Source organism: Oreochromis niloticus, linkage group LG15 (assembly GCF_001858045.2).
Source record: "Oreochromis niloticus isolate F11D_XX linkage group LG15, O_niloticus_UMD_NMBU, whole genome shotgun sequence".
NCBI classification, from domain to species: Eukaryota; Metazoa; Chordata; class Actinopteri; order Cichliformes; family Cichlidae; genus Oreochromis; species Oreochromis niloticus.
In genome coordinates this window covers 7,919,907-7,981,211 of record NC_031980.2, presented here as the reverse complement: position 1 = coordinate 7,981,211, position 61,305 = coordinate 7,919,907, and the positions used below count along the sequence as shown (strand labels likewise).

At 40.6% G+C, this 61,305-nt stretch overlaps 1 protein-coding gene and 1 long non-coding RNA gene across 7 annotated transcripts; one reads left to right on the top strand and one right to left on the bottom strand.

The window, feature by feature from the left end:
* Nucleotides 1-32,104: 32,104 nt before the first annotated feature.
* On the bottom strand, nt 32,105-58,083 carry LOC100701168 (cAMP-specific 3',5'-cyclic phosphodiesterase 7B). 6 transcript variants are annotated; one of them, XM_005449574.3, is made up of 15 exons: nt 57,766-58,083; nt 54,470-54,530; nt 52,121-52,183; nt 48,224-48,607; nt 44,590-44,679; nt 42,039-42,202; nt 41,880-41,943; nt 41,571-41,666; nt 39,986-40,086; nt 38,128-38,259; nt 37,938-38,029; nt 37,363-37,507; nt 37,132-37,228; nt 36,581-36,661; nt 32,105-35,549 (listed from the first exon to the last, which is right to left on the bottom strand). In XM_005449574.3, exons 4-15 carry the CDS (start codon nt 48,537-48,539, stop codon nt 35,338-35,340), a joined length of 1,590 nt encoding a protein of 529 aa, XP_005449631.1. In that variant the 5' UTR covers nt 48,540-48,607; nt 52,121-52,183; nt 54,470-54,530; nt 57,766-58,083; the 3' UTR covers nt 32,105-35,337. The 6 variants fall into 6 exon arrangements, with proteins under 6 accessions (XP_005449631.1, XP_005449635.1, XP_013124310.1 ...); XM_005449578.3 differs by lacking the exon at nt 48,224-48,607; XM_013268856.2 differs by lacking the exon at nt 52,121-52,183.
* Nucleotides 58,084-58,730: 647 nt separating this feature from the next.
* On the top strand, nt 58,731-60,714 carry LOC109194878 (uncharacterized). Its single transcript, XR_002056628.2, has 2 exons — nt 58,731-59,301; nt 59,910-60,714. It is a non-coding gene; the product is annotated as an uncharacterized LOC109194878 (long non-coding RNA).
* The last annotated feature ends 591 nt before the right edge of the window (nt 60,715-61,305 follow it).

Genomic DNA, 61,305 nt, shown 5'->3' with positions numbered 1-61,305 from the left:
AGTCTGAGGCAGGTTCTTAATTTCTGCTCCGACATCCGGATTGAATCTGGCATAAACAACATGAAAGCACAGATCCGTCCTGCCCTGGCTGGTGGTGGCATAGTAGTGTGGGGGATATTTATTGCCACACTATGGGTCCTTTAATATTATTAGTATTATTTAAGCCCTACAGCCTACCTGAGTATTGTCGCTGACCATGTCCACATCTTTGACCACAGTGTTCCCCATCTTCTAACGGCTGCTTCCAGCAGGATAATAAACCACAAATTGAATCATCAAATCATCTCAAACTGGTTTCTTGAAAATTATAATAACTTAATTGCGCTCAAATAGCCTCCATTGCCACCAGATCTAAATCCAATAGAGCACCTTTGGGATGTGGTGGATTAGGAGAATTAATGCAGTTGTAAAGGCAAAATGGATTCCACGCAACACTAGCAAAGTGTGCCTAATAAAAGGGCTGGTGAGGTGTAAGTAGATGTGGTGTAAGGGCCCCTTTATACACACTGTGCCCTACCTGGCAAATGGCACCATACGGCAAAGTTGTTGTGATGTCACACGACAACAGTGGTGTTTCTGCCATTCGTGCATTTCTGGATTTTCGTAATTTGGCGCGTTGTGTCATGCCCCTGTAGCTGGATTGAACACATGAGTGTAGGCGGTCGTGTTCGCTTTTACCACTGTTTTAATGATCTGCCAGTACAGATGCTCAGAGATTCACAGATTGTGCACAGGGAGATGTTGTAACAGCTTGAAAGCCTGTGACTACCACATGACTACCTTGGATACTAATGACCTTCCTCATTTCAAAATCAAAATCCCATCCACTTATGATCACTAACTGTCAGAAGCACTTTTTAGAAGAGCACCAGTTTTGTTTCAAAGTCCAATCTGTGGAGCAAGTAAGTCCTGACTTAAAGAATCAAAATCCTTTAATTTTAACCTTTATTAAAACATATTAAAACACATTATTAAAACACCTAACATATTCTTTTTGACTTCCGAAATACTGAGGGAGCATTTTTTGTAACTTGCAATTTTTGACTTCCGAAAAAGTGAGGGAGCATTTTTGGAACTTGTAATTCTTGTAATCACGAAGCTCATTTTTCCTCTAAGAAAGAAGCTCAATTTTCTTCCCTCTTTGCCTCTACACTCAATTACTCATTAATAACTTTTTAAATTAGCTGCCTCGCAAGGTCATTTTATTTACCGCGTGTTCCTTTATTAGCAGGACTTCTTCGGCACCTCACCTTCTTTGTACTGTCTGATGGTGGTAGGGGCATGGGGGCAAGGCTCAACTGAAGGAGGAATAAAAATGTCACATTAAACACATTATACGACAAGCTGGAGGAAACCTTACAATGTGTTACTTTTGTTTTTGGTAGTACAAACCACAGAGTGGAAAATTGTCAAGATGATAGCTGATGTAATTTTTTGTCATCACATGTCTTCCATGGAAGTCGACAGGAAGAGAAGTAATGCTGACAAAGAATGTGCAAAACTGATTAAGTGTGCATCCGCAAGTGCTCATCCTTACTGTTATTAAATCCTAATCACACTGACCTTTCCCCTTAAGTTTAGGGTTTGTGCTGAAAAGAGCTGTAAACAGCCTTGTGGACAGGCGGCTCTTAATCTCTTACAAAACCGTCATCTGTATCTGTCATCATAGTAAAAGTTCCTATAAGAGGGGGATTCGTCTAAAGATGAAAATTACAACATCTCAAGCATTGCTCCCTCTTGGTGTCATCCATACATCTCGTCTCCAGTGGCTGCTGAGTGATGATGTTATCACAGGTGGGGAACTCTGAACAAACACTCTGGAGTGTGTGGGCGTCTGTGATAAATGTACTCAGCAATGCAGACGGCAGGTTTTTAACACCTGTCCCCTTAAAGATAAGAGCAGCAGATACCAGGCTGGTGGAAAGGTGTGTTTCAGGGGGCTTATCTGAGCTGATGGATCTTGAAAGTTAATCAGCATGGATACATGCTGGTGTGACTGATTTGTGTGTACACATTGCTAAGAAGATTATGCAATTTAGCACATTCAATTGATTAGTCTATTTCTTTATGGGTTTAAAACTTTTTAAATTGAAATTTGGGCAATTTTCCCCACTAGGATCATTTTCTCATGTATGTCCACCTTGCTTTCAGCATTGCTGCTAGATTGTTCCCTGGACCTCTGTGAGCACTCTGCTCTTCTCTATTCACATAACTAAACTTTTGTGTAAAGTATTATTGCATGTGATGACACTATTTTCAAATGTATGCATTTTCGAGCGCGTTTTCAAAACGCTGCGTCTTCAAAACGCTGCGTCTTCAAAACGCTGCGTCTTCAAAACGCTGCGTCTTCAAAACGCTGCGTCTTCAAACTAAAACGCATTAGTGTGGACGTAGCCTGTACTGATGCAGGCGGTGCTGTATATAAATCAGAAGCGACAAGAACTTTTCCAGAGACTTTCCTGAACTTGAAATAAAGCAGGTAAAACTGTAGTCTTGAGAGCTTGAAAAGAAGGCACTTGACTTCTCAGGCTTCACCCAAGAGGCTTCAAACAACCACAACACATGGTGTAACATAAGAAAGCCACCTCAACAGGACAAGACTCAGCTGTATCCCTGGGAGAAAGGATACCCTTTTGAGAATGCCAAAGTGTTTACATTTTGAACCAAGAAGACAAATAGCTTGAGAGATGAGTAAAGGAGGTAATTTCTTCACTGAGAACGACCATCGTTGAACAGAAGTGGTGGTTTACGACACCGGCTATCAGCCATCTACAATGTAGTGCTGAGATCCCTTCCAGGCATTTTAACCCCCATTCACACCTTGCTTCAGGTGATCTCAACAGGTCACGTGACGGTGGGGTGGGCCAGCTCCTCCCAGAGGTGGTAATGCCCACACCAGAGATGGTAATGCCCACACCTTTTTCACAGCTTGGCTCATTTGATGACTCACATGCTTATTAGTGGATCATTTCCAAAGGGGAAAAACACCTACTAAGGTTTTATTATCTGGGACTCTCCACCAGTTCTGTAATGTCCACTTGATGTTAAAATTCCCACCTTTACAATATTGATTGGTGCAAAAGCAGTTTTAAACTCTTTTTGTCTTCCTTTACAGTGGGACACTGTACATAGAGATCAGTTATTGTGCTGTAATTTAATAACTTATCCATTTAGATACTGCAAGTTGGACTTCCTGAAAGAAATGCTGACACAGACTTGCTGTATTTTAGATTTAGCATCTATGAAAGTTTGTGTCCACTGGAGGTAGGTGGATTGATCCAAATATTGATAGTACTGGTATTGGGTCAATACTAGCACTATAATATTGATATTTTCAGTCTATCTTCTATCCTCTAAGTTCAGCCCACTGGATTGCGTTAAATAAATTGTGTTTTTGGAAATGAAACAATATAACTCACACATGCGCTATGAAAGTTGTCTGAAACTTTTTGTGCTGACCGTCACGTGCTTCCAAGTCCAAACTGGATCCTGTCATGTGATTCCATTTCTCCTTAACCATTGGGAACTCTCGCGTTAACTTTTATCGAGTGGAAAAACGTTAACGTTCATCTTCCAGCTTAACTGTGTTTATATTATTCTAACCATAGCTGCGTAGCTAGCCGTCATTATATACCAGCTAGTCCAACTTAGTTTCCTGTCTTCATTTATGTCAGAAGTGAGAGCAGAGCTGTACGTTTAAATTTTTAGCAGAGCTGTACATTTACATTTACATTTTTTCAGAAATCCCTCATTTAAAACATGGTATATTATGTTTACGTGGAAACTAGTGAGCTAATTATTTACTTGGTATGGGTTACTAAAATTCGCAGTATTGCACAGTACTAGTTTCCAGCACTGGGGGAAAAAAACACACTAAATAGAGTTAAGTTGAAAATTTGAAAAGTTATTATTCAAGCATTTTATACCCAAACAAGTTACGTAGCTCAAAATTGCAAATTACTTCAGAGAAACTCAAAATTTTGACTGGCTGACTTTTTTTTCTTTACATTTTTCAGTGGCACAAATGAACTTCCATACTGATCCATTCGAGGATCTGAATTTAATCTCTTTATTGATTGTGCTGTTGGAGCTGACTATCCAGGAAGTTTGTGCTTCAGATTTGGTGAGTGAAATTTGATTAATTTATCACTATGTCATTTAAAGCTAATTGGCAGATACTTGTGCGTTGCATGCATGTACGCATGCATTATGTATCCAGCTTGCTAAGCATGTTTTCAAGTGTTAGCTCATAAATTAGCACTCCAGCCAGAGTAGAGCCACAAAGCTTACGCTGATGTTTCAAAGTGCTGAGTTCGGGTGACATCACTGTGGCTGTGACATTCTCCGGATTCTGCTGTTTTTGCTCCGCTCAGAGAGAGTTTAAGTTTAAACAGAGAGTAAAATGTACAGTGCCTTAAAAGATCCAAAGTTTTACAGAATGAGGTATTATGACTTATTTTTGCTTTTTATAAAAGCAAACAGTGAGTGTGTGGGTTACAGTGAGTAATGTGTGGAGTTTTATATTTAATACTGCAGTTAACCTTGAAGAGCACACAACATCAGTGCTCTCATATATTAACTTCTGTGTCAACAGTGTCAGGCTATGTCCACACGTACCCGGGTATTTTTGAAAACGCAGATTTTTCTATGCGTTTGCACCTTTCGTCCACACGTAAACGGCGTTTTCGGTCACTGAAAACGGAGATTTCTAAAAACGCCTGCCAGGGTGGATATTTTCGAAAACTCCGTTTTTGCATTTATTTGTGGACGAGGAAAACGGAGAAAACGCAGCGTCATAGGTGTGCGCCTTTTTTGACGTCACACTGTGCCTCACGTTATTGTTTAGGTGAAATGAATTTCTACAATACTGTTACTGTTAATTGTACTCTCTGCAGTGTTTAAATGCTTACATATACACACACAGTTACTGTCCCTCCACACATACAACTCGGTTCTGCTTCTATGCCCCATCTTTGTTTACTATTTCCCACCGAGGCTTCTAGACTTCTGATTGGCCAACATTTCTACACGGTTAGGACTATATCGCCACCTGTTGCTTTGGCATGTTCCTAGCAGCGTTTTCCTTCATTTCTGCGTTTACGTGTGGACTGGATTATTTTTTAAAACGAAAACGGAAAATCTCCGTTTTCAAAAATACCCGGGTACGTGTGGACGTAGCCTGACTGTGGACAAACGTCTCCGGGTGTATTCCAACCAGAAACCCTGGATGACTTCCAGGTCCTGCTGAAGCAACGTGACGCCGCTTTTAGATCCGGTGATGGTATGCATTACAGTGCAGCCAGATCTGAGTTGAAAAGAGGCATCAGAGAAGCCAAGGCAGCGTACAAGAGAAGGATCGAAGACCACTTCAGCAACAACAACTCACGACAGGTATGGCAGGGAGTTCAGCACTTAACCAACTACAAACCTTGCAATACCACGTTGACTGAGGGTAACGCGGCGCTTGCGGAGGAGCTGAACCACTTCTTCGCACGCTTTGAGGTGAAGGGATCAGAGGCAGCAGCAGCAAAAACATTGGACAGCAGCAGCAGCCCAAGCCTCATAGTGCAGGAATATGAGGTGAGGCGCACACTGAGGGCAGTGAACCCCAGGAAGGCCGCCGGACCAGATGGGGTAACCGCAAGGGTCCTTAAAGAGTGTGCAGACCAGCTGGCTGGGGTCTTCACTAAGATCTTCAACACTTCACTGTCCCAGTCCTGCATCCCGCCGTGCCTAAAGTCAGCCACAATTGTCCCACTGCCAAAGCGTACTAACGTTAGCAGCCTCAACGACTACCGACTAGTTGCTCTAACACCTGTTATAATGAAGTGCTTCGAGAAACTGGTCCGACGTCACATCATGTCCTCCTTGCCACCCAACCTCGACCCGCTCCAGTTCGCATACAGAGCCAACAGATCAACTGAAGATGTCATTGCTGCAATGCTCCACACCACCATCTCTCACCTGGAAGTGCAGGGAAGTTACGCCAGGCTGCTCTTTGTTGACTTTAGCTCTGCTTTCAATACGATACTCCTGGACAGACTAATAGTTAAACTGCTGGAAATCGGACTTCCTTCTACCACCTGCCGCTGGATCAGAGACTTCCTCTCAGACCATGTACAGAGAGTTAGAGTGGGGTTTCATCTTTCCTCAGCCCTCAGCCTTAACACCGGCTCTCCACATGGCTGTGTACTGAGTCCCCTACTGTACACTCTGTACACACATGACTGTGTTAGTACCGACCCAGACAACGCAGTCATCAAGTTTGCAGATGATACCACCGTGGTGGGGCTCATCTCTGGGGGAGATGAGACGGCGTACAGAGCTGAAGTTCAGAGGCTGTCAGATTGGTGTGTAGATAACAACCTGGACCTCAATACCAACAAGACAAAAGAACTGGTAGTTGATTTCAGAAGGAGGAAGTCTGAGCTGCAGCCTGTCAGTATCAACAGGGAGTGTGTGGAAAGGGTCTCCAGTTTCAAGTTTCTGGGTGTGCACATAGACACAGACCTCCAATGGAGCTCTAACACCTCTGCGGTTTTAAAGAAGGCCCAACAGCGTCTCCACTTTCTGAGAATCCTCAGAAAAAGCACACAGAAAGGCACTCCAGAGGGTCATCAATATGGCCCAAAAAATCATTGGACATCCTCTTCCCTCCCTGAAGGACCTGTACAGCACTCGCTGTTTCAAGAGGGCACGCAGCATCCTACGGGACGGTACACACCCAGGACACGGGGTGTTTAAGCTGCTGCCGTCTGGCAGGAGGTTCAGGCTGCTGAGGTCCCGAACAAATAGACTAAAGGACAGCTTTTACAACAGGGCAATAGCCCTGATCAACGCAGATAGCTGACCTGACTGGCTACCTACCTGGACTTACCGTTAACAACGGTAAAAACAGTAATAATAATAATATTTATATTTATAACAAGGTGCAATAATAATTAATGTGCAATAATAACAGTGTGCAATACAAATACACTTCTTCTTCTTTTTTATTACTAAGTTATTATACTGTGTTGTGTTGTTTGTGTTGCGTTGTGATGTGTCGTATCGTGTCGTGTTGTGTTACATGTAGTGCCAACCTAGGACAGTTTTCCAATTTCATTGCACTATTGTACTATGTATGACTGTGCAATGACAATAAAGAGTTATCTTATCTTATCTTATCTTAACAGTATCCACCAGAGGAAAAAATCACATTATGTCTTACAGAAAAAAAGATGAAAAACTACAGTAATCACATTACATTTTTAGTAGCACTTTAATGTAACATGTTACTGTATTAAATTCAGTAGTTACAGTACGGTTACTGTTATGTACCGATGTTACTTGTGTTACAAAGGTTTTTCCGTTATCTCGATGCCGTCTGGATAGAAAAAATAAATAAATAAATTTTTTTTTTCTTCCTGCGCTCTACTATTAACTGATTTCAGTTTGTGTGCTAGCGAGAGAAAATGGTGGTATAGCCTTTGTTGAGTGGAGATATGGGCATTACTTTTAATTTTGTTTCACAAAAAGGACAAGAGTGTGATGTCAAACTGCGTCCGGGACAGAAAAAACTGCGGCTACCTCCAAGCATCTTGCGCAGACAGCATGCTAGCGCAAAGCTAGCGAGGAAGAAGCTGAGTGAATGTCGACCCCAGAAAAGCACCCAGAGCCTGAACTTCAGCAGGTAACAAAAGCAGTTATGAGCAGTCAGGCTTGCAGCAGTGTAGCCTCTATTACTACCTGTTCGTGTTTCCACAGTTGAATTTTCATCTTCAGTTTGTATTGTGGGTTTTGTCCCCCTATGTAAAAACTCAAACAAATATTTTATGTGTGTCCTCATTAGGATCGTGTTGGTGTGTGGAACTTAGCTTAATTTTAAAGAGTAACATGAAAGTAATGTAATGAGTAGTGTAACGAATTACTTTTAAGAAAACTAGCACGCAAAGTCCAAAACATTACTTTGTTTGAGTAACCACCCCAACACTGGCTTATAATGCATCAAGAACATTAAGTAGAATTCGTGGTTTGACACCGAGCGGCTCATTATCCTGCTCTCTCCCCCCACATTTCCTGTTACCATCCAATAAAGGTGACACCCCCCCCCAGTATAAAGTAGTGCTGTAAGTAGTGCTTCGGTATCAATCCAAAACCCATTAAATAGAAACAAATAGAGGGGGCGGTATTGCCGATATTAGTAACGATACTTTTAACTTACAAAGGCAGCATATGAAGGGGAGAGCAGTGTGTTTTTAACTGTCTCTGACTTCTCTAACTGACTTTGGGTCAGCTTCTGTTCTTTATATGCACTATAGGCTATAAGTAATATAAGTGTGACAGTCAACACAAAAAAAGTTGGAGGATAGAAATAGAATGTGGATCCTTTTGGGCTAGTATCTCAATTTCACTGTTCTTCAGGTTACCTTTATTTGGCAATAGTTTTATTGCGATGTCTGATGTGTTTGGTTTCTTTTTTGTACCTGTTCATTTGAAGGACCAAAGTTTTTTGGTCCTTCAAATGAAGGACCAAAATGAAGGACCAAAATGCTGGTATTTCCAAAACCAATACCAGCATTGGTATCGATACTATTGTCATTTGGATCGTTTTTAATATAATCACTGATGAACCAGCTAAGTCTATATAATGTGTTCTCGAGACGTACCACGATAAAGGTCGATGGGACTTTAAGTAAGTCACTATAGAGTTTAAGGTTATTACAGGTTAACTCATTTGCTTTTTCATTTTACTGAGCTCCAAAGCTAGCTGTACACGCATGCACACTCCGCTTTACTAACATGTGCTGTGTGCAACTGGTGAAGGCAGAAGGTTTAAAATGTAGCCGCAGTGCGTGTTTTAGTTTTTTTTTTGTTTTTTTTTACATCACAAACTGCTCAGTAACAATGTGAGCCTGACACCCAGGGCACGCCTTTAAATATAACAATATAAAATATTTACCTTACCCAGCAGGTATTTAAGTTGTAGAAGTCACACAAAAAAAGAAAAAGAAAGAAAACACAACAGTGCATTACATCCAAACCTTTTTATTTGATGAGTTACACCATCTGACAACAGCTCGAGTAAAACCGAGGGACATTATACACACCTTGAAAATTTGCTTCACTCACACACACACTCACAGTCAAAACCACAGGCTTCACAGTGTAGTTATCTGGATGCAACACTGGGGTAGTGTGACCAAACAACCAAGCAGAGGCGCCTTAGCTCATCAGCAGAAAAAGAGGGGGGGGGGGGGTGAGGGGTGTTGAGGTGTATCTGTGTGTGTGTGTGTGAGGATGTGGAGAGTGTGTGTCTGGTGGTGGTGGAGGGGGGGCAGGATTCAGGGTGTTGGGAGCACAGCCGTGCAAAGAGATAAGAAGTTGTGGGATTGTCGAATCGAGAGACAGAAGCAGAGAGAACAGATGGATATGTAGACTGCGTGTGTGTGTGTGTATGTGTGTGTGTGTGAGAGAGAGAGGGTGAGAGGTTATGCTTTGTTTCAGTGTTGTCAGCATTAGGAGTTTTGAATTAGGGGCCCTACCACTAAAAAACAAGAACAACAACAAAGAAACAGCACAAAGATATTTATTGTTGGGATGCAGTTCAACACAATTCACACAAACCTTCAATTTTAATAGAGATGTCTCTTTTATACACCAAAAACAAGGCACAAAGCAAAACTACATAACAAAAACTAAGCTGTCACATTTCGGACTTTCATCTGATTTGCATACGTGTCATATTTTACATGCATAACAGCTTTACCACATAAAAGAGCGACACTCTAATGAGTTTTCCCCAGAAAGCAAGTTTATTACCTACATCTGTCGGGTTAAGCCCTTATCCACTCACCACGTACCATCTGCTGGGTGCAGCTCTCTACCTTACTTTTTTTTATCAAAGAAGCCGTTGGGGGTATTTCCAGTCCTTCCCGGTGTTTTATCCCTGAGAATTCCAGTACAAGCTGGGGAAGGGTTGAAGGTGAGAGGTCGGTGCTGGATAATATTCCTTGACAAAGACAAGAGTTTAGCGAGTAGGCCAGAGCCTGAGTGCTTCTCCTCATAAAACTGATATCCAAATACGTGGTACGGTTTTTAGTGTCCGCGTAGCGCATGCGTGTTAGCGCCATCGCATCGAATGCACGGACTCGAATTATTACAGGGAAACGCAACACTCAAGCTCCGTGGCTACTGCACATCCTGCTTGCAGTGTACTCACACATGCAAATAGGCAGATAAGTCTCGCACCTTTTCTTTTATGCACATGTACAGTGGTGCTGTACATGAAAAGAAAAAAAAAGATGGCGGGGTGAGAAACAACACAGCAAAAAACAAAAACAAAACTTCACAACATTTCGCACAGCTTCACACCCAAGGCTCTCTTCGAGCGGCCACTCGCGTATTCTCACCAAACACACCCGCAGCAGAGCTCAAGTAGCTGAAGTAAGCAAATTTTCCTGGTGTTGCTGAAACCAGCTGTGTGTCTTCCCTCACGCAATTACTCAGACACACACACGTGTGCGCAAGTACCTGTCACTTCCTGTCTTCATGAGGTCACAGTCTCGATCTCACACCTGATGGATGTCGGGTGCGCTTGTTAGGAGTGGACACGGGGGCAGTGGAAGTAGAGGGAAGCATGACGGGAAAGGGAGAGAGAGAGAGAGAGGAAATGAGACACAGCCGCGTGGTTGGTTTTTTTTTTTTGTTGTTTTTTTATGCAAAAACAATCACGACTCAACCTGGTCGCTCTGCCAGTGCGGCGGTGAACAGATGAGCAGGGAGGCAATGCTGTCGTTCGGTTAAAACACTGCTCGGTTAAGAGTTTTGGCTGCTTTTATTACCGGTACCTGCCCGTGGAGAGCTTTCGAGAAAGTGTCTGAACGTAGGAAGACAAAATGATACTGCAAATCTCGGCGTGCGCTCTCGCGTCTGTCTCTTTGTGAGCGCGAGGCGGCTTTGTGAGGGTACATTTGGTTCAAATTATTTTCTGAGAATGTGAAGGGCCCACATCAGATGCATGTGCCACACGCTCCTACACATACACAGACACACACCCTGTCATAAACAAAGGGTCCTGTGGGAGGAAGTGTGAGAGAGGGAAAGTACCTCATCAAGACAACAACAACAGCAGAGGTGTAGGGAGTGACAGCTGCTCACTGAGACAGACATGAGGGATCACCTCTGTACCATAACAATAAACACAACAGGCCACAATATGATTGACTTGACTCTTGACTGACAGACCTGCACACACATCTGAAGGACACATCTGAGGGAGGGCTAAAATGCTACTGGGGGTCTTTTGCACAGTTTTGGACACCTGTTGTAATTCAATTGGATGCAGGGAGGTGTGTGCTGTCTGAGAGACAGTTTGCTTTTCTGTCCATGTTAAGCTGTTATTTTTCTATGGAAACTGACATGTTAGCACAGCAGACCACAATCAAATGATTATTTTCTAGTTATCCAGGGACTAAACCTGAAAAGAAAACTGAAGCCACAACAGGAAAGCCAAAAAACCTGCAGTCCCGTGATTGGCCACTGAGAGCTGAGGGTTGGGTAGCTCACATAGATGGTATAAAAGATGGATGTAGGTTATAGGTCTAAAAAAAATTCCTAACCCTGGATTGTTTTGATTGGCCATCCATCAGGGTGGCTGTGGCTGAACCCAGGATCCTCCAAACCTCATTTTAGAGTATCCTGGAGCAAGATACCGAGCCCCAAGTTGCTCTGATGCATTTATTAGAAACAAGCTTTATTGGTCACATACACAATGAACAAAAAGCATTTTTTACCAGTCCTTTTATCCCAGCAGGTCACAACCAGTTTAAAATTGCAATGATGACGACGGCAAAAGTGGTCAGTCCAAGGTTTCCTAGCACAATTCACTGATGACTAGCGATATGATGATGGCTCTGTCTATTTTTCTTTTAAATATACTTTATTTTTGCTGACAAACAGAGTATTAAGCAAAAAGGATTTAGTCATTTCCTACTGTCTGTTTCCAACAGTAGTTTGTTTCCTACATAACATAATATCTTTATAAAAGCAATCAAAAAAATAATAGTGAATCACTTTTGCATCACTTTATAAAGACGAGACATTGTTTTTTTTTCTCCCCCTCTGAATGTACTCTAAAAAAAAGTATTCTTTTATTTCATGTAAGCATTACTAGTATAAACAGACACCGCTCTCGGTCAGACACCAGATGTCTTCACAAAATAACAAAGGCTGGGACATGCTCAGCGCTGGAACTTGTAATTGTACAGGCGCAACACAATGCAAACACTTTTTGTTGCATAGAAATGTTGCTTTGACCTTTACTACTTTAATTTTTTTAGCTGAGGCCATGCTCTTTTGTGCATGAGCAAAAAAAAAAAAAAAGCCCTGCCCAACTCCACCCATCCTGAACACAAACCACACAGACACACACACACACAAACAAGCACACACACACACAGAACACCTGACCACAGTAGGTACCCCTCTTGACCACAATTCATTGCCACGACCACACCTAAAGCCCCTGACTTATTATCAAGACCTATGGCAGTGCTAATTTAGAATTAGCACTAATTTTGCTAATATAGACTGAATATAACTGCTTTGTTTTCATGGTTGGTATAGATCACTATCAGTCACCGGTTTAGTCATTCATCGATTACTAAATTGATAAGTGAAAGTTGTGCTTTTCCTCAGGGGAACTCCCACACTCACATATGCAAACAGGCACACACCTGTCAGCAGGGAAATCACCTCCAAGGGCATGTCCATAGATAAGTTGATTATTTATTTTAATGCACAAAAATGGGAGCAATAAAAATGGACAGGAAACCCCCGTCTGTTATGTGTTAGCACTTAAACGGCGTAGAGGTATGTGTCCCGATTAGGTGGTCTTAAGTGTTATTGTGTGGCACGTTAGTGAAGATAAGTTGTAAAGTACAGGTGTGCAACCCTTTAGAGAGATAATTTGCTGGGCGGGGAGGAGCTTTTCATATGCAAACACACTCGCACACACATGAGTAAGAGCATCCAAGTAGATAACCTGGTGGCATTCAATTTAATCACCCAGAATGGCATTGTGTTTTTTGACCCACAAGATAAAAATACTTCCAACACACGCAGCGTGTTAAACCAAAATGTGTCTAATTCTCTTTGACAGAATCATCCTGTTAAATTGACTTTTCTAATAATCTAAAACCTGTTATCTTTTTTAGTCTGTATCAGTTGCTCATTGTCCATGCCGTTTTATTCCCACACTGTTTCGAAGCTGGTCCTGGAAGCAATCAAAATATAGGCTACCCCTGGGAATACATACGTTGTGTGCCTGTAACATCCCCTGTCCAATGAGGATTTCTTCTGTCCTTTCTTAGAGTTCAAATCACACAGAGCATTTAGTCAGCATGGGGAAATTTGACAAGTGTCTTGAGTGGGCGTCATCATCTCCGATAGCTGTGTCAGAACAGGAACAGTTGACAACAGGAAGTGCGGACTGGATCACTAAGAAGTTCAATGCTGGAACTAAAGGAGTGATCTGAAAATTACCCTTCAAAGTCGTCTCCCTGTGAAAGTGGCTTAGTTGAAGTCCTCTTCTGATCTTGGACCTTTAAAGGCCTTATTATTATTATTTAGCCTTCTGTTTTGAGTCTTTGTAGCAACTAAGATGCAACCTACATAAGTAGCTGACATCACTGATGGCATTTGTGCTTGTGTGTGGTGCATTAAGTGTTTTAAATAACCTGGTGGTTGTGTTACTCTTCGGGGGCGAGCATATCTGTCTCTCAAGTTTTTCCGCTTCTTTGTACATTCATTCCCTCACATCCATTCCAATAGTTTCATCATTCTCTGACAGGGAACTTTCAGACTTTTGTGAATCCTTGGATAGATAAATTCAAAAACTGCAGCAACAAAGTAGCCTGAAATTCACAAGAGGAATTGACAGCACCAATTAGGCCAATCACAATAGCTGCAGCCTGCATAGGACTGATGTCAACATTCATCATGTAGTTACATTTCTCAGGAAAAGCACATCATGTTACATCGTAGGTTGTAAAGTGTAGATTTCCCAGTGAAGCATAAATCCTCAGAAAAACAAAAGAAAAACATCAACTTCTGTGTTATAATGACACAGTTTTTATGTTAATAACACTGCGTCTGCAGGCACAAAGATCAGTGAGTAGTTTTCAAAAGACCGGTCCAAAGTCATCTCATCATTTCAGAAATGCTATGGTTTTTGTTTTGTTTTGTTTAATTCTCTTTACAAGGGGTTGGGCTCATTGCATTCATCCGGTGGGGTTTCCAATGTGGAGCTCAACTATAATGTCCACTGAGCTGCCTGACTAAGAACATGTGGTGCAAATGACTTTAACTGTGGTGTCTGTCAGTGTGCCTGCTTGCAATTTATTTGTCTCATTTTTTGGCCATGCAAACATAATTTTCACTCACCAAATTGGAATCAGCAATCGCTTCTGGTTCATATCAGTAGTAGGCTGGAACTAGAGGACACATCATATTAGTTTTAGTTTTCAGTCACAGTTTGGTGATGTTAATACGACAAAATTACTTTTTAAGGCTTGTTTACAGGTTTTGTGGTTTAAACGAGTCTGCTGAAAGTCATACAGAAAGTACTCTTTGTTAATGTTAACGCTAAGTTACTTAGGTAGCAGCGGCTAAAAAAAAGAAAAAAAAATGAAATCAGGCAGCATGCAGTTTTGGCAAAACTAACAACTGTCTGCTAGAATGAGGAACTGGATTTTTCCCACCATGGTGTGAAATTATGAGCCCTTTTTTTTTTAGCCATATTTTTAACGTAATCATGCCACTGTTGTCATTTTAAACTATATGTTGTGTGCACAGAAACTGGCAGCGCTTACCCTCTTATGAATTGAGTGTCAAATGTGTTGTCAAAGCACAGCTTTACATGTTTACTTTGTGTTTTCACAGCTCCACTTCTACTTTGAGGGTTAAAAATTATGTTTATAAGTAGGGTAAAGCCACATCTGCTTAAAACAACATACAGACCCTTTAAGGTTTGGAAATTGTTCAATTAAACTTGAGATATTCAAACTGAAACATAGAATACATGAATATATACCTCAGAGTTAAATCCCCACTTCGAGGGGGTTGGGGCCAGAAACCAGGCTGTTCCTGAATCAGCCAGAGGCAGACGTTTTCTGGGAGGCCTTGGTGATGATTGCAAAACAGGAAACACGAGGCCTTGATAACTCACATATACAAGGGCAATACAAAAAATGTGTGGGCATGTTGCTTAGAACACTGAGAGATGGGGTAGAGTGAAAAACAGTGAGTATATGTGCCACAGCGACATGGCCCTATCTGATGCATTTGTCTACACACCTCAGTAAGTACAGGATATATACGGGTGTGTGTGTGTGTGTGTGTTTGTATGCAAGCTGTGAAGCTAAAGATGTATTTAGGGCTTCACATAGCTGCCAAAAATGATCATGTGTCATTAATGGTACGGGGGCTCTTAGCTGTCAGTCACACTCGAGGACTAAAAAAAAAGTGAGAAAAGAAAAAACAAACACATAAAAATGGAAAAACATTGAAAACAAAAGAAAGTGTCAGCAAAATGAAGGGCGCTTATTGAGAAGGATGTGAGCATTCCTGCTGTAATCTCTCTGTGTATGTATCTATTACTCTGTAATACACACACGCATTCAACACTCTGCCTTTTCCGTGAATGCGGGACAAGACAGAACTTGCACACTGGCCCGAGATGACTTGAACACGCACAATACACACGTGTTGAACCGGTCAGACAGCACTTATTAGCACTTCATCAGAAACATGATAGGGTTTTGTCATGAGGGAGCTATTCTTCTACATCCTTGAATATTATACTTATATGAGGGTAACACACAAAACTAACCCCTCACATCAGGAGGTTAAAGATTTCCACATTCTTACCACGACTACAAAGACAGGTGCACCTTTCTTTTTTTTCACCTGTACATTTATGGCTATTTATGGGGCTACTTGTGTGTTTAAGCTAATGGTTTACATCTTGCTTGCTATTCTGTCACACAAACAGCAACCTTAGGATTTTCTGCCTTCTCATTCCCTTTGCTTCACTTGAAGCTTAACAAACATCTGGTGCCTTGTTGCAGTGTTTAGGAGCTTCAGTTATTGTAATCAATTGAAGTAGCTCAGACAACCTCAGTGCATTTAGGTGTGTAGACTTGGTCGAGATGACATTGCCTTGTGGATGCCAGAGGTCAGAAGAGACCAACCAGACTGCTTCGAATAATAGAATATCCATCCCTTTATGACCACAATGACCACAGTGGTCCCATCTTCTCACGGCTGCTTCCAGCATACTGCACCATAATACAAAGCTCAAATCATCTCAAACTGGTTTCTTGAACACAACAGTGAGTTCACTGTACTCAATGGCCTCCACAGTCCGATCTCATTCCAATAGAGCACCTTTGGGATGTGGTGGAACGGTAGAATTCCATCATGGATGCAGCAACTGTGTGATGCTATCATGCCAATATGGACCAAATTCTCTGAGGAATGTGTCCAGCAGCTTGTTCAATCTGTCCCATGAAGAATTAAGGCAGTTGTGATAACAAAAGGTACTAGCAATTTGGTACCAGCAAGGTGTACCTAATAAATAAACTACCCATGTATAATTGGGAGAGGTTACATCAGTTGTACTTAGTTCCAGCACATTTCAGATTTGAAGGCTGAACAAGAAAAGAATTGACAGAAAAACACTTCACAGTCTAAAAAAGCTAACAGGAAAAGGCTACAATAGTAAATGTGGTAGCGTCACTGCTGTCAAACAGAAGCTCAGGAGTTCACATTCCTGTCTGGGCAAGCTCGTTTAGGTCCCGGAATAACACATGTCAGGTGTTTTAACACAAGTGTTGTCAACTCAAGCAAAGAAGTAGATTTAAATAGTAATTTAATCATCAAGCATTACGTTGTGTTATTGCTATTTAAAAGGTCTTTGTGTTCGTCTTTTCACTGCAGCACTCGACTTATTTGGGTGTGAAATGGAACGCCTTTAACTTCTTTTCAAAAAAGCTTTTATTGTGAAACATTTGCAGGCATACCATATGCCACAACAGCTGTACAGAACTATATTTTCCCCCTACTCGTATTTGGAGATCGGCCTTTGTTTGTGCCAGCTATGCCCCCAGCTATCACCAGAGACGAGACTTGAATTGGCTACCTGTTTTTATCTGAGGTAGACAATTTATAGGATAAAAAGTCACTGCTGAAAAAGTCAAGAGTGTGAAGCTGCCGAAAAGAGATGAAGCTATGTTTTTTTGGGTGGCAAGTCAACAGGTTTTTTATATTTGTACTTGCATTGTCAAATCCTATATAAGTAATGCTGTTTCTTTATTATGATCACAGTACAGTAGTTAGAGTAATTATAAAATGCAGATATTAAAGATCCACTAGTCTAGTCCCGAGCAGACGCTGGATCTTCAGATAATATTGATCTAAAGCTGAAGATCTGGCATAATGGCAAGGTTTTGTTTTTGCAATAAGGGGAACTTACAGTAGACAAAATTCTGTGGTACTAGTGTGTGTGTGTGTGTGTGTGTGTGTGTGGATTGAGGGGGTTCTGTGAAACAGGATGTAGCCGTGCAAATGCCTAAAAACTTTTTTTTTAAACTTGTGTTTGCACAAGAGATGAAGCAGCAAAAAAAAAAAAGAGAGAGATCCTTTACTGTAACCCTTAGGTCCGTGTTGTGCTCATGACGGGGACTTCACCACAATTTGTCTTGCACCCCGTCGCTCAGAGGACCGAGAGAGCGCCCACACATAAAAATCTCAGTTTGAGATTTACTTTAACATAGTGTAATGTAATATTTTACAAACATGCAGCTGAAGGATAACTTGCCAAATCAACACAGTCAAATGCAAAACTATGCAAATAAGATGCAAACAGTGAGTCAGTCCCATAATGGAAATTTTTTTGGGGCACTATTGTGAGTGAGTAAATAATGTGAGCTTAGTCTTAAGGTTCCAGCTATGGTTACACAACAACCCAGGTTAAAATAATGAGATAGCAGACTGTTTTCTTTTCTTTTCTCCTAAGGGAAAAGAAAAAAAACACTGTGGTTCAATGGATACACCTAGAGATTGGACTTTCTGGATGGCATTTGCATGTTCTCTTTGTGCCTGTATGGGACCTTTCTGTGTACTCCGGCTTCCTCCCAATCCCACAGTCCAAACACTTGGGGAGATTATGATATTACAAGGAATGAATATGAACTTTGTCTCGTCTATGTTTTGTTCAGGGGTTAAGAAAAAGAATCCAGTTGGAAGGATTTTCCAAATTTCGACCATTAATAAACAGCTTTTAAACATGAAAACAACTTTGTCAAGCTATGTTCAAGATTTTATCTTCCTTCGATGTTTACTGAAATCACTGTCCTAGGCACAACAAGGTTATTATTATAAGCAACTTCTACTAGTCATAGCACTGTGCAAACATCTTTAGCTATTTGTGAATTCTTTGTATTTTCCTAGGAAAATGACAAATAGGTGTAGCAGTTTATTGAAGCAGAGTTTGCCCAATTCTAACAAGGTTGAAAGTCAATATATGGCGTGACCACTTTCATTCTTCAACACAGCCTGAGCTCTCTTAGACAGCTGTCTTGTAATGTCTTTAAGCATTCTTCAGGAATAGTTCTCCAGGTTTCCTGAAGGACATTCAAAGCTCTTCTTTGGATTTTGGCTGCCTTTTGTTCCCAGACCGTTCTCACTCCCGAGGTGTCATATACCGACGATTTGTCAGGTGTTCCATGGGAACCCGAAAGGCGACCTTCCGCGTTCGTATGCTACGCGCCGGGTTGTGGATGAAATCCAGTAGAACGATGGTCCTGCGGTAATAGACGTTCCAGCCATGTGTTCCAGCCCTAACCCTAACCTTGTAAAATTAACGTACATGTGTAGATTCATTCCAAACGGTTCTCATGTTTCCTCATTTTTCCAATCTTGTAATATAGGAAGTGCCTGGAAGCGTAATATACTGACGATTTGTCACCTAGTGTAAAATGATACGCTTTGGGAGTGAGAACATATTGCACTTGAATTCTCTGTCAAAATGATCCCACACTGCTTCAACAATATTGAGGTCCAGGCTCTGGGGAGGCCAATCCAGGACTGATAGTGTTTAATTGTGTGTTTTTTTTTCCAAGAAACCATTTCTGATGATTTCTTAAGGGCTTAATTTCAGATGCTGTTCATCTGTTGTAGTTTTTTTTTAGATCTACCACTTCTTCTTTTGTCCTCCACTTGCCCATTTTCTCAAAAAAAAAAATTTAGGCACGCACCCACAGTGTCGAGTTTCAACTAATAGCTCTTTGGGAATCGCTTTGTTCGATCAAAATATTTTATGCCATCTAACTGTTTTATCTTTGGCATTTTTTACCGATTCAACCAAATAAATGTGAACAAATGATGTGTTTTTGTGACAGTCCGCTAGTAAACATACAGTTTAAATATTGATTCTTTGTTCAGTTGTCTGTTTTGTGTAGAGACAACACTGAATCATCCCTTGAGTTAGGAGCCTTTTTTTATTTTTATTCTTTTCAAGAATGATTCATAATTAAGTGTCAAATTGCTTAACAAATAAAAACATCCCTCTCATGATGGTCAGTTCTAAGAACTGGGAATGAAAATGAGTGAAAAAGCAGTCAGTATCCAAAGAAAAACTTTTCTGTGGTCTTTTGTGGTTTTCATAGAAACTGTTGCTCAACTATTGCTCAAGATCACTTTAAGTGTGACTCCTCGGGAGAAAACATAAACAAAGAGGGGTTGCTTGAGAGTTTTGGAAATTTCTGGTGCTCTTTTTTTTTTCTTTGCAACTGGTGCTTTTAATACTTAATTAATATTTTATTATTTCAATTATGTAACACTGTTTTTCTTGTCACACAGAGGTTGGGTTGGGAGAGAGGGCAAAAGTTCAAAATCCAGGTCAGTCTCAGTTAGAAACAGTGCTGTAGGTGAGCGAGCACTTGTCACATCATCTTCAAGAAGAAGTCCCTCTGTCGATGTACTAAGTTCTGTGGTACAAAAAGCATTTAGAGGGATTAAAGATATAATATACTACTCAGCGACAGACTTAGCTCGAAATAATTCCCGAGCGTGTTCCTTAAAAGAGCAGGAAGAGGTGGTGAATGAAAGAAATCCATCCAGATCCAGCTGATAAATGAAGACCAAGAACAGGTTTGACAGCTCTGACTCAGTCCTTCCAACAAAGGCAGCCATGGATGGAGGGAGGCAGAGGGAGAAAGAGAAAGAAAAAAAATGTCACATCACTGGCAATTCCAGGTATATTAGTGGGTCACATGGACATATAAACCACACCCAAGTGTTTTTCTTTTTTCTATGAACGCGTTTCTATTTGTCTTAATGGCAGTAGCAAAGATCACTTGATCATTAACATTTGATCATTTCTCCGGCAACTTGAGAAAACCACTTGGCATTAATGGCCCATGTCTGAGCTGTACACGCGTCACCAGACAGTTATGAAAACGTTGTGGTCCAGAGGTGGCCAGCTGATGCCTATCTAGCGGTTTTTCTCATGAATCTGGCTCCTAATCCATCCGCCTGCCAATCTTGAAATGTCAGATGGTCTAATGTAAGTGCAGGACACTGAAACGTGCCCCCACGTTCTCCCTTGCAGCCCTATAGTATCTTACATCTACCACCACGTTGATTTCCTTTTTTTTTTCTTTTCTTTTTTTTCTACCTGGACCGAAAAACGCCTGAGGTTTTTCTCATGGGAAAATCTTGGAGAGGTATGTTGCTCCGTGAGCAGGGAGTGAGAGTGGAATCCCGTTCTTCAGGATTTAATCTCACTCCCCACTCATGATCCAATCCCAAAGTCTTCATGACGACCGGCATCGTGTCCGAACACGCCGCAGATGTTAGGAAATTCTCGCTCAGCCGGATTCAGAGGTTTTGGTTGCGCACAGCACCTTTCCACTACTTCTCGTCTTTTGACTTTTTCTTCTAGCTAATTCCATGACTCACATTTCTCTTTTAAACGCATCCATCTTTTTATCTTTCATTTTCCTCAACGCAGCAGATTTGGACTCTTCCATACAAAGAAGACACCTACATTAAAGCAATCAAGACAACCCTGATTTCTTTGAATAAAATGCAACGTGACAATGCAAAGTGTTTATCATGAAGCCTATAATGGTAAATTATTTACCAGCGTTTTTAGCTAAGAAGAAAAATAATTGAATTTAATTGGAATTAACTGGATAAACAGAAGAAAATGAAAGGATGGGAGTGGAATTAGTAATGGAAAGATCCACTATATCTACCTGTACATCTGCTGCTACACTATACTTATCAAACTCCCCAGTCAAGTCAAGTAAGTCACATGACTTTCAGTAAGTCGGATCACTTCAGGAAGAAAACAGCTTAGACAAGGAAGTAATGTTTCCCACCTATAAAATATATGATAAATGTATATTTGCATGTTTTAAAATGCAGAGAAAGACCGTCCGACGCACAGGGTTCAATTCTAGATGCATGCGAATCCTCATTGTGAAGAATGTAATTCTCGAACAAATAGGGGAAGAAAAAAAACAACAGGTAACACCCAGAGGCCCACAATTTGTGCTTTTTTTTTACCCCTGTTTTATTACCATTAGAAAGTACATAAAAAGCATTTTATTTGTGACGCACATACAGGTGCAGATTCATCAGGGCCAAGGACAAGGAGGACACAGCAGGATTGATCCATCTTTATATTAGTGGAAAAACTGTTTTAGAAGTAAATAATAAATGTGTATTTGTTATGAGAAAAAGTAAATAACAAATAGCCAGCAGGCCTTATGAAAGGAAAAAAATGAGATGTCACTTTTTGCCAAGCCAAATGAATCATTGGTGCACACTGGACTTTACTCTGAAAGCTGCATTTGCAACTTAAATTCATTTAATCTATTTAAATTAGACCCTGCACATGTGCTACATTTGAAAATCCAGTTGTTTTTCTTGTATTTTCTTTTCTTTCCTGCACTGCTTATTGTGTATGCGCGAGTGCTTGCAATAATCTGATTGGCAGCTAGTTTGTTTTGCCTATCAAATGCTGTGCCCCCACTCCTGTCTCCATGAGATAAATAAAAGGGATTCTGGTGACCCCCTCTGCCACCATGAGGTCACATGTTCCCCTTGACAAACACTGGCTCCTGACGAGGTATCTGAAAAACAGAGGAAAAAGTTTGGAACAATATGACTTTGCATGACATAGTGTCAATACATTAGATTATAGCGTTTACACCTGTTTAGATATATAGGGGGAAAAAGGGATCTGCTGTGAAATAAGGAAGCTGGGAGTCTGCTCAAAGGCGCTGATGGTGTTTTTTTCTGTTTACACGCTCCAAAAGTGAAGGAAGTAAGTGTCTGAAGAAACAGAGCTTGAGAGACAAGTTTAAGGAGTCAGGAGAATGCATTTGTGTGCACTGGAGGGGGCAGGTCACACAAATGCACGCACACAGATGAATAGTGTGTGACCTGCCCCGGGCGCACCTGAAACAAACCAGGATGTTTGTGGACTAGATAATATTTTCACTCACATCGGTGTTTTACAGGACAACACTTTTCCCCGAGAGGCAAAGATTAATGTCTAATTCGTGTATGTGCGCATTTTTTTATGCTCCAATGCCCATGTGTCATTGAAATCTCACATCAGACAACATGTGTCATAGTTGTCATAGTTTCACTTTTGTGTGTTAAAACAGATTTGTTTACAAGTAAGGTGAAGAATTTGGTATTAACTGAGAAAAATAAAACCTTTTTATTAGTGTGTCCCAAAGACTCGAAAGACATGAAAGATTTTTTCATATCAACTTCCTTATTCCACTTCTCCACATTTCCCAGAAAGAGAAAATGAAACATAACCAGCTAAACAATAAGGAAGATTCCTTGTGTGTGTGTAAAAAAAAAAAAAAAGCCACATGTGCTCACACACACACACACACCCACACACACTAAAAATGCTGAATTACATTTCTTTTTTTGTGTCGTTTGTGTGTTTTGTGCATATTCTAACATTGCCTGGATTCTCTGATGCGCATTATAAAGAAGAATCGAGTCACTCGGCAGCTGTTGGACTCTTATTTTTGTCATGCTTTTAGTTCAAATTTTCAGCATGTGCAGCAAATTGTAAAAGAGGCAAAACACACTCAAATCCCTAGCCTACTTACAAACCCCCCTTCAAAAAAACAGGTTGGCAGGCGATTAGATTCAGCAGTCGTGTGTCCAGATGATTCCAAAGACGAGAGGCTGAAAGCAGGGAAAAGAACGAGGAGAAAACTAGTTGGTAAGCAGACTCACTTGGACATGGCACAACCGCCAGGGTCCTTCCTCCGTCACACACAGAGGCAAACAGCAGGAGACCAAACGGTTCTCTCGACAAGTCAAGTTCGACTGAACGGACAGAAAGAGAGTGGACAAGGAGGAGACAGCAGGAAGTGAGCGAAGAGATGCATGCGCACATAAATAAATGCATGCGTGTTTGCAGACTAACATGTACGATGATGATGCAAGCAAAGCAGTGTTGCCATAGCCACAATTACACATCACATTTGTTTAGATGGTGTTTTCTGGTGTGTTTCAGTTAGGTTTTCTTCTTCAGAAAAACATAAATAACATATAAAGGAGCCGTCCTGTAGACAAGGCTCAGTCGACTCCACCGCAGCTTTACTCGTCGCAGGAGAGGGAGGTTTGTAGAGGTTCTATTAATAGTTTGGAAGCTGGGAAGTAGCTGGTGAAATTAAATAAATTTAAATGTTTTCAGGGAAGCAGTTGGATAAATGAGAGGGAAGCTTCTTTATTTTATGGTGTAATCATCTCACAGAGAACTTCACGGGAGGAAGTTCGACACAGGAGGAACAAAAGCAATATCAAGCTATTTTAGATGTGTCGCATAAAGTAATAGGTGTATCCCTCTTTGCACACATGGACACACACCTGCAAAAGCAACACACGCACACACACACAGACACAAACACACACACCCCATGGCACACGCACAGAAGCAAAAGAGGAAATTCTCGTTCAATGAGCTGAACAATACTTGACATATCTTGATATATTTTTACTACACACTTCCCTTCTTTGTGACAACTTCCCCACGGTTTTCACTACCAGGGAGGCTTACTACTGCACATGAATGAAGAAAGATGTACACACACACTCACACACGTGTGCGCGCGGAAGGAGAGAGAAGGAGAAGAGAGTTGTTTTGCAACTAGAAAGAGGAAGGTACATGTGTCCCTCATTCTTTTGTGATGCAACACGAGCACACTCAGTGAGCACACACACACATACACACACACACACACACAGCCCTTAGTTCTTATCCAGACTTGCATGCAAAATTTTGTAAAGCCAGTCCTATCGCTTGGGAACATTTTCATCGCTAAAAACAAAAACCAACATCATAATAAATAACCCAGGCGAGACCGCGCAGCCGGAGGGGGGCAAGACGGAGCATGAAGGCAATAATCCCTCTTTCGGTTCACGCTCATCTGTGCACACACTGACCCAGCTCAAGGTGTACACTCCCCCGCCCACTCCCTCTGTCCGCAGTGAAATTTGCATTGAAGTTTGCAAGTCAAATGAAATGCATGGGAAAGTAGCAGTGTTACTTTAGAGAGCAAACTTCCTCAGAATTCCCCCCTTTTCCTCAGGAGACTCCCAAATTACATCCAAGAAAAAAGGGGTCAAGTGAGATTAAAGAAAACTGCTAGAAAAGCATGTCATTCTTTGAGTGGCCGGGGGGAGGTGACTCCGATTTGTGCGGAGAAGACGCACTTGCGCGTATGTTAAAATGGCACAAAAGCGAGCCGTGTGTTATTTGGAATTGTTCAAGAGCAAAAACACTATATTGATGGTGAGAATGAACCTCGCCCAAGTTAGCCCAAGGCAGATTCTTGAAATTAAATTGCTGTCGCTGTCATTTGTTGCACATGCTGATGCATTGTGGATAACTGGAAATGTTTGCTGGAGGGGTCAAGACCTCCGTGTCCTTTGCTTTGTTTTGTTTCTGTACTCTGTTCACTACCAGTATGATGGAGACCCTCATCGCAGAGTGAGGGGTTTTATTGAACCTGATGTTTTCAGTGTGCACATTGGAGTGCGGGAGCTCATAAAGAAACTGTGATGGGTTTTTTTTAAAGCAGTTGATTAGGTTGTATTAGTCAGGCTATGCTACTGTGCAAAAGTCTTGAGCCACCTCACTTTTCTTTATATTTTGCTTCCATGAAGCCAAAATGATCATTTCGCTCTTGAGTAGGAGTAGCAGGAGACACTTGCTGCTTTTTCACTCATTCTCAGTTCAATCCTTGTACCTGACCATTTTCAGAGGATTGTTTTTTTGTTTGTTGAGCTACTTCACATTGATCTATGAATCATTAAAGCATAATAAAGGCTCCTAACTCAAGGGATAAACTGCAGTTGTGTCGACATGTAACAGACAACTTTGTTACTGTTGCAAAAACACATCATTTGTTCCCATTTTTCCTTTAGTTGGATCTGTGGCAAATGCCAAAGATTACGCAAACTTAAAAAGTATCCTCAAAAATGAATCAGGACCTTCTGTGACTGGTGACTGTCAAGAAGCGATTCTTAAGGAAACGAAACAGAGAGAAAAGGCTGAAGTATGTCAAACTATAAGAACTGGACTGAAAATCAGTGGCAAAGGTCTTATGGAGTGATGAATTTGAGATTTTTGGTTCAAATTGTCAACAACAAGTGTCTACAGCCATCTGTAAAACACAGTGGAAGCTCTGCCATTTTTGGGGCTGTATTGCAGACAGTGGTGTTGGGGAACTTGTCAAACGTAATTGAATTACAAACATAGAAAAGTACAGTTAGGTTTAGATTCACCATGTAATACCATGTGAAAAGCATCTGATTCATTTATCAGCATGACAGTGATCCCAAACACAGAGTGGAACACTACCCGTCATGGATTGGCTTCCCAGAAACCTGACGTCATCGTTATTGAAGCAGTATGTGGGATCATTTTGACAGAGAACGGGACTAAAGGCAGCCAACATCCAAAGAAGAGCTCCAAAAGTTGAATCTGTTCATCTGGACGTAGCGTTTTGTGGGAGAAACGTTTCGTCACTCATCCAAGTGACTTCTTCACAAAACGCTACGTCCAGATGAACAGATTCAACTTTTGGAGATTTACTTTCCTGGATGATTGAGAATGCATCAAGACGATCCAAAGAAGAGCTTTAAATGTTCTTCAAGAAGCCTGGAGAACTATTCCTGAACACGACTAAAAGAAAGTTCAGGCTGTGTTGAAGAATAAAGCTTTTTATTTCTCTTTCACCATGACATAATCTGTCAACCAATTACAGCAAATGTGCAATCTTGTGGGACTTTTGTGTAATCTTTTACAACCAGTGTCAAACACACACAAATATAGTACTTTGTGCTGTTGAAACTGATGTTATGCCACACCAAAAAAAGAAGAAAAAAACAGGGTACTTTATTTTCTTTTGTCGTCTAAACCCGAGGCCTTGTTGACTGCAGAAATTACCTACGGAGTTTACAGTTATATTGGCAGGATGGCTAAGCATTTTGGTTATTTTGATCATAAACAATAACACACTTACATGATCGTTATTTACAAGTTAAATATTTACATTTAAGAGATAAGCTGGACATATTTGAGCCACTAGAAGGCTTTAGCACGTAAAGGTGGCATCTAGTTGAGTCTAAATAATCTTGCCAGATATTTGTGATGATATCTAATGCAAATGTTAGTGATGATTTGATTATTTAACTGTTTTTCCATTATGTACAGCAAAGTATTTCAGCTTCATTTGCCGTTTGTTTTTTGTCTTTTAGTTTCACTTTGAGCCATTTTCTGGATAAGTGGGATAAAGGCTGCCCAGACAAGATATGCAGCATTGCAGTTAGTTCCCCCTTAAAATGAAACATGCCTACACTTTTTTTTTTTTTTTCACACTGATTGAAGATTTCAGGTAAAGTGTTTAAACTGTATTTGTTTACATGCTTCAATACATTTAAAGAAAAGTGTGACGAACACATGCATTTTTTTACATATCTGGTTATCTTATCTCTTTAGCAATTGTTTGGGTAACATACTGAAAATGGATGTCTGGTATGTCCTCAGTCAGCGTCAGTACAGGAAGAACAGAGGAACAAACAAACAAAACGATAACAGCATCAAATCATTTATATTGTAAAATCTTGCTTTTGATGGGTTTATGGGGACAGTGCCAATTCTCTCTGATTAGGGTGTTTATATAAGAGATTATATTTGAACTTATAAACTGATTATAATCAGAAAAAAGGCTCTTTGTAAACTCACTCACAGGTTGCAGCAAGATTGCCAAAAGTAATGGCAACTTTACACGTGTAGCATCTTTATGCGCCTAACACAGAAGATATAAACGGATATAAACATAGAAACCTTTGTAGGTTTAAAAGGCTTTAGGACTTGCACAGCTATTGAGTGCAGGCCTGTGTGAATACAAGAGGTTAGAGAACACCTTCAGCTAAACCTAGATATAGGAACGCGATTGCAGATGATGACAGAGCAACTTAAACTTAACTTAAAAGTGAAGTGAAGCCGACGTGATCGTCCTGAAATCTGCAGTTCCCTAAGTGGCCACTAGAGGCTGCTTCCAGACGTGAGTAAATCCTCATGACATGTTAAAATGCTCAACTTTAGCTGTGAAATCGAGACGTTTACAGCAGTACAGAAAAATGTTTTGCTCTCTAAAGATAATTTTGCCCTTCTTAAAAACTGGGCTTAAAGTTGGAGCAAGTAGGGCATGCCCACTTTGATTGTACCCATACAGGCGGCTAAATTTGGCTAGGCTTCACCTGTTGAATCACTGATCTGGACTTCTCCACTCTCCATTATCCAGCACCTCAGTGGTGCTGATGCACTGAAATCATATGAGAAATATTACAACTTGCTGGATGCACAGATGACTAAATAAGCTTTAGTTTTAGTTTCTTAATCATTAGTTTATAGCTGCAGCTTGCTAACCAAGCTTAGCATAGTAATTAATAAGTCACCTCTCCCAAAAAAACAGCATTTTAGCAGCCAGATGCTGATGTGAAGGGCTCACAAAGCAGCGGGTGATTTATTTTGGCACGTCTGTAGTTCATAGTGTATATATCACAATCAAGCTGACCTTTAATGAACTGCTGAGTCATGGAATCTGTAGTGTGACATCATGCCCGGTCTGATTAGAAAATGACAGCACACAAACAACGCTGTGGCTCATTGGGAGAGGGGAAGAAGGATCTAACGGATCAGAAGGAAGATCACGTTAACGTGGATTTGTGAGGTATTAAAAAATGTTTCAGGGTTAAAGATCATGGGGGAAAATCAGTCAGAAAATTGTTCTAAACTTGTATTTTCCGTGTTTCCAGCACAAGCAGGAAACACACACATACAACAAAACAACAACAACAAAAGAAAAGAAAAGTTGACTTGAGATTCTGGGGTGTGTTAAGAGGTTTGAAAACCTTTTACCCAATCGCACTACAGAACTTGACTGTGCAAACCCAAAACAAACATTACACATCCCCCAAAAACTAGACAAAATAAACACGGCCATGCATGGCTTAATCCACAACTAGACACCTTGTTTACAGGAGCAACAATATCACTGAGCCTGTGTAATTGTGACTTTGATAGCGATATGATTTGACTAATGATGCAGATCTGGAAGAACAGGCCGAGCAGGCTAAGCTGTACCTGCAATAACAAGAGGAGGCATGAGTCAGAGGAAGCTGCACGTCTTCCCTCAGCAGGCCACGGGTGGTGGATGCAGTAAAGGAGGGGGAAAAAAATCGCAATGATTTCGAGGGCTGTTAACAACACTTGAGTATAAATAGCGCCATAAAAACTTGTTGACTAAATATTTGAGCGTTTCCATGATGGTTGGTAAGGTTTTTTGTTGGGTTTTTTTTTCTTTTTGAACTTTACAACCAGAAGATGGAAATGAATTGGGCCAGAAAAAAAAGGTAAAGGTCCAAGGTCAATACCAGGTTACAGAGGTGAACATCATACATGTCAACCAGCCAGGAAACCATAGGCAGCCCACTTATACACAAAAACACTTTCACTGCACTCACTCATGAGCTTTCTGTGAGCAGACCCCTCATAGTGCAAATCGGGCTGCAGGCTCCTTGCGTGCCAATCCTCTGCTGAGACCTGCATTAAATTGTCTCAGAACAAAAACAACCAAATTACATTAACATGTACCGCTTAGTCTTCATTTGTTAAAAGCTTTTCATCCACCCACACGTTCTTACACATATTTGCAATATGCAAATGTTTAAAAAAAAAAAAAGAAAAAGAAAGAGGCCAACAAATCCAACTCCTGAAACACACACACACATACTAAATAATAATAATAATAATTATAATGCTGAGCTCACTGTCCAGCATGCAAACACACACAACAGGAGAGGGTAAAATGCGGCAGGTGTGTTCCCACTGTGCCTCCGGGTTGGGTATTATTTCATCAGATACACATATCTACACACACACACAAAGAAAGAGAGAGAGCACAGTCAGAGGTGCCAACAAGTTTGGCTCCTGGTTATTGATCATGTACTTATTTGTTTGCAGTGTGTTTTGGGGCCTGTGTGGGGGCGGCTCATGTGAGAGACGTAAATACTGCACAAAAAAAGCAGAAAAATGAACCCTTTACTCATTCCACTACACAGTATGTTTCATGGAAATCACCCATTGCACTGAGCTGCAGTTTAAGGACAGATGAAGTAGAGTGTAAACCCCCGAAAACATCGAGATTGCAGCAGATTTTAGCTATGACCTCAATGCGATAGCTGTTTTCTTTCAAATCATTGCAGGCAGATAAAGTGCATCGGTAGGTTTACATTCAGGTCTCATTGATTCACGCCCCGCGTATTATTTCATGCACATTTCACCACAGTGCAGCCCCCTTTGCAGCCACATTGTAGGGGTGCAGCGATCTGTTTATGGCATGCTCACAACGTGATTTAAACGAGAGAGGATGATACAGTCGTGCAAAGATATCTGATAGAAAGCGCGAGTGATAAAGTTCGAAAGGTTTCATTCGCGATAAAGCAAAGAAGGGGCACGATAGGCTGAACTACTGAAGTGACAACCGTGTTGGTCCTTTGTGAAGTGCTTCAGAGCTCTGAGGAGTGAGAGTGAGCACATACAGTAGTGTACAGTATACTTATTATGCTTCTGGTGTGTTTATGCAAACTGAGAACAGAGCAATATAAAGGGTATGCTGACCTTTCAACTGCCTTTACGGCGTGGCTTGAGGCAAAACTGAAGAATGAATGTGTCGTCTTTTGTCTTTCAGAGTAAATTTAAAAAGACAGCGTCGCATCACTCGTGTTGGGGTGGGGGTGACTAGAGGAGTTCCTCTTTTCATAAAAGTGAATATAGACTCATTTGGTCTGTATGATGATAAATATAGTACGTGAGTGAGTGTGACAGTGGGTCAGAGTGAAAGAGTGAGAAATGCTTCTTTTTTCTTTTCTTTTTTTTACAAGTATGTGCTTCTCTCTGCTGCAGGTGGACAAAAACCAACAAATAAGCAAAAAGAATGCAGATGCAAAGGTTGGAAAAGATCACATGAACCTGACATAAAGTCTGTTTAAAGAAAGACACAAGGGAAACGTGGCAAAAAGAGCTTACGGTATATAAAAAGGTACTGACTAACAACAGGAGATTAACCCTTTCAGCAGCAGTCAGACACAAAGTGAGACAAGCGCTGAATCCGAACACCGGGTTTCATTTTTCACTTTCAGCACACACATCCTTCACTCTTTATCTTACAGCCGGGAGGCCAAGCAGGAGCTGACTTTACGTTTTTTTAGCACAGCTTTTGCCTTTTCTTTTCTGTTTTTTTTTGAAAAGGCAAATGAAGGTGTATCCCATTTAAAGCGGCAATCACGCGCGAGTCCAGTCGCACACTTCGGTTGATGGACGCTTTTGCCAGCTTTGCATTTGGAGGTAGATGGTTATCAGCTCGATGAGGTAATGGAGGGGATGTTTTTACACAAGGAGGGGTAGAATTTAAGGGGCAAAGAGGGTCTCTGTTTGCAGTGTCAATATTTACAGTGACACACACAGAGGAGGAGCACTGACTGTGGCAAACTGTCTGTATGTGTATGTGTGTGTGAAAGAGAGAAAGAGAGGGAAACACTCAGAGGAAAATACCAGCATGAATGGGTGCCTGATGTCATGCTCTAGTGAACAGATCATGTCAGAAACACAGCCTCTATCAGCATGTCACCCAGGCCCGGGCCACTCTGGAGTGTGGCGTTGGATAAAGATAAAGTTTAGAGAAGTGAGCCAGGACGGCGTAGTGTGACTGGCACCGACTGACCAGTGGACTCTGTGTGTGCGCTTGTTTTGCTTTGCAAATTTGAGATATGCAAATGAGGAGAACACAGGCCGCCTGTAGCACCTCTCTGCTGCTCATTACTCTTGGTACATTTCCGTCCTTTCCCCTGTTGTTCCAGCCCGTATTTACAGCACTCTCGTTACTCTTCCCTTTTGAATACTAAACCCCCCACATTCATTTTCTTAAGGCTTGTTCGCCCTCCTCACACATTGCATAGCTCACGTTCTCCCGGCCCCCTCTCCCTCGTTTTTCTATTGTGCGAAATTCACAAGAAAATAAGCTCGATTATGCGGTAAACACACCACAATATCACAATTTGGCCATTTTAAAAGTCTAGGCTCTTTCATCTTCTGTCTTTGCCGTGCAACTGCGATAAACACGACTCCATGCTGCTTGATTCTGCCCCATCTTTTTTCTTCTATTTATTTATGTTTTACATAAGAGCTCATAACCCCGAGCCATACCTACATCCCATAAATCATCATGTTGGTTGTCTGGTTAACAACTGTAGTCATACTGTAAACAAAGCAGCAGACAAAGGTGCCCTCATGTCATTGAAGACTAATGGCATCGCATCACAGCCAGTGAAATTGATTTGTCACCATCTAGTGGTCAATTGTCATTATTACAGCTGCTAAAACTCCATTTAGTCCTCCCTTTTTCTTTTTAGAGCACAAATACACATACAGAAAAACTGATACCTCGTATGGTTATTGAAAATCTTTTATTATATTGTTCACAGTGCTCAGAGGGTGGTTGTCAGAACACAAATGTACAGTCGAGCAGTCAGAGGACCCATCAGACACCCCACCCTTCCATATAGAGACTCTTGTTTAGACTGCATGACAGACATAGTGCAAACAGCTCTTTCATTTCCAGTTCCCTCTATTAGTGATACAGGATATTGAGAGCGTTATGTGAAAGGTTTCATTCAAAAAATATTCTGTTAAAATCAGCTGCTGTGCTAATAATTATGCGCTGTAGTAATAATAATTAGCGTCCAAAAGGTAGCTCACACAGAAATATGAACAATTAAAACTGAGAAGACTCCTTTTGCAGATGAAGAGCATGCAATAGAAAAAGATCCAGATTTCACAGTCAGAAACTGACCGGGAACTTTAAGCTAAAGAATGAGGAGTACTAGAAGAACTGAGAATGGAGCTTATATATTGAAGTCTTAAGCACTGCATTCACTTTCTCTAGAAATCATTAGGTTACTGCACTATACGCAATGAAGGACATTCAATTATTGGAGAGATTAAAATCTGCGGCGGCATTATATTTCTTTTTTATTTGCAAACAGTTAATCGGTTATTGCTGATTGCGGAATACCCTCAGAGGATGTAAATCAGAGGATTCACAGGACACGTCACAGAAAACGTCCTGTAACATGTTGCTCTACAAGTATATGCTATATATAAGGTATAAAAAACAGCTGGGTGTGACTGTTATTTTAGAGAATCAAAATATAAATTCACAGACTTCCTTTTCGTGACATATATTTATGGTAATATCGATACTATAATTACTCTGGCATATAGACATACAGTACATATAATAGTAAGTAAAGTCAGTATGGCTCAGTTACCCTGTATCAGTGCTAATTCTGAGAGGTATTCGAATACAAGGCAGTCTGAGGCCTTCTGTCTGGACTGGGTCTACAGTATGGCAGTAACGTGTGACTTAAAAAGAATTCAATACTGTTCAGGTAGCATATTTATATGTTTTTCACTCTGTATTCATGGTAAAAAAAAACAGGTTTGCTCTCGGCAAAGGGAGCTAAACTCACAAATGAAAACGAGGCTGAATTAGTCGGTAAACTTTCTCTGCTGTCACTTCATGCAATCAAACAGGCCAGTGTGCACCAATGCAGTAATTAAACCTTTTCACAGGTGATAACAGTGACATAGGAGCGCACGCCAAACAACAGTGCGAGTCTGAGCAAAGCCAACAGAGTGCTACAGTGAAGACACGTTAATAATTTACCCATTAATAACCAGAGCTACAGATATGAATACGGCCTTTTTCATACAACTCGGCCAGTGACTTTTAACTTTATTGCACATTAAAACACAGCTAGCGCAGCTTTAGAAAAAAAAAAGACATCATCGAAATGTCATTAATCTTACACTTTCTGTGAACATGTGATTACTGGAGCTTTAATTATGTTGTAGAACACATTGTGTACAGAATAAACTGCGTGTCGGCTGGGTCGATGGAATTGTAAAGCTCCTTTGTAGCTCAGGAAAACCTGGGCATCTGTAAACACTGCATACATGTGACAACCCAAACTGTATAGAACCAGAGCAGAGTGCTAAAAAATAGACTGTTTAACAGCAGTGTGTTTGGTACTTGGACCAACCAGTATTTACACACATTTTAATTTTTATGGATGACTTTCACCATTGACATAATACATATTATAAACACTATTTAAACCATATAGATTTTTAATAACTATGGCATATACTTCTCTGTAACACTGCAGAATAAATTAGAATTAAGAGGTATTTGCAGTTACTAATTGGCCCAAGTCTCTTCATGGCATACACTAAGACAGGATACTGTACCAATTACAAAAGTCTGAGAGAGGTAACAAAGCAGTGAGATGATGTGTCATAACGGTATATGGGCACCTTGGCCTTGTTTATCCGTTGTACGACCTAATCTGACCCCGATAGCGGGTGAAAGATCAATCAGGAAACAAGCTGCTACAGCACTGTGCGTGTGTTTCAGTATATGCTGGTATGGCTGAAGAAAAACAGGCATACACTGTAAGAAAACTTCTCCAAAAAACAAAAACAAAACTCCTTACACAATATGCTTCACAGACAGACCAAGTTGCTGTTAAGGCTTTGTTGTATATGAGCTTATAAAGTGAGGTTAGAAATAAATGCACCTATAAAGTTGTTACAAAGAGTGACCGTACCCTGTAAGTAGATGAACACATTGCTGAGATTTTGGCATGTGAAGTGCTGAGGTTGTATACCACAGTATTTACACAGCGTAACATTGCATGAAGACAAACTGGTTGTTTTTTGTTAAAAAATGGCTCTCGTTTGCGTTCGGCGAGTGAGCTCGAGTCCCAAAAAAAAAGCATCCACCTGACGGTCGGTGTTCAGCATCTAGCGCCTGATGCCACTTTTGTGTATGTGTGTGTGTGCGTGCGTATAAGTCAGAAAGTGTATTTATCATCTGGGTCACTCTTACAGGTTAAAACAGAATACATGTTACAATTTACAGTACCTCGACATACCAACTTAGTGCTTTTAGTTAAAAACGCACTTCAGTGAAAAGTAGACAAGTGAGACACTTGATTGAAAAAGCATCCAACAGGAGTGCAAGCAGTACAAAAAGAGGAAAAAGTGTAAAGAGCTTAATATATACCGTCTAAATGTTTAAAAAGCATAGTATATTTGATATATTTATATATTCCACCTATTTTTTCATCGATTTTACATCATGATTCCAGCACAGTCCAGCTGATTTGTATATAATTTTGGCTTTTTAAAAATTCTTCCAGTAGCATTGCACAATCACAAACTAACATTTGTCTTCACTCATCCTCTTCTGCCAGACTTTTCATTCTGTTCCCACTTTCCTCGGTTAATTTGAAGCACATATTATCAACAGGTTATTAAGCAAGGCATGACTTTGTCAAAATTTGCATTAATTTACTAAGATCATCCATCCTGACTGCGTAACTGTGAAAATCTCCCTCCATTTTCATCATTCCTGCAGCGCTACAATCCTCTGCTCCAGCAGAGGGACCCATTTCTCACGTATCCAAGCCAAACTCTCATCCAGTGCTCCCACTTTCAGAGCCGTGGACAAAAGGCTGTGGGAGCAAACACCCTGGAGGACACAACAGGGGAGTTGAAAATACTCCTTTCCTCCATTTATAAAGGAAGATGAAACACCCCGTGAAACAGGAGGGAGATTAAGGGATGTCCGATCCCTCTCCAACTTCTCCTTCAGGCTCCTCAGCTTGGGAGCGGCTTTGCACGTCTGAAGGTGTGTGAGCGCATCGTAAGCTGCTCCAGTTAGCTTTGTTCTTGTGCAGGTGATCCAGCATTGTTTGGCTGAGCAGGCTGGGCTCAGTGAAGCGGTGCCACTCCTCAAATAAGGGCTCCACAATGTAGGAAATAAAACCTTAAAACACACAGACATCTTCTGTTAGGTACACACAGTATGGCATTAGCAAACAGGGCGAAAAGAAAGCGCACTCCCTTTGGTTCTAAGTTTTTCCGTATCAGTACACAATAAAAGAAAAATCTAGCCATCATCAGGTCTTAAATGTAGGTAAATACAACCTGAGATGAAAAAAAAACATGACATATTACACCATCATTATTGTTTTAACAAAGCTAAGCCAAAATGCAAACGTAGGGTGATTCAGTATCTTATAGAACCATCTTCAGCAACGATAACTCCAGTAATTTTTTTTCTGTGTGACTTTATCAGTCTGTCACATCACTGTGGAGGAATTTTGGCTCGCTCTTCTTTACAATGGTGCTTCTGGCTATTGAGGTTTGTGGCCATTCATTTATTAAGGTCCTGCCACAGGTCTGGACTTTTACTGGGTAACATCTTGAGTCTTTTCTTTTTCAGCCATTCTGTTGTAGATTTGCTGCTGAGCTTGGGATCACTGAAAAGTTGCACGACTCAGTTTTAGCCCAGCTTTAGCTGACTATAGAATTGGTCGTCTCAGTGACTCCAAGGTGCCCGAGTCCTGTTGCTGGAAAAACAAGCCCAAATGATCACTCCTCCACCACCTTGCTGATATGAGTGTGCTGTGTTTCATTTTCTCCTGGCAACCTTTCCAAACAAGCCAAACTTGTTTAGTCTTTTTCTGACTGAACTGTCATGAACTTTAATATCTCACATGCTAACTGAGGCCTGTAGAGTCTGAGATGTAGCTCTTGGGTTTTTTGGCAGTTTTCTGTGGAAGCAGTAAAGATATACTTAGCCCTTTACAAACCGCTTCTTCCTTTTTGGCTTAGTTTTTGTTTAACAATTGATGACACAGTGAAATATTTGATGTTTTGTAGTTGATCAGATAAACTGTATTAACTCCTGATATATAAAACCTTAGAATTAAAGGGGTTGTGCTTTCATTTATTGTACATAGAGAGCCCCTGTGAAGTGCAGTTGTGTGTCTGTGAGTGCACTCTAGAGCTCACCTATCTGAATGGCTGGGACAGAGTCAGACTGTTGGTTGCAGAGAGGACTGATCTCTAGGTCAAACTTCTTCTCCAGGTCACCTGCAGGTTAAATGCCAGAACTCAGAAAACAGATATAAGACATAATGAAGAGAGATACAGATGTTAATCTCTGTATTGACTGCTTGAAATTGTTAAAAAGCAAAATACTGTGTATAGACTTCAGACACAGTGATGTCTTTGCTTGCAAAAATGACATCCCTGCATAACTAGTAGGCTGTGGTGGCTAAATTGAGTACATTTATGATAAAACAACATATATTTAATTTATCCCACATTTAGAGATGTCCTATTTCTTTTCTTTTTTACATCAATATGAAGTTTTGCTAGAATTTTTTAATTGCTTTGCAAGACAGAAAGAGTATTGCTGTTATTAAACAATGAAATGGTATTATGAAGAAATGCAAATTTGGTTTTTAACACTGAATAATAGTGAAAGTATGAAAATACTCAAAGAGTCACTGATAATTTGAGAAAGCCTTGACATAAATTGAGATAAGACATCTTCTCACCCTGTCTGTAGAATTCCTCACACACCCTCTCGCTCCACTGCCTGCTCAGCTCCCAAACCCGACACGGATTACAGATATCTGCACACTTGAGCGCAATCTGCAGATTTGCAAATTGAAAGAAATGCACATATACGGTAAATGTAGACTAGGTTTTCATTCAAATTCAGCTTATATAATGAAGCTGAAGTCACAGGAAGAATTGCTGTGAGAAATGGAGACGGTGTACTATACCTGCAGTATAAAGTGTCTGTGTGAAGCCAGCTGAAGATCCAGGTCCTGGTTGTCCAGATGTTCTCTGAAGGTCATTAGGAACTCATTTTGTCTGTTTATGTCTGTAGCCAGGATGAGAGAGCCCAGCCGCTGTTCAATGTCCCGCCTGCAGAAAAGAGGGAAGCGTCACCAAGACGAAACAGCAAAACATGCACTTTCAACTCCACCTGTAACCGAGCAACAACTGTTTTTACAATAACTTCCTACATCAAGAGCTCCTTGGTTGGCGCTCACATACTGAGATTGACCTCTGACCTTCCTGTGAAGGCTCAAAGACTCATGGTACAAAGAAACAAGAGTAGCAAAAATGCTTCAATTGTATAAAGTAGTACTTCCCTCCAAAAAGACTTGCATAGTGGACTTGAGGCTCTCAGTCCAAACACAGATGGATATATATTTTAGAGCCATTATATTGTGCAAGTTAAAGTTTAAGTCTGCCTATTGTCCATTTAAACCAATGAAATTTTACAGTAGTTAACACTTTAAAAATTTCCAAATCAGCCTGCTATGCTGTATTCGTGTTTGTGTGTTCTTACGACATGTCAGCAGGCAGGTGGGACAGCAGTCCCGACTCTCGCAGCATGCCCACAGTAGATCTCCAGTGGTGACTCTCCAGCACAGATGTGTTCTAGACAGGACAAATAAAAACCAAACTGTGTTTCAAACAGGCCGAGACACAAGGCCCTTCATCCACACGCTGACATCCATCTGCAAACTGGTGTGTACCTGGTAGAGGGATGCCAGGTGGTGTCTGGTCTTGATGAGGAAGGGCTGATTGACTCCAGGATGGTCCACGTCATGGGCAGCTGCTGCCATCAGACCCAGGAATACGTCCAGAGGACTCAGATGCTCTGCCAGCTACAACACAGCAATGTTTGTTCCTTACACAGGAGGAAGACTTGGACTCATTTTAAAGAAATTTTAAAGAAAACTTCTTTGCTTGATGTACAAAGGTTGTGAAAAGACACATGTTCTTTGGAGAATAATACTAAGTCTGACAAGTGCCCAGTTTTCTTATTACTGCCACTTCTTGGGTCTGTTTTTACAGTTGGTACTTACAAAAGAGGTTCTGTGTATGAGATTTTAAACATTCATGCAGTGGCATAAAAAAACAAAAAAAACAGTATCTGCGTGTTTAAGTAGCTACTGGCTACACCAGCTGTAGTTTAGGAGGTAGGGCAGATCATCCACTAGTTGGAAGCTCGGTAGTTTGATCTCTGGCTGCTCCAGTCTGCAGGCCAAAGTATCACTGGGGTAAATACTGAACCCCAAGTTGCTGTCTGATACCTTCAATGAAGTGTGAATGTTGGATGGAAAGCACTTCGGTGTAGACAAAACAATGCTTGTATGAGTGGATCTAAAGTTCATTTGTAATCTTTCCATAATACTCTTATTCTACAATATTTTGATTATTAAGATGTGTTAGTTATTGTGTTGTTGTACCCTGTTTATTAGTAGGTTCTAAAATATTTTTACCTTTAAGAACTGTTATGCAATTTTTAAAATATTTGTAAAATGAATAAAACCTCTAATGTTAATCTTAAATACTTCTGTTACATTGAACTAGAATTAGGAAAAATTTAGTTGCCAAATTAAAGTTAACTTTTTTGACCTACGACTTCTCCTCCATTACTTCTGTTTTTTGCAGGATTGGGTCAAAATCGTCCTTTCAATACTAAAAATGGTATCAGGTATTTTCATAGGTATTGGTACGGAGTTGAAAATTCTAATATTGTGACAACCCTAGTCAGACGTTGACACAAATTTTCAAGAAACCAGGCTAAAATATGTGTTTTATAAATTCACTCAACTAGAATCATTCCAAAGAGAAGGCAACAAAGGAAATCCACTTGTTGGAAGCATTGTGTGGGCACTCTGTCATATGTTTTTTTTTTGTTTTTTTTTTTTCAATTTTTTATGTGGCCTGATGACTGTAGCACTTTTAAAAACAGCTTCTTAGACTGTAGATAAAATGTGTGTGTGTGTGCGTGTGTGTCTACACAACGTGAGTGTTTTGGTCTGTGATTCTTGTGCTTTACTGATTCAGTAGATCTGAATGTGGTATAAAGCACCTCTAACTTTCATAGCACCAACCTAAAAATATTACCTGCTGGAGAAAACAAATTGTGGATCATGCCATTTAAAGTACTTGCAGTTAAAGCCTAGATGCATAGCATAAAGCATAGCATGTAATCATACAATATTGACCTCCAGGCCTGTTCTTATACAGGGATGTTTGTTGTCTATGACACACCGGTGCACATGTGCTGACTGAATTTCATTCAGGGCTTTTAACGAAATAGAAGCATCACAAAGCACTTCGCAGAGCAAAAGAGGACACAAAAGCAATTACTGAAAAAGGGGAAAGATGCAGAGAAGCTTAATCTGGTCAGAGGGCTTTGGAGAGTTCTCAGGGCTATGGATTGATGTGTCGTCGAGTCTAAGTGAGCGGGAATTATCCCTGAGGGAACAAAGCTAATAGAATATGTCAAGGAGAAGCTTAGCCTGGTGAGGTCTTACAGTGTGAGTATGACAGACAGAGAGAGGCAGAGCGCGCGTGTGTGAATACAGTATTATTCATTACCTTGGGCTCCTTTAGGTAGCAGTACATGGCTTGAGTAACATCAGCAGCATGAACAGCATTGTGATAGGGATTTTGGGAGTGGTAGTCCTCCTGCACCATGCCTAGCAAAGAAAAACACAAGGCCAAACCCTGTGAAACACGACTTTCACACCACTGACCTGCACTACTGTTTTGACTGTTTCACTCTCTATTTGATTTTAAGGGTGTTTTCACACCAACAGTTTGTTTACCCTGGTCCAAGGGTGTCACGTCCGGCCTGCGATACAAATATATCTGCTAGATAGTTTCATATGTCAATTATTAATGGTCTCTTGGTATGTGGGAGCTGAATCCTCAGCCCAGTTGAGAATCCATGCAGCCAGCAGTAGGGCTTTATTTTGATGGGCACACCAAGCAGCCAATCACATGTTATGCTGCATCCCAGAATGCAAAGTGTACCTAGCTACAGAAAGATATTTAACTCAAATAGGCAGCATACCCCAGGTACTTGGCTTGGATCATAGTCACACCATGGTGTGGTAACCACATTCACACCTGCACAAGCAAACTGCACCGCGATAGAAAAAAAACAGAGTTTGATTTAGAAGGAGTGAACACAGTGAGTGATGTGTTTACTTCTTAGCAAGTCCTATAAATGGGTAATTAGTTTTTTAAAATTCTGATGACTTGCAATGTCTTTACTGCGATTGGTTTACGAACACAAAGTCCAGACAATGTCTGAATCGGGTCAGCTGGCATTCGAGATGATCAGCTTAAGACATAATCTCACTACAGGAAATGATAAATACTTGTTTGTTGTGATTTTACCACACTACTTCCTGCATTATCTTTACATTACACCCAGCAGAATCAGACATCACACTGACTTGCACAGTACTAGCAAGCTGGTTGGTTAAAGACTATCTGATGCCTGACAGGTTAGTCTGGTTTACTCCAGCAGAAGTCTACAAGTTTTCAGGGCTGCAGAGCACTCACGAAATTGTCTCCACAGTAAACAACAGTGCAGTAAGAATGTTGCAACATCAAACTTCTCACTTACTCTGTTGGATCTTATAATTAGATAAATAAATAAATAAGAGTGAAAAACTATATTTTGGCGGGGCATTAAATCTCATTTCCATTGTGCAAAAATTCATTTATACTTGAACCCATAGATTGTGTTTCTTTCCTCTGCTGTGTGAAATTACAAAACAATGTTGACTGTGTGCTCTGTTGCCATAACAACACGCAGCTCATTGTTACTCTGCAGTATCTATGAGGTACCATTTAGCTTGCTATGGTTACTGGGTTAATATTCACTTACTACAGGAATGTGAGGACTATCACTTTGCCCAGATTTGTTGCTGGTGCTCAGAATCTCTTTTGTAATGATTTACTGGTTGAGTAAAAGGCAATTGTGAGTTTTCCTTCTCAGCTTTCAGTCCCGCCAAAATGACAGTGCAGGCGCACTTCATAGTAAGTAATGTTTCTATGGAGGCAGGAGAAATAATTATGTGTAAGGACAGCAGTGTTTTAAAGCTGAGAAAGTGTCGAATTCCTAAAGTCGGAAACTTAGAAAAACTATTAACACTTTATTGCAGCTTACCAAGAAACCTGTTAAGTTTGACCATGTCCAGCTGAAAGTGGTGAATGAGATCGTAGACATTGAAGAGATGGCACATCAGAGTCACCAGGCTGTTACCTAAAGCACACAACATTGATATTCAAAAGAATTCATATAGCTCAGATCAGTAAGTCCACCAAGTTAAAAAAAATCACCTTTTACATTTCATATGGAAAAACTTTATACAGAGTTTGTGCTGGAAGCATGCATAGAGTAATGGTGGATTGTATCCTGTACATGCAGGTCAAACAAGTTTATGAAAATAACCAATTTAATATTAAATCATCTCACCGTTTGTAAGACGATCGAAGAGGAAAATGTCAAAGTTCCATGTGCCTACTTTTGATAGCATGTGCTAGAAAGAAAGAAAGAAAATTGTCAGACTTTATCTGTTGGGAATATGTGTATGGCTTTGACTACATATGAATATGTGTGTGTGTGTTTTCTCACAGCAGCTTGTCCCAGGTAGTCATCATCAAGTAAGTGTAAGGACCTGGGGGTGTGAGGAACTAACCCCCTCAGCAACCTAGAGGCGTGGCAGTATCTCTGGAAGCTCAGGAGACGCTTCACCTTTCTCCTGGTGACGGTCTCTACCTCCCCCTGTTGGGCACTGGCTTAAATTACAAAAAGAAAGAAAATGCGTGTTGTGTGAATAGCTGCAACACGTTTTCTACACAAATGGGTGACCTACAGGATTTAAATGGTATGTTGTTCTACAGAAACCAAGAAGAGAAATACATTAGGTAAAAACCCGTTATCACGAAGGGTGGGAATTTCAAAAATAATTTATTCACCAGGAGGTATTTGCCTACTCTTTGAAAATCCCCTCTTCCACCCCTGCTCAAATGACTGGGCATAGTTGTGGTAGACTTGTGATATGAGTTTGCACTCGGCCTCCTTCATGAAAGCTGTGGTTGTCTCTGGCTTTGCATGTTTTTCCTGTTTATACAGTAGCATCTAATTTCACAGTGGCACACGTTTTACTGCTTTGTTTTTTTCTTCTTGTTATTGTTTCATCATGCTCAGTAAACTGCTTACAGGCACATTGCTGCCACCATCTGGCAGTAGTAGCCTATCACATCCAACCTGATGCCAGTAAAACAAGAGAAATATATATATGTTAAAATGAGAAGCACTCATAAAAGCTGTTTGTTTGTTTGTTTTTACCATGTGTTGTTAGTCATTAAATGTATTTATAGCTGAAATAAACAGCTTAGTAAAAAGCAAAAAAAAGGGAGGGGGGAATGTCAGACTGTTTAAAAATTAGGATAGCTGTGCCATTTTTAGACAGTCTTGTCTAGAAGGCCTTTGTGGTTTACAAGGACAGTATTTTGTAATTGTTATGTAACAAGAAAAAAAAAACCTAAGAAATTTGAGCACTTTCTTAGGTTGACATGACTAACACTGCTTCACCCTGATGTACAGTTAGGTAATTTTTTTGAACAATAACATTGTTTGGCCTCTGTGAACAACATCAGCGGATTTTAAATCAAAGAAAGAAAAAATAGATGTGATTAAAGTGCAGACTTTCTGCTTTAGTATAAGGGGGATAAAAAATTGTGCATTCATTGTTTATGACTTACAGCCATTCTTTAACACAATAATTTAATTCAATTCAATTCAATTTTATTTATACAGCGCCAAATCACAACAACAGTCGCCTCAAGGCACTTTATATTGTAAGGTAGACCCTACAATAATACATAACAATTGACTGACAAGCAGTTTCATGGACAGATGAGGCCTGTTCCCAAATGAAACAGACAATATCTGGAGTTGATTCAAAGAGATGTCAGGGCAAGTGAGAGAGGCCAACATTATGCTGATAAAACAAACTTATCACAGAAGGAGCAAAAAGTTTAGGAATGGCTAAATCTACAATCTGGGACATTCTTAAAACGAAGGAATACCAGTTAAGTAAAATTCGAAGGCCTGAAAGACCACAGAAGACAGTTAAAGTGGATGATGATACAATTATTTACATGGTTCAGAAAAACAACTTCACAACATCTAACCAAGTCATGAACACTCCTGTGGAGGAGGTGTATCATTGTTTACAAGAAGGTGCAAACCACTGGTAAACACTCAAGAACAACAAGGCCAGATTAGACTTTGCCAGAAAACATCTAAAAGAGTCTTCACAGTTTTGGAAAAGAAAAAAGAATCTTACAGGTGAAACCTTGGACCAGAATGATGGGAAGAGAAAAGTATGGAGAAGGAGAGGAACGGCTCATGATCCGGAGCATACCACATCATCTGTCAAACATGGTGGAGGTAATGTTATGGCATAGGCATGTATGGCTGGATGGTGTTTATTGATGATGTGTCTGCATAATAGAAGTGGCAGGATGAATTGTGAAGTGTACAAGGCTACACTCTCTGCTCAGATTAAGCCAAATGTTGCATAAATGATCAGACAGAGCTTCACAGTGCAAACAGATAATGACCTAAAGCAAACTCCAAAAACAACCCAAGAGTCTCTCAAGGCAACAAAATGAGATACTCTTCAATGGCCAAGTCAGCCACCTGATCTCAACACAACAGAGCAGCTTTTCAGTTACTAAATACAAACCTGAAGGCAGAAAAACCCGCAAACAAGCAACAACTGAAGGTGGCTGCAATAAACGCCCAGAAGAGCATCCAAGTGATGAAACACAGTATCTGATGATACTCATGGGTTCTACACTTCAGGCAGTCATGGGCTGATTTTCACCCAAGTATTAAAAACAATCCTTATATTGCGTGTGAGCTGCAAACAATTAATGTTTTAATTAATTAACATTTGTTAAACCCTTTGAATGAAAACTGAAAGTCTGCCCTTCAATTAAATATTTGACTTAAATTTCACTGTGTTGTACCTTTCAGTAGGTGTGAATATTAGACTGAAATACAGAAACAATCAAATACACTTTATTGTTGTTCCAAGAAAATTTCATTTTCCAGTGAAGTATAAAGGAGAATAGTTTTTTACATGTATTTTTAAAAAAACGAGGAGCCTTACTTTTTAAGATTCGCAGATCAATCAACGGGTAGGAGCCTCGTCTCTCAGCCAGCAGCACACCAGCATGACCAGTGTTCAGCCTGCCATCAGCTAGATGGAGAGAAGAAAGAAAGAAAGAGGGGGGTGTAAACGAGAAACATGAATAAAGAAACAGAAAGATTTGGGATTATGTTTTCGTGCTGGCTTTTAGTGGCACACATACCCCATGAATAATAAGTCAACGTTTCAAGAGGAAGCGCGGAGACGGAATGAGAGCAAACAAGGGGCTGACGGCAATGGCAATTTTATTTATATAAGACATTTCATTGTAAGTACACTCAATGTGCTTAGCAGAGATGATACAAACAAAAACCTGTGTGGGTTTACAATGCCTCAAAGCAGTGAAAACAGCAAAATAAAACTTTACAAAAAACAAAAAACAGAGCAGCCAGAAGGGTTTTGGGAACAGTGTTGTACTTAAAGTAGATAGTCAAGATAATCAGCCTCATGGATTCAGATTCAGATGTTCTTAGATTAGCCCCCATGAAACAAGAGGATCCTTGATGACACAGAAGAACCAGGACATTGTGCATCTCATTTGGGTTTGCCAGAAGAAAATGGATTTCATGCCACCTTGCAGCTGTAATGGTTCACACTAACACTTTGCCTTTATCAGATTATTATTGCCTCAACTTTGTGTGTGTGTGTGTGTGTGTGTGTGTGTGTGTAGTTGAAACTGATGGTTTCAACTGGTTTTAATCTGAATCAAATTTCAGGTTTGTCTTACAACCAAAGACTAATTGAAAGACCTGAACTTTTTTCTTTTCTGGTATAAAACAAATTGATTTCTTTGAAGAGCCCGAGTCGTTGTCTTGATTGCCACTGTTTACACAGCTGACAAATGTTTTCTGGGGAACATATTGATAAATGCCAATGGATTTCAAACAGCAAATTTTCTCCTGAAAGGACATCAAGTGTTTCAGCATACTGTGTGAGCGCTCATCCACAGTCTTGAATAGCCTGAGAGGTCCCCTTCTGGGTTTTCCTTGTGGTGTGAGCATCTATCTGATGGAGAAGGAGCACAAAAGCTAAATAGAGACTCCTAATACTTCCTCTGTTTAGCACTTTGCAATTCACACACTCTGAGGCCAGAGAGGAGACACAAAAGAACTAGGTCCTAAGTCACAGCCAACATGCACACAGATAAAATTTGCACTTGAATAAGCTAAGAGTATACTGAATAATTTACACATCAGTTGTGGGGAACTGGAGCGTATTATATCCCTAAGGTTGCCAAATCACATCACCTCTTTGAGTCTTGCTTAGGAGATGCTAAAAGCAACTGAACTACCTGTTAATGGGGTTTGAGTCACTGTGGTAACGCCCTCAAGTTGCCAGATCTTGCTATGCAAGTTTAAGCTGCCAAAGCGTTGGAGTTTGCAGGTAGATGCTGTGTTTGCATGTGTGTGTGTGTGTGCTTTGGAGGAAAAAAATATATGGCGCAAATGTTATAAATCCTGATTTATACATGTAAAAAAACCAAAAACAAAGTGCTGCGGGGAAGTGACTCAGCCTGCTAAAGCAAGGCAGAGGAGTCCCACTGGCCTAGTTTTTGCAATAAAAGGAGAATAAGGGGAAGGCCTCTTTGCTCTTAATCCTGTGTTCTGATGCGCGAGGAGAGGAGGAAATACATCTTCTGGAAAAACACCGCAGTCACAGATCATCCTCCTTCTAACTCAGACAAACACAATCACACCAATTCCACCCCCACCCCTCTCTCCCACTATTCAAGCTGCAGTATTTTTCATTCACATCATTCCAAGTTTTCATTTTCTCCCCTAATTTTTGGTATCTTTCTCCACATCCTCCTCCCTCTCCATTAGTGCCCTCATCCTTCGTTCCCGTTCAACAACTACACCCCATCCCTTCTCAATATGAGCCATAATTTCCATCACCACCCGCTCCTCTTCTCCATCCCCCTTTCTCTCCCTTTTCCTTTAACTCTGTGTGGTAAAATAGGTCATTGTTTCCACTATGCGCAAAACTGGGTCATTTCAGATGAAAACGTGAATCAGTCGGGAGGTGTTTTAAAAAAGCGGCGACGCACATGCGCCTCGTCATGCAGACCGTGCTGTTGTGCGCATGCACGCTTGCAAATGAGGTTAAATCCCTGATTCCAAATACAAAAACAAGATCGCACACTTGGCACATATCGCCCACTCACGCGAGCAGACACAGGGGAACTGACAGGAATACATTCACTTGGCTTCCATGAACCTGTGGGTGTTTAGGGCACAAACTGTACTTTGGGGCTGTTCTCAAATTTTAACAGATGCGTTGCTGTCATATGCAGTGCCAGCATTAAACCCCCCAAAAAACAACAACAAAAGGAAAAGCACGTTTTAAACACATGAGATGATGATGTTTTCTTCCACCAACAGCTGCTGCTTCATCTGGATACACAGATAAATACATTGAATACACAGAGCAGATACAGTAAAAACCGACTGGTAATGCTACCATTTTTCCTATTTTGTGAGTATGTGCACTTCTACTTCATTGTCTTGCTAAGACCAACATCCAAATCCACAGGATCAAAGTTTATTGTGTATTTTTAAAACTATCCATCTGTGCTTTGCGACACTTTCTTTAAGCCCTTGCTACAGTAAATGTCACAATGATTCACAATCACCACTGACAACTTATCAGCAGTGTCTCCACACATTTGTATGTGCTGTGATCAAACAGTGCGCAGATAGCCATTCACCCTCATTAAGAAATCGTCGCATGCATGAGGTCATCACAGGGAAAGTCACCGACAGAAAACAGTATTTCTCCATTTCCCCCTTGCTTGAGTCAGCAAAGGTAATTCCCCACATTATGAATCATCGATTCATTATTAAAAATCGACGCTGTTCCAATTTTAATCATCAGATTATTATGAAAATATTTTCCAGTTGCCATCAGACTTCAAACCTGTTAATTTTCCTTAAAAGGTCAAGTCTCACTAAACACTGATAAGACAAACTGAAGATATCGTAGAAAAAGCCAGAGATTAAGCCGAAAACACTTCTAAATGTCAAAAATAAATATTCAATACATAAATACTCAGTCAACGTAAGTTTTTTGAATCACATCCTATGTGATACTGATGCTATGCAACTGATGCTATGCAACTTTCCAATGCTTTATTACTGTGATTGTTAAATATAAAACACATTGTCCTTAATTGCTGTTGAACTTCGTTAGTAAGAGACATAGGCTTGATTGATGATGTCACACAGACAGCTGCAGCTCAGCAGATGGTAACACAGCTTTATTTAATGGACGCTCTGGCTTTACAGCCCAAATCTCTCATTTCACTGTCTACTCTGCTCAGCTGTCTGAACTACTCTGAACTGCATTTCGACCTGCGTGGCGTACGACCACACGCGCATGTAAGCATACGGCCTGAGGAGTGCTTGTCAGAGACAATCTGTCAAATCTGTCTTGTTAACAGTGAAAACATGGCACGGACTCAGAAGCTGAATATTTAAATAAAAAAATGAAATGCATTTGCAAAACCACAAAAAAACAAGACCTTAAACTAATTTCAGTGCTAATGTGTGAAACTGAGACGTATGAAATTTGGCTCTCTCAAACTTGGACGCATTACCTTCCACATGTGCGCTCCTGTTTTCTGTGTCCAGCTTTATCTCTTCTTCCTGCTCCTTTCCTGATTCCACCCAAGGACTTGCTTGATTTCTCTCTGGCCCCTGAGAGCCTCCCTTACGTGCTCTCCACGCTGCTCTGAGTTGCCGTATAAGAGCTGGTAGCTCCAGTGCTAGCGAGAGGCCACCACATGTAACAGGAGGAGTCCTGAGGGGACCCCAAACTGGAGAATGAGGAGGCTCCTCTGGACAGACCCCAACATCAAGACCGGTGTCCCGCATCCTGAGATCTGGGCCCCAGAGTCCCTCTAGGACAGGCATTCTGATACCACGCAGGGATGGAAGGATGGATGACAGGTGCACCAAAAAAGATCAAACTAAAGCAGAGGCTGAAACAGAGGACAGGGTGAGAAAATATGGTGGTGTTGACAAATAAAGAGGGTGAAGAAGAGAGAAGGTAGAAGGAGAAGCTCACTGTCAGGTAGCCATGGGTGAGGAGGAAGGAGTTGTCTAGATGTAGGACAGTGTAACAGAGACTGCAGGGAGACACGGTATCAGTAAAAGGAAAGTCAGTCGAACAGAAAGAATGAGAGCATAGAGGTGAGGCCTGACAAAAAAGAAACAAAAAGTGAGGTGCCGTGAAAAGCCAAAAGACAAGAGAAGAGAATCGTTGCGTATCCCTCTGTCCCAGAGCCACTGACAGTCTGCTCCTTCCTTCTGCCGCATTCTCTCTTCCCTCTTCAATCTCACTCGCGCCAACCTTGTTGTGGAGTCTAAAAGCCCCTCCTTCCCCCTCTCTAAGCTCGCTCACACACCGTCTCTCTCTGCCTACTAGCCCAATGACAGACCAATAGGATTGTGGGAAACACCGTCGAGCTTCGGTTCACAGCTTCTGTCACACGGTGAGAATAGTGAGACCAAAGCTGTTTGAGGTGAACGCAGGATATATACACAGAGGCATCAGTCCCCCGAATTCATTTTCACAATAACAGTAGTTCAAAATGTTAAGTCTATCTTTACAAATTTAGCATTTAAAGGCAGACAAGACTATAAGAACTCACTGCGGGCCTACAGTTAATCATTTTTTTCAATTATTTGCATCATTGTTGGATGGAAACAATAGAAAATACTACTAATATTAGATAATGTCCGTTCAACTTCCAGTGCATCAAATTACTTTTAAAAAAAATAAAGCAAAGAGAGATATTGAAAATTACAATAACATAAATAGAGGTAGTAAACTCAACCAGATGGTGGACGTTAGTGGTGAAGTGAGCCATTAAGCTGGAGAAGGAATTCTATTGGGCTTGGTTAGCTTGTGGGTGTCTGAAGGCAGCTCTTTGGTACTTGCAGGCCAACTGTGGCTCTGGTAGTAGCTGAAGCAAAAACTCTAGAGCGGAGGTCTTTGGTGAGCATGACTTTTGGTCAGCCTTGAAGAAATTTGGACAAAACGCGAGGTGATGTCAACTTAGGCTATAGTCAGGATGTGGAAGGAATAATTTTAGGATTTCTTCTATCCCACTGACACAGGTTCTACAAAGGAAGCAAAATTAGGGGGACGAGGGGGCACTGAGGTCACTCAGGGAGTTAAACAACTGTTTTGTGGCAAGGTGGGTGGATGAGATTCACCCTGAGTTCTTTAAGGTCCTGGATGTTGTAGGGCTGCCTTGATAGACATTCCTCGGCAACATTGTGTGGAGATCTATGGCAGTGTCTCTGGAATGGGTGATGGTTCACATGTTTAAGAAGGGGAACTTGAGAGTGTGCTCCAACTACAGGTGGCAATCACAATATTCAGCCTCCCTAAGAAGGTCTGGGGCAAGGTACCAGAGATGAGTCCATCTGTTAGTTAAACCTGAGATCCAGGAGACACCATGCAGTGTTTGCCGTGGCCATGGAACGCTGCACCAGCTTTTTAACCACTCAAGGATCTTGAAATTCCCAGCTGGAAAAGGGTGGCATGCACACTCCAGATTGGACGGGTTGTTGCCGCAAGTGGAGTTTTGGGTATCTCGAACTTTTGTTCATAGGTGAGGGGAGAGGAGAGCAGGAAATTGAGAGGCCAATTGGTACTGGTCTGTTGTAATGAAGCGAGAGCTGAGCATTAAGGCAAAGATGCCAATTTACTGGTCTTTTACATCCCTCACCATTACCTATGGTCAGGAGCTCTGGGTAGTGAATGAAAGAATGAGACAGTGGAAATGCACTTTCTCCAAAGGATGGCTGGCCTCTATCTTACAGATAGGATACAGAGTTCATTGTGTTGAATCTCGACAGAGCGTATGCAGTAATTTTTGTGTCATTTTACAAGGTTCTGTCTCCAGAGTGGGAGATCTTTCTTTAAATCATCAACTCTCACATTAAATTTTTTTTAATTATTTATTTATTTACTTTGGGCAAACTTAAGAAGTTGGGGATGGGATTTGTATGGCACAGGACTTGGTGCTAATAAATATTCAAACACAGACAAGAGGGAAGTTGTCACTGATTACTTTAGCAGAATATTGTTTAATGGTGTTACCACAAAAAGCAAGCCACCTATCACTGCAGCCTATTACATATTGCGTTTTCTAATCAGCACACTGTGTTGACAGTGAATATTACAACTAAGTGGACCGATCACCTGAAAGAGTTTGCAATCTGCGTCATCAGCATATCAGGAGCTATTTTAAGATTCCCACCCCTACGTGCGCATAGTTTATTTAACTCTTATGCATACAAGCTCTTTTTTTACTAATGCCTTGTTCCCAGGTGCACTGACTCAGTAACAATGCCACAGGAGCAGGATTCAACAGAATAAAATTATAAACTTCTTCTGCTCGGGGGTAAAACGGGGTGCACGCTGTGAGTCACCACTCATTAAGGCCTCACTGGCACAGGAACACTTGGGTGGATTTGCTGTGATTTATTGGCTCTGAATTCTTCAGTCCAGGTGACTAACCAGCCCTGGGCCAAAACACAGCAAGGATTTTTGACAGTGGCAGAAGAAGATTTGGAAAAAACCCCCCACTTAATTTCTTAGAAGATTTTCTGTTTTAGAAATGTTAAAAGAAAATGGAGAGTTTTCAAAATTAAAATGAAGTCATTCAAATTCGCTACCTAATGTCCCTAAACTAAAGCTAACTATCTGGAATCCTTATGTCTTTTCAACCATTATAGACCTGGATTTACACTGCAAATTGCCTGTGCTGGACCTAAGAAGCTGGCAATGGCAAAATTGCTGGGGCCAAATCTAGAAACATTGTTGTCATTGCCTTTGGAAAGACTTATTGCATGAAATTCACTGATGACTCACAAGTGCAGCCTATAAATTCTGCCTGTCACGACTTTCTTTTACTAAATAACAGAATATTCAGTTCTCAAACCCACTGAAATGTAGTCTGGTTCTCATAAGGAACCAAGGCTGATGAGGCTCCTCAGCATTGAAGCCCAACACTGGGCATCCTTGATAAATTAGATCACAAGGTTGCTGGTTATCAGTTGTCTCTGTTAACTCTGAGTTTATCCATCCAGCTTTTCAGAACCATAATAGTGAGATAAAAATGTGCTAAAAGCAGAAAACTAGATCATAATGACAGCTAAAATTGATGTAGATATTGTTGTTAGTATTTTAGTGTGACTAGCTCCCTAAGATGTTAGAAGCTCTGTTTCTGCAGGAAAAATGAACTTTCACATGGAAGTATCTGTGCTACATTACTGAAAACATATGTATTTCTGTGGCTGCTGAAATCGATTAATCTGAATAAATTTCAGTGAATGTAAGCCAGTTAGATATAGCATGTGCTCCTCTTTACATGCACTTCATTTGGAGGATGCACTACTAACAGTTTTGGTTTTTCCAGTGGAATTGTTTCCTTGAGAAACGGTCACATGCAGACAAAAGTTTCAACACACACACTCACCCTCACACACACATGACAGGAACATAGCCTTGAACGCCACGTATCACTTGCAGGGAGTTCATTCTAAGAAATCACGAGACAAAGAGCATTAAGATAAAAGATACATACTGTGAGAAACTGTGTGAAGCAGGCAGTGAGAGTAAATGCAGAACAGAGTAATTCATTGAAAATGTATCATTGTTATGTGCAGAGCATATAGTTGTTTCATTGTAGCTTAGATCAGCATTTGGTATTTTGTGTAAAATGTATTTTCTTGTTGGCTGCATTTGTAGTTTTTCTCTGTGCTTGCACCAAGAATCTAACTATATTCACACCAGAAACAAATTTTCCCTTAAATATGGAATATTATTATGCTGAGACTAGTGACAGCCTTTTTCAGAGGATTGAACCCTTGACTGTCTATATGTTCACACCATTCATTCATGCAACGGCCTTAAGGAAAATTCTGCAATTTTGGCAAATATGAAATGTAATTACCTGGACTTTAGCATAAACTGATTATATCTGAGTATTCAAAGGTCAAGGTCACAGTGACCTTATGTGCATTCCATCGTTGTGGAAAAGGATAGATTTACATTACATCTGGCACAAATGTCTGTGTCTTGCTGCCATAAACATTGCACTGGTTGAATTAATATTTAATTAAGCTTGAATTAATTTTTAATTAAAGGTTACCTTGTACCAGATAAGAAAATCTGTGCCTTGGGTTACTCTTTTTAGCTCGGTTGATTGGAACACTAAATCTCTGTAGCCTAAGGAGAACAGTAGAAATGCCTCTTTTACTTAAACCACCAGCAAATAAAAACATATCTGTGTGTGATAACTCTCTGTTCAAGTCTGAGGTGTTCCTTTTAAGGCAGAATGCTATATCAACATTAACAATACATACTTTAGATTTTTATTCAACTCACATTTGAATATTTGAAATCATTTGTAATTCGTACAGTGAATTTTAGCAGGCTGCTCACTCTCCACATATGGCTTCAGTCTGTATTATTGTAATGCATTTCCAGATCTCTGCATGACATGTAAACAGCTTTAACCAGAGTGCCATGGTTTAACCAGTCATTATCTATCAGATAGACACAGCTCATACACAACATGTGCACATGTAAAAAAAATAAAATAAGGGGAAAAAAAGATGTGAACAGTGTACGTTTCGTAGGTTTTCTAATAAAGATCACTTTTTATGGCTGGACACCACTGACTCTCTGTCCTTTAGATTTTTGAAGGAGACTTGAAGACTGGGTCTTCTTTAATTTAATATGATTTATTTTCAAGCCTGCGCTCATTGAAGCAGCAATGTCCCCCACATGTTGTCACCCACAGACTTAAAAAAAAGAATAGCTGATCACACTACAGTCACACGGTCAGAGCAGCATCCAATAATCGACAAACGTCTCCTACATTTTCTGAGAAAGACAAAGATAAAATCTTCTCTAAATGATTTTATTGATCTCAGGCAAACTACTGAAACAAACAGCAACCTATAAAGATATCAGATAAATGTTTTCAAGCATTTCTCCGTAAAACTCAAGCATTGTCAAGGATTTCCCGCACAAACCATGTGAAGCTAAAGGGGGTCAAAGTCAGAGCTGTGAACGAAAATCACCTCGGCTGATTCACTGACTTCTTTCAGGTGTCTTATTTTCTTTAATGGGAACCCCTTTCTAATTTTGAGTTTCAGTTTCCCTAAGAGTACTGTCATCACAGTGTCTATCTTCTGCCTAGTTATAGCCTACAGTCATTAAACCAGCCTGTACCCACTACCCATCATTTAGATAGATAAATCGATAGATATAAGGATAGATGTATTTTAAAAATGTTAAATAATACAGTGAGTCTTAACAGGAGACAACAGTGAAAGTGTCACATTTAGCAGCTTTCAGGAAATAGTGCTAGTTGTGTTTTTATAACAGTTACAATGACATTCATGGTGTAAGGGGTTAAACGACATCAGCATTTGTATTTTTAGACACACTGTTGTGGCTACACTTCATCGTCTCATCCCCAAGGTCTAAGACTGTAGTTATGATTAACAGCTATATCTCCTCTCAAGACAAAGCCTTAAAAAACATGGCCTGAGCAGGCTAAGTCCTGCATATGTTGGACTTTTTCACATTGTGTATTGAAACCTACAGAGCTGAACAATGTAGACAGTTTACAGAGATAGCGGAAATATGCATCCCTGTTTGACATAGAGATTATTCTTGGCCAAAGGTCAGTGAAAGCCTGAAACACTATTACCAACTATCTGAAAACACTATCTTCTACCAGAATACAGCTGACTACATATGTTGTATTTACAGCCTTTTGCATTGATGGAATCGGGTCAATGATCGTTCTTACCCAGCATGCGAACCTGTATGGCATTCTGCTCCCAACTTTTGAAGGCTACAGCTCCACACCTCTGTGACAGAGAGGAATAGGGAAAAGGGGAAAGGGAAAGAAAGGCTGACATTAATATTACAAAGGCCAAAAATATGCACACTGCTATCAATGAACTGTGTTTAGTGAGAAAGGAAACTGTGCTAAAAGCCGCAGTGACCCTACGTGTGAAGCCACAGACGGTTTTCACACTGGTGTGCCACCCCTGCACTCTTTTCCCACAAGCCCTCACTTAAAAGTAGGAGAAATTCTAAATGAACAGTTATAAATTGAAATTAAACTAAAAATGAACCAAAAATTATCTATCTATCCAACCATAGCAAATAGCAAATATTTCAAGAGATTTTGGTCTACTTTCATCACATCAGGACACTTCCTGTGTTGGGTGCTTTGTCAAACTGAAAAAGTAATTTAGGGAAGGAAGAAGGGTATTTATTTAAAGATTATTATTCATCATAGTGAGTAAGAGAGGGTAGGGGCAATCAGTGACACTGGCATATGTGCTTCCAGTAGCGACATGTCTGTGTTTTGGCCAACAACGCTAAAAAGTGGGTCAGGCGGCATACTGGCATACACTGGCAATGATTTTCGCATTAATCACATGCTTCCACATGGTTGGCCCTCACGGCCAGGGGTCTTTAGTCATCTTTTTTAGTCATTTTCTATCAAAGGTGTACTTGTCTCTAATTTAAATCACATGTTTTGTTTGTTTGTTTGTTTGTTTAATAGTGAAAGATGGAGCAGATAAGACTCACAGTACTGTTCTTCTCAAGTCTCACCCTCCAATACCTGATACTATTACACTGTTACTATCGTCATTGGTACATGGCAAGTTAACATTAAGTTTACAGTTAAGAATTATTTTCACAAAAATGTCACAATCCCTGAGTTTGTGTAATTGTTTTCAATTATATATTCAGAAAACTTTACTCTCACCCTCCAATTAAACTTAGGCCTGAGCTGAGAGTTTATGACTCTCAGCTCAGATTCTACTGTCCCACTGGAAGTTTTTTTTTTTTAATTTTGTTTTGTACTACAAAATGTCAAAGAGTCCCTTCAAAGTCATATGAATGTCAAAAGATTAAAATACCATGACTGTCTTATGAGTCAAAATTGATAAAGCCTGCTAGCAGTGCCACATCTGCCTGTGTACCCTGATCTGATGTCAGCTCTTGAGTATAATTAAAACCCAGAGTCCTGTGCTGTAGATCAGTCAGACACAGCTCGGTACATTTCCCAATTGAGGTCATCTATTTATAATAGCCAGTAATGGCTATAATAGTTATAATGGCTTGACATCTATGTGCATTTTGAAAACGGGTGAGAGGGGACTGGGTACAATGTGGGAACAAACTACATACACACACACATATATATTATATGTAATATATATATATATATATATATGTACACACACACACACACACACATATATATATATATGACTGCTTTCAGTCATATATATATATATATATATATGACTGAAAGCAGGTACCCTAGCTGACCTGACAAATCATCTGTTATCCAATATTAAACATGTTCTTTCTTTGTTACTCCTTTGGAGGAAGACAGTCATAAACATGTACCTTGAGTAGGAGGATTTACATCTGATTTAGCGCACATTGTTTACCGTCAAGCAGGAAACGGGTGGAAGGAGGCAAACCAGAGGCAGTGACTGTTCGCTCATTCAGCCCACGTGGTTATGGCATGTTTACAGGACATGTCTTGTCATTTTTTTCCATGATCTCTATGCTCACATCATTACTCATTTCATCTGGCCAGCTTTCTAGTTTAAGTCTCTCTCTCTCTCAAATGCTTATGACTAACACAGCTTTTCACTCTCCTGTACATAGCGGGGAGTCAATGTTTTGTTTTTGTTGATATTTATCCCCCATCCGTTTTGTGCTAGGGAAACAAATGGCAATTTGAAGTGTTTTAAATTTTCGTTACACTATGTTTATGTTTGAATATTTAGCCAGTACAAAATGGATGTGGTACAACATATGAATGGTTGCATCTGTAGCTAAATGTCCACATGGGTACTAACAGATCAGTGACAGTCATGGATACAGATGTTTAAAACTTTTCATATATACATCTGACAAATTTCATTAAACCCTGAAGTGGAACGTGGTCAAAAAAAAAAAAAAAAACATATTAAATGTTAATGTTATGGAGCAGTTTCTTCAAAAGTTTTTATGGGCAGGGTCTGTGCAGGCATCACTTGTACTAAGTGATGCATGTAATAAAAGAAATAAGCAGTGTGCATAATGTACTGTGAGGTCTATCAACAATCAAATCAGCACCTATTCAAAATATCAGAGGGCAGACAATAGTAAACATCAAATCAGGGAATTAATTTTAACAATGACAATTTAACAGAAACTAACCCAAATTCACCAATTACTCAATAATATCATCTACCAGACACTTGCTGGTAGAACTACAATGCCACACAGTCAAGAAGTGGGGACAGCTAAACCATCTTCCCCACAACTGAGTAAGCTCCACGCTTCATGGAAAACCATGAGGTGGGTTACAATGTTCCTGAAATAACTTTTATTGTAAAACTACCCTCTCTAATAGGCTACAGACCCTTTAGTTAGGGTTAGAGTTATTTATTTATAAGGTTAATAAGGTTAAGATTAATAATTTTCATGCACCTCTTTACCCATACCTTATGTAAATAATTTATGCATATTCAATTCAAGTATCTGCTTAGACATTTATAACTGAACATCTTATACTTAACATATATGATGTGGCATGTCAGCAAACACCACAAGCAAACCCAGCCAAAAACAAGTCCACTTCACATCTTTCCCCTGCTTGCGTGTGGTCTGCAGTGTCCAGGCTGCAGATTGACTGCTGTAAATCTGTCAGTACACTGACGTGACACATGGCAATAATACACAAGGCCGAACACTGCAGCAAACACGGCGTACAAGAACAAGCCTGCACCAATAAGTCTTTACCACAAAAAAAACACACAAGGTCATTATTGGCTTGCTACATGTCGTGAAAACATTTAGCCCATATGAGAATACTAGCACGCTCATCCGGTATTAATGCAACGCCACAGCATGCACCATAAACAGTATTCGCTCACTACAAAAACTCATTTTAGCGCCAAAGACTGTTCACAGGTCGTTACGGTGTAACGGCTTTCTGTCGTTAAGGCCTATTACAAAACAAGTCTGTCTGTTTAGAGGTACGCAGCCGACACAGCTGGGAAAAAAAAATCACAGTCTACGTACCTCGACCATTAAACAGGACATTTAACCATCGTGGCAGCTCGCAGATGACAAGTGAACGCTACGGAATCAGGCGCGTGCGGACTGTTTTCATGTCACGGGGGAGCTCAGGAGTTAACCGCGTACAGCAGGACGAAAGGTGACTGAGTCCGAGCTGACACCTGTTTTAAAACAACTATTTCATCCTCCTCTCGCGGTTGCCCCTCATCATACTCGCGTGGTAAGGACACTGTGGGCTTTTTAAAAGGTGAAACCCAAGTTGCTGTTTTCCCTCTCCGCCCCTGCCCGCGTGCTGCTGCTGTGTGTGTGTGTGTGTGCTTGGTGAGCCGCAGAGGGAAAGGAGGGGAGGGGGGACGAGGCGGGTCTTATTGGGAAAGATCCAATCAGGACTAGGATACAATACCTGCTCTAATTACGATTGGTCGTTATCAAATAAACAGTGTTTTTAATTTGGAATATTCTAAAATGAGGGTGAGTACTACTACAGGACACTGCACAACACAATAAAGCAATGCAGCCCAACCTTTAGTTGTTTACTGGAAAAAATAAGAGTATATATATTTTAAACTAACAGAGATTTAATAATTGCTACACTACAACTACCATATTATTTCACTTTTATAAGTAAATGGATGTCATTTCTGTGTTAACTCTATAAAACAAACGTCCCCGTGTAGTTCGCACATGTTGGTAATCTTAAAGAACAAACAATCTGGTTGTTGCCATTCAGGCCACGTTCAAACACATCAGTCAAAGTATATTTCAGCATGCTGAATGCTGACATCTAGTGGTATGTGGTGTAGTGGCTGGGAGGTCAGTTCCTTAATCTTAATTATGCAAATTCTCATGACCATTGATCAACAACCACTGACCAAAACCCACTGATCAAAGACCACTGATCGATCAATGGCCATGAGTACCATTCACAGAGAGTTGGGGAATGGCTGCAATCACAGCATTGTAAGATGGCGAAAGATGTACTGTGGTAGGACTTGACTTAAGCGGTCAAAGAAGTGCAGGAGACTGATGCTGTCCAGTGTAGCAAGTGATTTATTCACCATTGTGTGACCCAAACAATATTTACAAAGAAACAAATAAGAAACTCAACTCCAAATTAACTCCGTTCAAATAAACATAACTGAACTTAAATCAACGGAAATTAAGGTCAAACTGCACACAGCTACACTGACCTGAACCTTTCTTCTCATACACCTGAGTTCTTCTGTTTAAATAGTCCACTTAACCAAACAATTTCTCCTCTGGACTATTCCATTCCGTAGGTAGGTAAGATGAACATAATTATATTCAAACCTCTACTACTCTTTACTGGCAACATAAACTCTATGGTGTAATCAATACATACTACAACAATAAATCTATTTATCCATAAACACTCTAAAATCAACTTTATTAAATTACAAGAGTTCTTCCCCTCCTGCACTTGGTCTCCTCCTGTGACCTCAGATGAACCCAGAAGGTATAAAGCAGGAAGTAAAACTACATTTCCTCCTTTTGTTGCTAGAAGACAGGTAGGGTAAGGTAAGTTCTAAACAATACAAATTAACAGTTGAAGTAAGTAACATGTTAACTTAACAAACTTGTAGGAATTGACATAAACCAAGATGTTATATTATATAATCTGTAAAAGTGCAAAACATAAACAAACCCGGGATAGTAGATGTTTGCCTATTGCAGATTACATGTGAAATATGGTTAAATCAAAACAAGAATGTTAACTAAGAATATAGACAAACGGTGTTCTCACCCACTTTGTCACAGTACCCTTAGGCCCCCTCCTTGATTCAGAGATGGTCTTTCCCTTTTCACGTAAATAGAATCCTTGACTCCGCGCTCCCACAAATCGCTACGTCCAGATGAACAGAATCAACTTTTTGGAGGTTCTTCTTTATTAATTTTTTTAGTTGTTTTATCTCATCCATTAGGTCATGTAGCATACCTTGTTGTTTAGCCACTTAGCTTAATTTCATGTTATATGAAGTAAGCAATTTCCTGATCTCCTCCAACTCCTCTTCAACTCCTGGGTTTGCTTTTTTGGTGCCTCGCTATTACCTAGTGATGGCCTGCTAAAGTCACTGTCAGTATAGCCATGTCAACCTTTCAGAAGGTGACCCGATGCTGCTGTTTAGTTGTTGGTGCCTGCTGGAGGATCCTGGGCCTAGAAGCTACTGGAGGATCCCGGGCCTGGAGGCTGCTGGAGGATCCCGGGCCTGGGGGCTGCTGGAGGATCCCGGGCCTGGGGGCTGCTGGAGGATCCCGTGCCTGGGGGCTGCTGGAGGATCCCGTGCCTGGGGGCTGCTGGAGGATCCCGTGCCTGGGGGCTGCTGGAGGATCCCGTGCCTGGGGGCTGCTGGAGGATCGCGTGCCTAGAGGCTGCTGGATGGTTCTGCTTGTGTAGCTTGAAGTCAGTAGGCAGCAAATGTTAGATCAGAAAATCTTGAACTAAAGGGTGATGCTCCTCTGTGGCCCGAGTCATCTTTTCAGTAATAGATTTTATAAGCAAGTTGGGCTCTCACTGAATGAATGCTAACAGTGTTTCTTCTTCTCATGTCTGACTCTGTGCACACACTCTTAAACAGAAGTGCTTCAAGGTCTGAATGTACTGTTCAGCACACCTCTAAAGAACATTTCATGATCCACAAAACTTTGGCAGATTTATTCATTGTCTTCACAGTGTGAGAGTGCATGGCTATGAATTGTGGGATGGAATTATCTTCTTTCCTTTCATAAAGAAAGGTTTCATGTGTCCTCTGTTAAAGAAGGTAATAAAGAAAGCATTAAAATACTTTTCCTAAACATTTAGGTAATTTGACCAGCTCTTTTTATGGACTGCCATACAGACACTTCTGGGTCACTTATCTTAGAAATAGAAACTTTTATGATACCCTGGTCCTTTTTTGTCAACCTGACATTTTATCCTGCCCCTCCCTTAACCATTTGCAAAACTCCTACAGTTTGCTTCAAAGGCAGGGTTCTTCCGTATTACCTGCAAGCTGCTGCAGTCAGCTCACCTTTGTGCAACTGGTTGCTTTACAGCTGAAGAAATCCCTCCCTTCTGGGAACATGGAGCATAACCTGGAATATTTAGCGAGACATGGAGCAAACACGAGAAGACACAACAGGGTGAGGAGACAAGGATGAAACACAAGGAGAGGAACAAAGGACCAGGTAAGTGAGACATGGAGAGAGAGAGAGGGAGGGAGACACAAACAGGAAAATAAACATCAGTCAGACAGGGAATAGACAAAGACATGACTGGGGAAACAAACCTAGAGGACACAACAAACTCTCACAGGAGACACAGGAATGAGACAAAGACACAAAAGGAACCTAACTGATGAGAAACCATGAACTAGAAATACAAATAAACTCAAAGACCTAAAAAGAACCAAATTCAAGATTAAACCGTATAAAACTTGAACTTAGATCATCTTCATAATGTAAAGGAAAGAATCATGAATTCAAAAATAAAAACCCAGCACCCTGACACTTCCTAAGCAATTTGACTTTTCAACCACACCCTAG

Coding starts and splice junctions, on each gene's coding strand:
- LOC100701168 (XM_005449574.3), bottom strand. CDS start 48,539: ATGCCTGTCCTAGAGGGACTCTGGGGCCCAGATCTCAGGATGCGGGAC. Junction 44,680..48,223: donor CAGGAGCGCACATGTGGAAG/GTAATGCGTCCA, acceptor CTCTCCATCTAG/CTGATGGCAGGCTGAACACT. Junction 37,229..37,362: donor ACAGACACTTTATACTGCAG/GTATAGTACACC, acceptor GCAAATCTGCAG/ATTGCGCTCAAGTGTGCAGA.